At 45.3% G+C, this 70,773-nt stretch overlaps 4 protein-coding genes and 1 long non-coding RNA gene across 5 annotated transcripts; 2 read left to right on the top strand and 3 right to left on the bottom strand.

Moving 5' to 3' along the window:
• Nucleotides 1–20,308: 20,308 nt before the first annotated feature.
• Nucleotides 20,309–22,162, bottom strand: LOC124700100. Its single transcript, XM_047232286.1, has 3 exons — nucleotides 20,921–22,162; nucleotides 20,794–20,853; nucleotides 20,309–20,726 (listed from the first exon to the last, which is right to left on the bottom strand). Exons 1-3 carry the CDS (start codon nucleotides 22,045–22,047, stop codon nucleotides 20,438–20,440), a joined length of 1,476 nt encoding a protein of 491 aa, XP_047088242.1. The 5' UTR covers nucleotides 22,048–22,162; the 3' UTR covers nucleotides 20,309–20,437.
• Nucleotides 22,163–24,710: 2,548 nt separating this feature from the next.
• Nucleotides 24,711–29,504, top strand: LOC124703914. Its single transcript, XM_047236152.1, has 10 exons — nucleotides 24,711–24,939; nucleotides 25,547–25,739; nucleotides 25,817–25,974; nucleotides 26,097–26,242; nucleotides 27,226–27,288; nucleotides 27,403–27,495; nucleotides 27,993–28,154; nucleotides 28,276–28,367; nucleotides 28,448–28,611; nucleotides 28,850–29,504. Exons 1-10 carry the CDS (start codon nucleotides 24,711–24,713, stop codon nucleotides 29,161–29,163), a joined length of 1,614 nt encoding a protein of 537 aa, XP_047092108.1. The 3' UTR covers nucleotides 29,164–29,504.
• Nucleotides 29,505–31,989: 2,485 nt separating this feature from the next.
• On the bottom strand, nucleotides 31,990–32,633 carry LOC124703915. The gene is made up of 2 exons (XR_007003401.1): nucleotides 32,528–32,633; nucleotides 31,990–32,297 (listed from the first exon to the last, which is right to left on the bottom strand). It is a non-coding gene; the product is annotated as an uncharacterized LOC124703915 (long non-coding RNA).
• A 10,097-nt stretch (nucleotides 32,634–42,730) lies between these two features.
• On the top strand, nucleotides 42,731–47,294 carry LOC124703913 (cationic amino acid transporter 3, mitochondrial-like). Its single transcript, XM_047236151.1, has 14 exons — nucleotides 42,731–42,884; nucleotides 43,912–44,113; nucleotides 44,228–44,312; nucleotides 44,402–44,542; nucleotides 44,630–44,748; nucleotides 44,827–44,923; nucleotides 44,995–45,167; nucleotides 45,268–45,334; nucleotides 45,591–45,749; nucleotides 45,899–46,145; nucleotides 46,253–46,361; nucleotides 46,445–46,557; nucleotides 46,664–46,739; nucleotides 46,838–47,294. Exons 1-14 carry the CDS (start codon nucleotides 42,731–42,733, stop codon nucleotides 46,989–46,991), a joined length of 1,896 nt encoding a protein of 631 aa, XP_047092107.1. The 3' UTR covers nucleotides 46,992–47,294.
• Nucleotides 47,295–47,931: 637 nt separating this feature from the next.
• Nucleotides 47,932–50,767, bottom strand: LOC124700099 (RHOMBOID-like protein 12, mitochondrial). Its single transcript, XM_047232285.1, has 6 exons — nucleotides 50,657–50,767; nucleotides 49,655–49,765; nucleotides 49,329–49,358; nucleotides 49,010–49,114; nucleotides 48,872–48,913; nucleotides 47,932–48,064 (listed from the first exon to the last, which is right to left on the bottom strand). Exons 1-6 carry the CDS (start codon nucleotides 50,684–50,686, stop codon nucleotides 47,978–47,980), a joined length of 405 nt encoding a protein of 134 aa, XP_047088241.1. The 5' UTR covers nucleotides 50,687–50,767; the 3' UTR covers nucleotides 47,932–47,977.
• Between the last annotated feature and the right edge of the window lie 20,006 nt (nucleotides 50,768–70,773).

Genomic DNA, 70,773 nt, shown 5'->3' with positions numbered 1-70,773 from the left:
GGCCCAAACTTTGCAGCAATCCTCTGGAAGTCACGATCACAATTGTCCGAGCGCGAGAAGCTTCCGTAGACTGTGATGTTTGTCCCGTTGTTCCCTGGCATCTTCAGCTTGAGGTATGCATAGTGCGGCACAGCCATGAACTTGGCGTAAGCTGGTCTCCCGAGTATGGTGTGGTACTGTGATTCCCAGTTCACGACTTCAAACTCGATCTTTTCCTTCCTGAAATTGTCGGGTTTGCCGAAGACGACGTTCAGGTATGCTTTGCCTAGAGAGTGCGCTGGTGAAGTAGGGAGTATCCCATGGAATCGGGTGTCTGAGTCTTCCAACATTCTCATGGTGATCCCCATACTTTGAATTGTGTCAAGGAATATCAGGTTGAGTCCACTTCCTCCATCCATAAAGACTTTGCTCATCTTGAACCCTCCTTTCTGTGCTTCGACCACTAAGGCGGCGTGCCCTGGTTTTGGTATAGTCATCGGGTGGTCCATTCGACTAAACGTTATTTCCTGAGACGACCACTCGACATATTCAGGAATGTTCGCCATAACACTTTCTGCCAGGTTGATTTCTCGGGTGAGCTTCTTCATCTCTCTCCTTGAAACACATGTCCTGTGAATCATACTCATCTGCCCACGTGGTGGTGGAAACGCCTCGTTGGGTTGATGAGGTTGAGCTTTCTGGACTTGATGTTGCGACGGGGGTGGCGGTGGTGGTGGAGGTAGCTGTTGCTGGCCTGCCTGCTGGATGAGTTTATGCATATCGAGGAACTGCCGACAATCCCCGAGCAGGTGGCTAGACTTTACTTTACCATCCTTGGAATCGGTATATGAATGCAGGTAGCAAGGGGCGTTGATCTGTTCAGCGTAAGGCAATTCGGGAGTTCTCTGTGGTCGTGGTTTATAGTTGCCACGGTTCCTAGAGTTGTTCCGATTACCGTCCTGTCGATCGTCTCGCCTGTCGTCGTACCGATCATCCTGACGATCAGAGTAACCTGCGGCCACCAAGTTATTGTCATCGTAACTGCGGTTCTTCCTTCTCTTGTTCCGATCCCTTCGACCACCCGAATCATGCTTCGGCTGGTCATCCTCTTCGTCGTCACTGCGCTGTTGTGGCTTTCGGACGTTGTCTTCGCCATCGGCCCAGCTGTTGGCGATTTCCATTAACTTGGTTATGGTTTTCGGCTTCTTGCGCCCAAATTCTTCTATATAGCTTTCACGTCGGATGCCATCACTGAAAGCGTCGATTGCTCTGTCAACAGATACGTGTTCCGCAGCATTCAGGAGTTTGGTGAACCTCCCGATATATGCGCGCATCGACTCCTTTTGCTTTTGCTGACAGTGCCGTAACTCCTCGATCCCGACGGGCCTTTTGTAGGTTGCTTGAAAGTTAGCGACAAAAGCTTCTACTAGGTCATCCCATGACTTGATGGAACCCTTCGGCAGCCCTCTGAGCCAGGCTCGTGCTGAGTCCTTTAAGTAAACTGCAGGCATTGCATTGCTGCTATCTGATTCCCTTTTTGCAGAATTACTGTCTGCAGATAGTCCTCTATCCAGGATCTTGGCTCCTGCTGCCCATCATATTTGGCGGCATCGGTAGGTGTAGGTTTGAACTTCTTGGTGGCATCGCCTCCCGAATTTTGTAACTCAAACAATCGGCTCCTCTAAGCTCGCCGTCGTTCTCCTGGGTTTCGTCCGAAGAATCACTGTCAAGTTCTTCTCTGATGGCGCGTCGCCGCCTTGCTTTGTCGATCCTGCTCTGTGTGATTTCATCCCGAGCGTCTTTTGCGCGATGCTTTGAACCGTTGGCCTGCAGGGTTTTTTCTTTCGGTGGAACTAGATTATGTCCTAGTATCGCAAGACTTTCCAGAGCACCACGGTGGGCCTGAGCCATGGATCCTTCGGGACGCTGGTTAATGAGGTATGCTGCAAGGTTGGCTGTTGCTCCCGCAACGGTTTTTGGCCGTGGCATGCCCGCGGTGTCCGTGGTCATAAAAGACTTGGTCAGGTTTGATGTTATCTCCCTTGCGTCATCTTCCGAAAGCCTGGACATCCTCGATCGATGTTTGCCTCCTCCGTGGGTACTTCGAGAGGCACTCCCCTGCGAGCCCCTTCGTCGCTCGCTGGACCGGTCTGCCGCAGATAGGCGTCTCTCGAGGGTGGCTTGCTCCTTAGACAGGCGCTCCCGATTTTTCTCCAATATGGAGCGGTAAGCATTGAGTGTGCCAACCGTGGTTCCCGCCGAAAGCGGTGTGTTGTTGAGTACGGCTGCCTTGGCCGCTGCCCACTCCTCTTCTGTAATAGTGTGGTCGCTATTGTCATTGCTGGCGCTATTCTCAAAACTAGCCCGCCTGCTGGAGCGGGGGGTGCGTTCTCCGTCTCCCCTATTAGCGACGTAAACTTGGAGGGGCGCCACTCTTCGGGTGTCTCCTCGGGCGATGCTGCCGATGCTATCCTCTCCCGATGAATAGTAGGCGTTGCAGATGAATGGCGTGTCGCTTGACCCTAGTCCATGCCTGGTGTCGCAGTTCATGCAGTAATACGAGGTCAGCTCCGAGGGCACGGGGTCATCAGATCCAACCGACATGGAAGATGCCGAACGAGGAGTCGATGGCGCGGACGGACTCGACGGGTTTGTCAGGCCAGCCGAAAGGTCGGGTGTCGACGATGCGCTTGGACTTGTCGATCTGGAGATAGGAGATTCCAGCAGCCGAAGGATTCCTTCTGAGTTGACGTTGTAGTGGACGCTCCCAAAAGCCATCTCCATGTTGCCTTGTAGACCAGAGAAGGTCGAGCGAGATGATTCGCTATGCGGGGTGAATTCGTAGGAGCCAAAACGGATCGGGCTTCCCAGATGAGGCGATGATGGAGCTGATGAAGCTGCCGATGACATGACGGGTTCAGCCGATGTCCGATCTTGTGCTGACAGGGTCCCCACAGACGGCGCCAATTGTCGAGGGTACTCCTCGCCAATGCCCTTCGATAGGGGCTTAGGGTTGATGGAATCCTGTAGGCCGACACGAGACATCGGTTCACAGACAAGCGGGGAGAGCGATTTTCCCAGGTTCGGGGCCCTCGATGAGGTAAAACCCTTACGTCCTGCCTGTCTGTCCTTTGATTATGAAAACAATGGGTTACAATGGGGTGCCGAATAGCTCGGCTGAGATCTAGTTGAGATTGCTATTGCTAGGGTTACCTAGCTCTAAACTTTTCCTGGCTAGGATTGCTAAGATTGATTGTGTCCCTCGGCAGCCCCTCTCCTGGCCTTTATATAGGAGGTCGGGTCTCAAGGGGTCTAACCGAAGACGACTAGATTTACAGTAGTTTAGATCCAATCTTTCCTTGTTTGTTCGCTTCCTCGTCTTGCACGTCAAGGAATCTTCTAGGGCGCCGACCTAGAGGCACATCACGCCTTCAGGTATCTTCATGGGCCTCCAATTAGACAATACCGGATAGGGCAACGCTGGTTACTCGAAGGGTAATGCCCACGTCAGACGTGAACTTGCCATTGTTGGCTGTAGAAATAGAAAGAATATAAGATTAGTAATAATGCATCATAATAGAGATAATAAAGAATTATCGCACTAAAAGATATGATTGTTGTATTCTCAATTGAATATACACCATATTTTTAGAGAATTCTTTACTAGTCCTATTTGACTCCTAACGTTTGGTCCCATTTACTAGGTTCCAACCTAAGGTCAAAGCTTTTGCTCGATACCAACTCGTGGTGACCCCGCATACCACCGCATGTTGTAGTATGCCGGTCGTTGATATAACATTCACGAAGTACCATTCCGCAAATATTACATCCCTCAGAGTAGTACAACAGAACATAGCAGGTCCATAACTCATTCATTTATTATTACAAGCATAATACACATATCGTCTCGGAGCTCCTCTTGGGTCCTAAGAGGGATACTCCTGGGTTCGAGACGAACCCACCTTAACTTACAATATAGAAGTTTCACTAGGTTATACATTTATTACCTCAAGCAGCTAAGTACTAAGAGTTCGCACTGCTCGGTTACTACTACTACTCGGTGTTTCTAGACTTGTTCTCCTCCGGAAGCCTCCCCGGTTCCATAGACTATAAGGTAGTCTACGCCTTCAACACCTCCAGAGAGGTCTGGTTCTTCATAGCCGATGATCTCGGCTCCTTCAGAGTTGTCGTAGTCCTCCTCCAGACGGTTCAGACAATCTAAGCAAGGGATTTAAGAGTGGGATGAGTACGAGCGTACTCAACAAGTTCATTATAGATAAGAGGTGTTTAATGCACTAGCAACGATATTAGACCAGAAAGTCTAATACCAATGCAGGTTTTACTAATCATTTCTTCAAGAGGTTGCTTTTATTTCAAAGAGCTATGTCCGTCAGCCTTCACCGGTTTACTAGAACTTCATGGAGCTCCTTTCCGGCCGCGTTCGCAGTTCCATATCCCGGAACGAGGAGTGACAGTCACGGTTCTTTACACTTTGCAGAGGTGTGTTGCTTTACCCATAAGAGATCTTAACCTTGGTGCCAACCGGGCAGCTTTCCCGTCCACACTTCCTATGGTGTGAGGCCCGGTATAAGGTCTAGCCAATCATGTTCCTCCACTACCTCGAACACCCACCCTTTGTTGCATGCCCCGACCCTGGGTCCACGCCGGTCCCATTATTCCCGTAGATTTCAGGGTGGACCCCGACCACGACGTCAATGCAGGGCTCTACCATACATTCCTACGCCGGTAGCTGCAACCCATCATAGACCGCAATACCGTGGGGACTTAGGACTCCCCAGCCTCACCGCTTGCTCCTTCGGGCGACAAGTGTACTACGGACAATGCCGTGGGGACTTAGGACTCCCCAGCCTCACCGCTTGCCCCCTTGGATTACAAGTGTACTACGGTAAAGCGCATCCGTTGATGAACGAGAGGTGGAAACACTTCTGACTATTCCGTCCCACTCCGGATCTTATGGTTAACACGGGTATTACGGCACAAGAATCACTGGACGACATTTGTTGTTTAATCCTAGATGGATATAAACCCTTGCAATGGAACCTCCACCATATCAACACAATCCATGGTTCCATTGCCCACCACATAGTCATATTCATAGTTATGAAAATAGTGGTTTTGGTTTTTATGCAATAGTGATAACCATAGTACTTTGCAAGTAATTTGATGAAGATACTCAAATGACATGAGCAAGTGATGAACTTGCCTAAACACTACAAAGTTTTGCAGTTGGATGGTGTGGACTGACCCTTGTCCTCTGTTGCTGAAAAATAGCATCATTGTCCGATAAGGGAAATGGTTAAAGAAGCAATTATGCATGATTCAGCTTTTAGGGTTGTTCCCCCCCCTTCCGGTGTTTTATTATTTTATGTGGAAGGTTAATACTAAGAACAATTTAGGAATACTCTGTTTAGGGTAAAATACCACCTTGAAATGTTGTCAAGGTGTTTTGAATGTCCAACAATATTTATGGACTTATATTTAATATTAAAAATATAAAGTGTGGTTTAAATGATTAATTTAATCATTAAATTTGGGCTTAATCATATTTGTCTTCAAAATTATATTTCATATTTTATTATGATAGAGAATTTTACGCTGAGTGGTTTCCATATTTTTAATTATTTTTTTAGAGCTATTAATAATTTTCTATGAATTTTCAAAGTTTCTGGTTTAATTGGAATTTGTGAAATACCAAATTTGCCCCTGGGCCCACCTGTCAGGGTGGGCCAGTGGGTTTGGTTAGACCAGCTCGGGTCCAACCGACCCGAGCGGGCGCTCACTTCCCCCTTCTCCTCCGTGTCGCCTCGAACCCTAACCCTACGCTCTCTGGCGACGTTCTGTCGCCGCCACCGTTGCCGATTTGTTCCGGTGGACTCCGACCGTCCCCGGCAATGAGATCGGTCACAGATTGACCGCCTCTCGACGGCGCATCCATTGATCCGCATCGATCTGGGGTTCGTCCTCGCCACCGCTTGGCCCCAACTCGCCTGCAACACCTGGCCGCAAGGATCTATGGCGATGCGCCGCCCGCCGGTGCCCCTGATGCTGCGGTGTCACCGCGCCCGGCCGTGGTGGTGCTGGGCGCTGCGGCGCTGCCATGGCCAGGCCTAGCCTGGCGCTGTCATGCCCTCGGCGTGTGCCGCCGTGGCCGCCATGGCCGCGTTTCTTCGCCCGCGTCACCTGTAAGTGCTCCTCGCCTCCCCTTCTTTGCTATCTGTGCTACCTCCTTCTCCTATTCGTCTAGCTCCGCCGCTGGCTTGCTCTCCCTGTGGAGAAGCTTGCCGTGTAGATGTACTGCTGCGGCTATGCTCCTGTGGCCTTACTTTATTGCTGCTGTGCTTGTGCTGCCATGCTCGTGCTGTTGCTGTGTTATTGCCATGGCCATTGCTTCAGTGTCCATGCTTGTGCTTGTGCTGCTGCTTCCCTGTGCCTCTGTTCTTGATGCTATTCTTGCCAGTTACTCAAGTGTATTCATATATGTTGCCCTGGCTTGATTTCGATGTGCAATTCTTGCAAATTTGCAAGAGCCGGTGCCCTTGGGTGCTCTTCGATGTGCTATAATTCATAGACATGCTCCCTTGAGCATGCTTATGGGCTAGACAACACCATCCCTTGATGGTGTGCTTCGCATACAATTATATATCATATATTTGATTGTCTCGCTATGCCATTGTTCCTGTTCTGTGGCTATGTAATTTATCTGGTTATTGTGTTGGTGCTAGACGTGGCTGTGGTGATTTGTAACAAGAGCTAGTGAGGCTCTGATGATCAATTGATCATTTCTTGCTTGTGAGTAAGTGTGTGCTCCTCTCTGTGACTCACTGGTGCTCATCCAGTGCTATTTGTGCTTCATACAGGCTTAGCCTGTGTGTGCTGGTGCTTGTCCAAGCATCAGTGGCTGCTTGCAATGATCCTTTGGATCATCTGCAAGACTATGTGCATCAGTAGCTTGACTGTTTCATTTATCTGCTTAATTTGCCTTGATATTTGGATAAATGATGTGAACTGTGACACAGTGATGATCATATCAATTAATTTGCTTGGGCTGGAGGGATGCCAACACTTGTTGGGGACCCTAGCCCACTCTGAACCCACCTGGGTGATGATGCATGTGCTCGGGCTTGGTGGTTTGACTGTTTTGGGTGGTTGAGGTGGCCTCGGCAGCCATTCTTGGCTGCTCAGAAGCTCCCACCCCTTGTTGGCTTGCTCGTGGAAGGACAAGCTGCTCTCCGGCTGATCCCTTTTTGTTGGAATAGCCGGTAGCCTTTGTCGTTGAAAACAAAATAGACATGGATTTGTCTACCGTCCGATGGTTAGTGAACCGGTTAGTGCTAGGTGAGTTTGGATGGCTATTTAGGATCAAATCCATGATGGATTTCTCTGGTTGTGTCACCGTGTTGACATAACCAAGTGTTCCCCGGGTTGTTTTCCTTCTAGCCCTTGCTTAATTTGTCGGCACCAAATGGTTTTGCAACCAAGTGATGATACATCCAGGGTTTCATACCCTCTTTGCCTCCGTGATGCATGTGTATGCTTATTGATGAGCAAAGCCTGTGTTTGCTCAGGTTCTTTTGTGTATACCTCACTCCAGCTCCTAGAGATTGGGCGTTGGTGTAGAGGATGGCTTCTGGTTGGTTGGTTTGCTTCAGTGATGAGCTGGTGCTTGTCCTGCTCCTCCTTGTGAGCTTGTGATGCTTGATTTGGTTATGTGGTGATCTTGGACAGGTTGAATAGCTATGGCTGTTCTTCCTGTTCTTGCTGTTCTTGGTGTTCTTACCCTTTGGAGATGCTGCCGATGAGCTGCTAGGGTTTCTGGCTGTGAAAAGGTTTTATATGAACCTTTGTTGGCTCTTCTGGTCGACAGCTTGGCCTGGCACCAATTTGGTGACTCTCCCGGTTGTGTGTGTGTCTCGTTGTACATGCACGGTGCCTTGTGAGCTACTAGGCTATGTGTGTGTACCAATGCTTGGTATCCGGCTTGGTCCTTGGGCTGTGAGATGATCAGCTCGGCGAGCTGATCCATATCTCGCTCAATTTCAATTTTCTACTAACTCGCCAAGTGGCAATGCCACTTGGCATAATCCTTTGCTTTGTTGTGTTTGTGTGCAGAGTATAAGTGAGCTGATCAAATGAGGATGAAGATCATCAAGCTCAAGCTTAAATGAAGATTATCTTGTAGTTTAGGATATTTTATTTACTTGTAATTTTCCTTTTCCTTTTTCTTTTTCTATTTATTCAATTCTTGTAATGTGTTGTAATATTTATAATTCAATCTGGAATATTGTAATTGACAATGTAATTTGTGTGTTAGTTAATAAAGCTCAAGTTTCTCTAATGAGCTTTAATTGTATGCAATATTCCTTTTTATGTTTGCTTATATAAATGTGTTGATGAATTTGAATTATCTCATGATCAAGTGATGTTTGAATTTTGAAATTTCAAACATACTTAATTGAATTCAATCATGCAACTTAATATTTGAATTCAATCATGCAACTTAAGTTTGTGATACAATACCCCTTCTCTCTTCTCAAAACCCTAGTCTAGTTGAATAAGGAACAAGTTTGTCGCACTCTCGAAACCCTAACCCTGTAAGGTGTTGAGAGAGAAACTTGTCCCCCTTCGATGCAGTTTTTGTTTAAAAGCACGAAATTTCCCCAGAATTTGCAATGCAATGCACATCCCTTTCTAAATTCTACCCCTAGATCGTCTCTAAAGCTGGGACATTACACCAAAAGCTTTTGTGGTGGACCCCACACACTAAATGGGCCGGCCCTTTAACAGTTTAGTGGGACCCACCTGCGTTTTTGACCTGGCCCACCATCTTGTTGGGCCGGCCCACTTGCTATATGGTGGACCCCACATACTAAATGGGCCGGCCCTTTAACAGGAAAGTGGGACCCACCTGTGTTTTTGGCCCGGCCCACTATCTTGTTGGGCCGGCCCACTTGCTATACGGTGGACCCCACGTACTAAATGGGCCGGCCCTTTAGCAGGAAAGTGGGACCCACCTACGTTTTTGGCCCGGCCCACTTTCTTGTTGGGCCGGCCCACTTGCTACATGGTGGACCCCACATACTAAATGGGCCGGCCCTTTAACAGGAAAGTGGGACCCACCTGTGTTTTTGGCCCGGCCCACTATCTTTTTGGGCTGGCCCACTTGCTATATGGTGGACCCCACATGCTAAATGGGCCGGCCATTAACAGGAAAGTGGGACCCACCTGTGTTTTTGGCCCGGCCCACTGGCTTGTTGGGCCGGCCCATTTGATCTATTGTGGACCCCACGTACTAAATGGGCCGGCCCGATAGCAGGAAAGTGGGACCCACATGGTAATTGGGCCGGCCCAATAACTTCTTGGGCCGGCCCACTTGCTTCAAGGTGGACCCCACTTTTTAAATGGGCCGGCCCATTAAAGTTTTGACCAGTCAACCTGAGAGGTTAGGCCCGGCCCACGTAACTAATGGGCCAGCCCAGCTATATAGTTGACTGGTCAAACTAAGTCACCTGGCCCGGCCCGCAAACTTAATGGGCTGGCCCGCTTAAGACGTGGCAGGCCTCGTGTGGGCCTACCATCTACCACGGGATTTAGCCGGTTAACGCCGTTAACTGGCAGTTAACGGCGTCTGCCACGTGTCAGTTTGCATGACGTCAGCAGTCAACGGGCTCCCGGAAACACTTCTGCAATGGTCCGATTTTCCGTAGCGGAAGGGCGCCCAAGCGCGACAGACCGAAAAAAACGTGGTAGGACTTTGCCTGACGCAGTTTCGACAACATAACCCATATCGTCGGGTTAGGCCCATAGGCGACCAAAAACACCCCTTAGCGGACGATTTTGGGACGTTGCCTATCAGAACTTTTCTTGTAGTGCTTTGTCGTTCTCCCATCCTTCAGTATTCTCCTGAATCCGATCAAGGAGGTCCCTTTTAAACTCTTCTTTGTTGCGTGTAAATGATCCAGAACAAGAAGTATCCAGCAAGGTCTTATCTTGAAAAGAAAGTCTTGCATAGAAATTATCAATGATAATATTACCAGGAAGCTCATGAATGGGGCATTTGAGCATTAAAGACTTCAATCTCCCCCATGCTTGGGCAATACTCTCTCCATCATGAGGCCAGAAATTATATATGCGGTTCCGGTCTTTGTGAATTTCACTTGGAGGATAGAATTTAGAATAAAATAGAGGCACAATATCATTCCATTCAAGAGAATCCCCATTATTCAGTAATTTATACCAATGCGCCGCTTTACCAGACAGCGATATAGAAAATAGCTTCTTCCTAACTTCATCCATAGCAATACCTGCACACTTGAATAAACCGCATAATTCATGTAAGAACAGTAAATGATCTCCAGGATGGACAATTCCATCCCCTTCATAACGGTTATCCACAACACGTTCAATAATTTTCATTGGTATTTTGTATGTAACCTCTTTCTCACCTGGCGCCTAATCCACTACCTTTGCAGTAGTAGTAGATTTTCCAAATAAAAATTCAAGAGAAGATCTCTCCATAATGAATTATAGCAGCAGGAAGAAATAAAATTAGCACGAACAGTAAAAGTTTCCCTTACCAATTCCACTTACCAATAGCGCTTCACTCCCCGGCAACGGCGCCGGAAAATAGTCTTGATGACCCACAAGTATAGGGGGTGTATCGTAGTATTTTCGATAAATAAGAGTGTCGATCCCAACGAGGAGAAGAAGGTGTTGACAAGCAGTTTCGATGAAGGATTCACTGTAAATGCTCACAGACAAGTATTCAGGGGTTTTTGATGTAGCAGATGAATAAAGTACGAGTAAGTAAAATGCGAGAGAAATAATTGCAGTGAGTGGCCCAATCCTTTTTAGCACAAAGGACAAGCCGGTTTGTTTACTTATAATGACCAAACGTTCTTGAGGACACACGGGAATTTAGTCTAGTGCTTTCGCTTCATATAGCTGATTAATCTTCATTGTTTTGATAAGTGTTGTGTGGGTGAACCTATGCTAATGCACCGCCCTTCCTAGGACTAATACATACTTGTGATTATACCCCTTGCAAGCATCCGCAACTACAAGAAAGTAATTAAGATAAATCTAACCACAGCCTTAAACTCGAGATCCCGCTATCCCTCCCTGCATCGATATACCAACGGGGGCTTAGGTTTCGTCACTCCGGCAACCCCGCAATTGGCAAACGAATACAAGATGTATTCCCCTAGGCCCATAAAGGTGAAGTATCATGTAGTCGACGTTCACATGACACCACTAGAAGAATAACACCACAACTTAAATATCATAACATTGAATATTACCCAACATAATTCACTACTAACATTTAGACTTCACCCATGTCCTCAAGAACTAAACGAACTACTCACGATACATCATATGGAACATGATCAGAGGTGATATGATGATGAATAACAATCTGAACATAAACCTTGGTTCAAAGGTTTCACTCAATAGCATCAATAACAAGTAGAAATCAATACCGGGAGAGTTTCCCCTATCAAACAATCAAGATCCAACCCTAATTGTTACATCGGTGACGAGGTGTGATGTCTACGGGAGCTTCTATTCTTGTAGACAGTGTTGGGCCTCCAAGAGCAGAGGTTTGTAGAACAGCAGCAAGTTTCCCTTAAGTGGATTACCCAAGGTTTATCGATCTCAGGGAGGAAGAGGTCAAAGATATCCCTCTCATGCAACCCCGCAACCACAAAGCAAGAAGTCTCTTGTGTCCCCAACACACCTAATAGGTGCACTAGTTCGGCGAAGAGATAGTGAAATACAGGTGGTATGAATAAGTAGTAGCAACGGCACTAGAAAAGTGCTTTGCCCGAGACGAGTAAACAAGCAGTAGTAACGCAGCAGTAGTAACGCTGACAGTAGTAACGCGATAGAAACGAGTAAACAAGCAAGCAATAGCGGTATTTAGGAACAAGGCCTAGGGATTACACTTTCACTAGTGGACACTCTCAACATTGATCACATAACAGAACGAGATAAATGCATACTCTACACTCTTGTTGGATGATGAACACATTGCGTAGGATTACACGAACCCTCAATGCCGGAGTTAACAAGCTCCACAATAATGCTCATATTTTAGTAACCTTTAGTGTAAGATAGATCAAAAGACTAAACCAAGTACTAGCATAGCATGCACACTTGTCACCTTCATGCATATGTAGGAGGAATAGATCACATCAATATTATCATAGCAATAGTTAACTTCGCAATCTACAAGAGATCATGATCATAGCATAAACCAAGTACTAACACGGTGCACACACTCGTCACCTTTGCACACGTGCGGGAGGAGTAAAACTACTTTAATAACATTGCTAGAGTAGCACATAGATAAATTGTGATACAAACACATTGCAATCATAAAGAGATATAAATAAGCACCTCACTATGCCATTCAACGAGTGAATAAGTATTCCGTGAAATATAGCCTAAGAGACCCACACGGTGCACACACTGTCACCTTTACACACGTGGGACAAGGAGTCTCCGGAGATCACATAAGTAAAACTCACTTGACTAGCATAATGACATCTAGATTACAAGCATCATCATATGAATCTCAATCATGTAAGGCAGCTCATGAGATTATTGTATTGAAGTACATAGGAGAGAGATGAACCACATAGCTACCGGTACAGCCCCGAGCCTCGATGGAGAACTACTCCCTCCTCATGGGAGCAGCAGCGGTGATGAAGATGGCGGTGGAGATGGCAGCGGTGTCGATGAAGAAGCCTTCCGGGGCACTTCCCCGCTCCGGCAGGGTGCCGGAACGGAGACTCCTGTCCCCCGGATCTTGGCTTCGCGATGGCGGCGGCTCCGGAAGGTTTTCCGTATCGTGGTTTTTCGCATCGGGGGTTTCGCGACGGAGGCTTTATATAGGCGAAGAGGCGGCGCGGGAGGGTCGAAGGGGTGGCCACACCATATGGCGGCGCGGCCGGGGCCCGGGCCGCGCCGGCCTATGGTCCGGGGGCCCGGTGCCCCCCTCGTGGTCCTTCCCGGGTGTTCCGGATGCTTCCGGTGAAAATAGGAACCCGGGTCTTGATTTCGTCCAATTCCGAGAATATTTCGTTACTAGGATTTCGAAACCAAAAACAGCAGAAAACAGAAGCTGGCTCTTCGGCATCTTGTTAATAGGTTAGTTCCGGAAAATGCACGAATATGACATAAAGTGTGCATAAAACATGTAGGTATCATCAATAATATGGCATGGAACATAAGAAATTATCGATACGTCGGAGACGTATCAAGCATCCCCAAGCTTAGTTACGCTCGTCCCGAGCGAGGTAAAACGATAACAAAGATAATTTCTGAAGTGACATGCCATCATAAACTTGATCATATTGTAAACATATGTAATGAATGCAGCGATCAAAACAATGGTAATGACATGAGTAAACAACTGAATCATAAAGCAATGACTTTTCATGAATAGCACTTTCAAGACAGGCATCAATAAGTCTTGCATAAGGGTTAACTCATAAAGCAATAATTTAAAGTAAAGATATTGAAGCAACACAATGGAAGATAAAGTTTCAGCAATTGCTTTCAACTTGTAACATGTATATATCAATGATAGTTTGTCAACATAGAGTAATATAACAAGTGCAATATGCAAGTATGTAGGAATCAATGCACAGTTCACACAAGTGTTTGCTTCTTGAGGTGGAGAGAGATAGGTGGACTGACTCAACATAAAAAGTAAAAGAAAGGTCCTTCAAAGAGGAAAAGCATCGATTGCTATATTTGTGCTAGAGCTTTGGTTTTTGAAAACATAAAGAGAGCATAAAAGTAAAGTTTTGAGAGGTGTTTGTTGTTGTCAACGAATGGTAGTGGGCACTCTAACTACCTCATCAACCAGACCTTCAAGAGCGGCTCCCATGAAGGACGTTATCTCTACCAGCAAGGTAGATCATCCCTCTTCTCTTTTGTTTACACATGTATTTTAGTTTAGTTTTTCTTTATTTATGGATGACACTCCTCCCAACCTTTTGCTTACACAAGCCATGGCTAACCGAATCCTCGGGTGCCTTCCAACAATCACATACCATGAAGGAGTGTCTATTTGCAAAATTAAGTTGCTTATCGATGAATCGGAGCAAAACATGTGAAGAGAATTATTAATGCAAGTTAATTAATCAGGGCTGGGAACCCCATTGCCAGCTCTTTTTGCAAAATTATTGGATAAGCGGATGTGCCACTAGTCCATTGTGAAAGTCTCGTCGAAGTAAATGACAAGATCGAAAGATAAAACACCACATACTTCCTCATGAGCTATAAAACATTGACACAAATCAGAGGTGATAAATTTTGAATTATTTAAAGGTAGCACTCAAGCAATTTACTTTGGAATGGCGGAGAAATACCATGTAGTAGGTAGGTATGGTGGACACAAATGGCATAGTGGTTGGCTCAAGTATTTTGGATGCATGAGAAGTATTCCCTCTCGATACAAGGTTTAGGCTAGCAAGGTTATTTGATACAAACACAAGGATGAACGGTACAGACAAAACTCACATAAAAGACATATTGTAAACATTATAAGACTCCATACCGTCTTCCTTGTTGTTCAAAACTCAATACTAGATGTTATCTAGACTCTAGAGAAACAAAATATGCAAACCAAATTAGCAAGCTCTAAGTGTTTCTTCATTAATGGGTGCAAAGTATATGATGCAAGAGCTTAAACATGAGCACAACAATTGCCAAGTATCACATTATCCAAGACATTATAGCAATTTACTACATGTATCATTTTCCAATTCCAACCATATAACAAATTAACGAAGAAGAAACTTCGCCATGAAAATTAAAAGCTAAGAACACATGTGTTCATATGAACCAGCGGAGCGTGTCTCTCTCCCACACAAGCATTTATTCAAACAAAAACAAAAACAAAAGCACACAGACGCTCCAAGTAAAGTACATAAGATGTGGCCGAATAAAAATATAGTTTCAAGAGAAGGAACATGATAATTTGTCGATGAAGAAGGGGATGCCTTGGGCATCCCCAAGCTTAGACGCTTGAGTCTTCTTAGAATATGCAGGGGTGAACCACCGGGGCATCCCCAAGCTTAGAGCTTTCACTCTCCTTGATCATATTGCATCATACTCCTCTCTTGATCCTTAAAAGCTTCCTCCACACCAAACTCGAAACAACTCATTAGAGGGTTAGTGCATAATAAAAATTCACATGTTCAGAGGTGACACAATCATTCTTAACACTTCTGGACATTGCATAAAGCTACTGGACATTAATGGATCAAAGAAATTCATCCAACATAGCAAAAGAGGCAATGCGAAATAAAAGACAGAATCTGTCAAAACAGAACAGTCCGTAAAGATGGATTTTATTAGGCCACCAGACTTGCTCAAATGAAAATGCTCAAATTGAATGAAAGTTGCGTACATATCTGAGGATCATGCACGTAAATTGGCTTAATTTTCTGAGCTACCTACAGGGAGGTAGACCCAGATTCGTGACAGCAAAGAAATCTGGAACTGCGCAGTAATCCAAATCTAGTACTTACTTTACTATCAAAGACTTTACTTGGCACAACAAAACACAAAACTAAGATAAGGAGAGGTTGCTACAGTAGTAAACAACTTCCAAGACACAAATATAAAACAAAGTACTGTAGCAAAATAACACATGGGTTATCTCCCAAGAAGTTCTTTTCTTTATAGCCATTAAGATGGGCTCAGCAGTTTTAATGATGCACTCGCAAGAGATAGTATGTGAAGCAAAAGAGAGCATCAAGAGGCAAATTAAAAACACATTTAAGTCTAACATGCTTCCTATGCATAGGAATCTTGTAAATAAACAAGTTCATGAAGAGCAAAGTAACAAGCATAGGAAGATAAAACAAGTGTAGCTTCAAAAATTTCAGCACATAGAGAGGTGTTTTAGTAACATGAAAATTTCTACAACCATATTTTCCTCTCTCATAATAACTTTCAGTAGCAACATGAGCAAACTCAACAATATAACTATCACATAAAGCATTCTTATCATGAGTCTCATGCATAAAATTATTACTCTCCACATAGGCATAATCAATTTTATTAGTTGTAGTGGGAGCAAATTCAACAAAGTAGCTATCATTATTATTCTCATTGAGTGTAGGAGGCATAGTATAATCACAACAAAATTTACTCTCCATAGTAGGTTGTACCAAAAGACCACTATTATAATTATCATAAATAGGAGGCAAAGTATCATCAAAGAAAATTTTCTCCTCAATGCTTGGGGGACTAAAAATATCATGAAAACCAGCTTCCCCAAGCTTAGAACTTTCTATATCATTATCAACAATGGTGTTCAAAGCGTTCATACTAATATTACTACCAAGCATGCAAATAAGATTTCATAGGTTTTTTAATTTTCACATCAAACAATCCATGTTTTAAATCAGGAAATAGAATAAGAAGCTCATTGTTGTCCATTATGCCAAACTAGTGTAAACAAGAAACAAAAAGATGCAATTGCAGGATCTAAAGGAAATAGCTTCGAGCACACACACAACGGCGCCGTAAAAATACTTTACCTGGGACCGTAGTATGAGTGCCTTTTACCTTTCCTCCCCAGCAACGGCGCCAGAAAAGTGCTTGATGTCTACGGGAGCTTCTATTCTTGTAGACAGTGTTGGGCCTCCAAGAGCAGAGGTTTGTAGAACAGCAGCAAGTTTCCCTTAAGTGGATTACCCAAGGTTTATCGATCTCAGGGAGGAAGAGGTCAAAGATATCCCTCTCATGCAACCCTGCAACCACAAAGCAAGAAGTCTCTTGTGTCCCCAACACACCTAATAGGTGCACTAGTTCGGCAAAGAGATAGTGAAATACAGGTGGTATGAATAAGTAGTAGCAACAGCACTAGAAAAGTGCTTTGCCCAAGACAGTAAACAAGCAGTAGTAACGCAGCAGTAGTAACGCAGCAGTAGTAACGCAATAGAAACAAGAAACAAGCAGCAATAGCAGTATTTAGGAACAAGGCCTAGGGATTACACTTTCACTAGTGGACACTCTCAACATTGATCACATAACGAACAGATAAATGCATACTCTACACTCTTGTTGGATGATGAACACATTGCGTAGGATTACACGAACCCTCAATGCCGGAGTTAACAAGCTCCACAATAATGCTCATATTTTAGTAACCTTTAGTGTAAGATAGATCAAAAGACTAAACCAAGTACTAGCATAGCATGCACACTCGTCACCTTCATGCATATGTAGGAGGAATAGATCACATCAATATTATCATAGCAATAGTTAACTTCGCAATCTACAAGAGATCATGATCATAGCATAAACCAAGTACTAACACGGTGCACACACTGTCACCTTTGCACACGTGCAGGAGGAGTAAAACTACTTTAATAACATTGCTAGAGTAGCACATAGATAAATTGTGATACAAACACATTGCAATCATAAAGAGATATAAATAAGCACCTCACTATGCCATTCAACAGTGAATAAGTATTCTGTGAAATATAGCCTAAGAGACCCACACGGTGCACACACTCGTCACCTTTACACACGTGGGACAAGGAGTCTCCGGAGATCACATAAGTAAAACTCACTTGACTAGCATAATGACATCTAGATTACAAGCATCATCATATGAATCTCAATCATGTAAGGCAGCTCATGAGATTATTGTATTGAAGTACATAGGAGAGAGATGAACCACATAGCTACCGGTACAGCCCCGAGCCTCGATGGAGAACTACTCCCTCCTCATGGGAGCAGCAGCGGTGATGAAGATGGCGGTGGAGATGGCAGCGGTGTCGATGAAGAAGCCTTCCGGGGGCACTTCCCCGCTCCGGCAGGGTGCCGGAACAGAGACTCCTGTCCCCCAGATCTTGGCTTCGCGATGGCGGCGGCTCCGGAAGGTTTTCCGTATCGTGGTTTTTCGCATCGGGGGTTTCGCGACGGAGGCTTTATATAGGCGAAGAGGCGGCGCAGAGGGTCGAAGGGGTGGCCACACCATATGGCGGCGCGGCCGGGGCCTGGGCCGCGCCGGCCTATAGTCCGGGGGCCCGGTGCCCCCTCTGGTCCTTCCCGGGTGTTCTGGATGCTTCCGGTGAAAATAGGAACCTGGGTCTTGATTTCGTCCAATTCCGAGAATATTTCGTTACTAGGATTTCTGAAACCAAAAACAGCAGAAAACAGCAATTGGCTCTTCGGCATCTTGTTAATAGGTTAGTTCCAGAAAATGCACGAATATGAATAAAGTGTGCATAAAACATGTAGGTATCATCAATAATATGGCATGGAACATAAGAAATTATCGATACGTCGGAGACGTATCAAGGTGCAGCGGTGAGACGGCGGTGATGATGATGGAGATGATGGTGATGATGATGGAGATGATGTCCAGCTCGATGACGATGACGATTGCGTCGATTTCCCCCTCCCGGAGGGAATTTCCCCGGCAGATTTCAGCCTGCCGGAGAGCTCTTTTCTCTCTGGTGTTTTCTACCCCGCAGAGGCGGCTGTGACTCTTTGCGACTATCCTCCGGAGCTTAGGTTTTCGAGACGAAGAAGTACGTGAAGGAGAGGAGGCCATAGGGGGCTGTGGGCCCCCTCCCCACATGGCGGCGCGGCCAGGCCTGGGCCCGCGCCGACCTATGGGGGCCCATGGCGGCCCTCCTCGGCTCCTCCTTTTGGCTACCTTCGTCTTCTGGAAAAATAGGATTTTTCATATAATTTCCGTCAATTTTTGATCTTCCGAAAATATTGCATTCTAACGGTGTTTTTACCAGCAGAATCCTGACTCCCGTGCGCGATCCTCCAATAATCATGAAACATGCAAAATAGATGAAATAACATAAGTATCGCCTCTAAATATGAAATATATCAATAAATAACAGTAAATTATGATATAAAATAGTGATGCAAAATGGACGTATCACGGCCAAACCCACGTTGATTAGATCGTGTTTCGCGAGCATCCCTATATGTCTCCTTTCAGTGATTAAATTCCCCAAGTGGGCCATTAGGGCAATTAATTCGCAAATGGCTCATTGTTTATGGGATAACTATGAAGGGCACAATAAGTACCATCTACCTAATTGGGAGATGGTGGCAATGAGGAAAGAGTTTGGGGGCCTTGGTGTTCCCAACATTAGAGACATGAATATTTGTTTGCTGGCCTCCTGAGTTAGGAGGTACAACCTTGATAAAAATAAATTGTGGAAGCAAATTGTAGACTTTAAGTATGATAATGCGAACCCGAATGTCCTATGTGGCATTGATAATGGGTGGTCTCCCTTTTGGAAAGGAATTATGTGGGTGGCGAACGCGGCTAAAATTGGGTATAAATGGGCTTTGGGAGATGGTAAGAAAATCCGGTATTGGGAAGACCAATGGTTGGGAGGCACTAGCCTTGCTATCCTTTTCTAGGATGTTTATTTCAATTGTAATCAACAAGGGGTTACAATTAGTGAGGTCTGGGATGGGGTTGATGTTAAACTCACCTTTAGGACAGTTTTCTCGGGTAACTTAATGGAGCAGTGGTATCAAATTGAGCAGATTGTTGGATCGATTCATTTTAAAAGAGAGGAGGATACGCTGGTTTGGGATTTGCATAGTTCAGGTGTTTACACTACACAATCCTTGTATGCTCTGATTAATTTCAGGGGGATTACTCCCATGTTTATTCCTGCAGTTTGGTAATTAAATATGGGTAAATTGGTTTTATGCCACTCTCTATTCCACAGATTGCACATATGCCATTACAAAAATTAGACTTGAAGATATGCCACTCTAACTATCCAATACCTTCATCCATGTCACTTTGTACACCTCAAAGGATAACTGTTCAAGAATTATATGTATTTCAGTGTATACGGTAGTATTTACCATAATAGCCCTGGTTTCAAAAGGAAGGTAGCACTTTCAGGTCATTTGGGCACCCGAAAAAATCAAAAAATTCAAATTTTGGAAAAAATTCAAACTTCTCAGAAAAATCTGGAAAATTTTCAGAAAATCAAAACCACTAAAACGACTCTATTGTTCCGTTTTGAGCAATTTCTGTGCAGATTTGCATCGTTAAACAAGCATTTTCTGTCTGAAATTTGTCAAATTTTGGCCGAAAAAAATCTTCTCAGAAAAATCTGAAAAAATTACAGAAAATCATAAACATCAATATGATTGTACTGTTATAATTTGAGTCATTTCTGGGCACATATGGTCCATCAAACTGAGGCGCGAAGTTCTGTCCAGAAACTTCAACAACAAATAATTCAACAGCACCTCCCCTCAATTTGTCACAAATTAGCAATCAGAACTGAAACAAAATCATAGATAGTCTCACAAGCACATTTTAATAAGTTCACATAAGACTTTAAACATTTTGGAATGCGGAAGAAGTACCAAAAGCAACAAGCTACATAGTTTCACAAACATGATTGAATCAGCCACCAAGCCAATAGAGGAGGCTTCGTTTTGCACCAGATGGAGGCTGCAGTACTGGAGGCGATGGTGGCGGAGGTAGCACAGGTGCAAATGGAACATTCTTTTTTGTTTTCTTCGTTGTCGATGTAGTCTTCTTCACTGGGGTCTTTTTCTTGGATTTCTCTTGTCCTGGAGCTTTCGTTAGAGGCGTCTTGTTCTTGGTCTTCTCTTGTGTTGTAGCTATCTTCACATTTGTCTTATTCTTGGTCCCTGTGTTCGACTTTTCTGGTGTTGTTCTAGCCTTTTTCCTACATCAATATCATATGGTTTAGACTGAGTAGTAACATAGTATAGTAAGACAAGTGCATAAGTTACCTTATAAGGTTGATGAGGACCTCATTATCTGCAGCATCACCTGCATCATCATCTTTCTTCCTGCAAATATGGACAAGATAAATCAGGACAAATCCAAAGACATATAAAAACACAACTACGGAGTTACCTTTTGTTTGTCGATATAGATGGATCTAGTACATCTTCATCTTCAGGTATATCATCATCTACTGCCACATATTTAGGATCAGGAACCTTGCATGTCTTCTCCATGTGCCCAGGTTCCTTGCATCTCTTGCACTTCACTACTTTCCTTCCAGGTTCTAGCCATCCTCTAATTCTTTGAACTCTTGGCCTACCAGCCACTGCCTTCTGCAAAGGAGGGTGCACCTTGAATCCCAAATCCACATGTATCCGCTGTGACTTGTCTGTCATGGAAGGGATTCTCCCAGCATATGTTGCCTTGAACTTTTCCACGAAATAGTAATCATCCACATATGTCTGAATCTCGGCACCATTAATGCTACAAATGAAAGCAAGTGCGTGCATGCATGGCTTTCCAGAGACTTGCCAAACTCTATAAGTACATGTGCGGTTTTGTAAGTTGACAATGTCTCTTTTCACAAATTTCACATCCAGCAAAGTAACCTCCGCCTCATGTTCAGTGGTCCAAAGAATCTTGTTTCGACCAATGGTTTTGCTTAGAGCATTTAGCTGCTTAATGACATGAGGAAGAATTCTACTCTTTAGTCTTTCACCAATCTGTCTTCTAACACAAAACTTCTCCGTGATAAGCTCCCTAGTTCTATCAAAAAGGTTGCAAACATTGAGGCCTTTGAAGTCTTTTATTTGCTTGTTGAAACTCTCATATATGTTGTTTGTCAAATAGTCAACCTTGCTAGCTTCTCCAAAACCACATCTGTACCACAACCTATGGTGATGCATATCGAGATATTCAATAGCTGATGGGTTTGCCTCTTTAATTAGGTTCATATGATACATGAACTTACGCTCTGAGAATGTCCTTGCAGCTGGGTACAGGTTATCCGTATACACTTTACCATGGAACTTCTGCATGAAATTTGCATACAGATGCCCCATGCACTCTCGGTTTTCACAGTGAGGGGACACAAGGTTAATGGTTGTTTCTAATCCTTTGCATGCATCACTGGAAATAACTAGTCCAGGTGGGGAACCTATAGCTCGATGCAACTGTTTCATGAACCATTTCCAATTGTCATTAGTTTCAGAGTCAAAAACAACAAAGGCTACATAAATATAACTAGTTGTGCCCATCTACAGCAGTTGCTGAAGCTAATTGGCCCTTAAATTTTCCATATAGCGCCGTTGAGTCCACACCAACATAAGGCCTACAACCAGCTAGGAAACCATCGATGCAAGGTTTGAATGCAACAAACATTTTGTTGAAGTGATATTTATTCCCATTTTTCAGCAGCTCTATCTCTAATGCTCCCGGGCAGAGGTCGACGGCGCAGCTCGCAGGCGGAGGTCGGCGGTGGGGCTCCCGGGCGGAGGTCGACGGCGCAGCTCGCAGGCGGAGGTCGGCGGTGGGGCTCCCGGGCGGAGGTCGACGGCGCAGCTCGCAAGTGGAGGTCGGCGGCGGGGCTCCCGGGCGGAGGTCGGCGGCGCCTTCCACTGCCACGCCGGCCAGCCTTGCCGCCCTCCACTCCTCCAATTCCTTTAGGGTTCGTCGACGGGCGGGACGAGCGGGACGAGCGGGGATAATTTTGGGACGAGCGGGGTGGTTGGCCTCCAAATTGACCGTGCTCTGTTAAAAAATTAAGGTCTGTATACAGTATCCTACGTACAGCACACGGTATACATCTATGTATTGGAGAAAAATGGCATAAGTAAAAGTATTGGATAGTTAGAGTGGCATATCCTCAAGTCAAATTTTTGTAATGGCATATGTGCAATCTGTGGAATAGAGAGTGGCATAAAACCAATTTACCCTTATATAAATCAAAATTTTGACAAAATTGAGATACTTTTGGTGGGATGGAGGGAGTAGCAGTGATCAGTGTTAACTCGGTATTTCTCAGTCGGAAAGTTGAGTATGTTTCTGCTGTTTCTTAGAGCATCTCCACTCGTCCCCCCGAACAGGCCCCCGGCGAGCGTTTTTTCCATCCGGACGGCGTAATTCGGCCCAGTCGCGCCCCCGGTTCCTCGTTTTCGTCCGGATTTGGGCCTAAATCCATCCGGCGATCCCACGACATCCCCGGCCCCCCGGGGAGCGCTCGGGGACTCCGGACGAGTGAAAAGCGGGCGTGGACCCAACTTGTCGGCGACAATGGCCTCCGATCTACGGCAAAACCCTCGTCTTCCCGGATCTACGGCAAAACCCTCGTCTTCCCGATCTACGGCAATACCCTCGTCGAACGAAAGCTTTGAACTCTCAAGTGGTGCAACATAGATAGATTATATATATATTTCGAATATAATTCGAATAAACATAGAAATTACATATAAAAACTTTAAAACTAAACTACTTCTTCTTCTTCTTAGAAGGCCCCGCCTCATCGTCGTCGCGGCGACGCTTCGGCTCGTCACCTCCTCGTCGGAGGAAGTTGAGTCCTCCTCGTCGTCGTCCTCATCGGCCTCTTCGTCCTCCTCCTCCTGCTCCTCCTCCTCGCTCCTGCTCCTCCTCCTCTTCCTCGGCCTCTTCCTCGGCTCTGCTCCACGGCCTCTTCGTCCTCCTCCTCGTCGTCAAACTCGTCCTCGCCGGCCGGCGGGGGGAATCGTCGCTGCTCGGACGATGCGGCTGGATCCCACCAATGGCGCCATCCGGGCGGCTTCCCTCGCTCGTCGGTGTCCGATGGCCAAGAGATATCGCTCATGGTTGACGGAGGATGGTGACGAGAGAACGGATGAATGGCTCGGCCCGTCGAAAACCGTTTATGTAGGTCTCTCGACGAAAGAGAGCGCCGGTTGCTCTTCCGCGGAGTTCGTGCTCCATTACGGCGGTTCTCGCATCGAGGCCACTTCGACCGTTCCCGACGAGTCGTTTCGGCTCTCCGAGTCCACTTCGCGACGGTTCAATGCGGCGAGGGAACTCCGACGATTGCCCTTCCCGGTGGCTCGCACCGTCGCTATGCACGCGGTGGGTGCGCGTCCATGGGCTCGCGGCTGGAAAAATGGGCCTCCCCAGGCCAAAAACTACATCCATCCGGCGCTAAATTTCGCCGGATTTGGGCGTGGGGAGCCCAAACGAGTGGGGATGCTCTTACATTGCATCCCGGAGCATGTCTGGAGTTGGATGTTGTCGGGTGAGAAGTGGAAATATAAAATGCCTTTTGTGACTGTGGGCAGTGTACTTTATCTCGAACGATTGCAGTTTCTATTATTGTTAGCAAGTTAACAGTGATCGTCATTGCTTGGACAGTGAATTTTCAGGGAAGAGAAAAACATAGGAATTTGCAAAAGTAACTTTCCAAACCACTTTAGTATGTGTTGGACTAGCCTCTCGTTGATCGGTGCCACCACTAGCCTACCGTTAATTACCTCGTTCCACCACCGCAGTTCATAGGGCTTGCAAATTCTGTACATTTTCGCTGAACTATTAGTATGCAAATTTGGTGGTCGCGCAGATATTTAGCAAAATATTCTTTGTTGTTTTCGTGGTGTTGGTCCAGTTTGAAGAGTTCATCGAATTTGTGAAATACTACAGTACGTGATTCAGCGGTACTCAAGCTTTTTGTATTTTCGGAGCATGCGCAAGTTTGAATTTCAACGGTCAAACAATAACAATAATTCTATTTTTTATACTACTTGGCTGCTGAAGTGGGCCGTGTAATAAATTCAGCAGAGAAAAAACCAATGTCTCTGTCCAGTACACACGCTTTCCCCGACAGATTGAAGCGGGTTTCTTAAACTCGAAGCCAAGAGCTGCACGCAGCCCGCCCGCCTGCGCTTCCACATCCAAAGCGCCGCCGCGGGAGATGGCCCCCGCCGCCGCCGCCGCCGCCGCGGCTGCCGTGCCGGGGGCGGCCACCACCACCACCTGGTCCACGTCAGCGGACGCCGCGCGCCCCGCCTCCGCCCAGTCGCCGTCCCGGCGCACGGTCCCGGGGCTCCTCGTTTTCTTCTCCCTCGCCGCCCTCCTCATCCTCTCCTCCGGCGACGACGCCGCCGCCTACGAGGCCGCCACGTCCGAGCGCCCCCTCAAAGGTCCGTCCGTGCTACCCCGAACCAAACTCGTTCCGCGACCGCTCGCCGTGCTCCGATTTAGAGCTCCTGCTGCGTGAGGATTGCAGGCTCCCTCTAGGGTTTAGGGTTTTTTCCGCGGTCCTGCATTAGGAACTCGGGCTGGGGCTTAGTTTTCGAATATGGTTTTAGGGTGTTTTTATTTTTCAGTAGTATTGTACTGGAGAAGTCGCGCCTTCTTTCTGGGCGAGGATATATTCAGTAATGTGGCCTTCAGGGCTTGTGCTCTGGACTCAGTTGGGGTGGGGACGGGTTGGTTGATTTCGTTCTTCTTTCAGTATCGCAAATGCCGCTGTAGGTTACTGTATTAGTGCTGCCATTGCGTTGGCTTGGCTAGTTTCTCAAGTATGGTTGATTCAAGGAGGGATACTGATTTCAACACTATGTGCTGTCATACGTATGTGTGCTAAGGTTTACTTACACATACGCCTGTAGTCCTTCCTTTTAACCCCCCTCTAGCTGAACACCTGAAGGATGATTTCTAAATATTCTTGTTATACTTCAGCACATTTATTGTACTACTTTAGTATTCTACATGCGCTGATATTGACCTAATTAGTTATCACTGCAGATGTTAGTTTGGAGCATCCAGAGTTGACATTTGCTCTCTCATCCATTGGTGGAAAATTTTGTGAGCGAATCCGCATATCTGGAATACCAAGGTGGCAGCTTCAAAGCTATGCAAACCAAATACATGTTGGACTGAATGTTTCCCATTCAATGCCAGAAAAGTTCCACTGGAAAATTGGTATTTGCTTCCATAGGTAAGTCTTGTATTGTCTAATATGTGGAATGTACGCATCTTTGCTCTCCAGAAAACTGAAGCAATTTTCGTTTGCAGGAATGTTTCTATGGGTTTGTGCGAATGTGAGACGGGTGAATGGCAAGTTTTGCAAGATGGCAGGTGGAATGCTGTGAAGTCACCATATGGTAGCAAATACGTTGACGTGAAGTTGGCTGATAAGAAATCTACTGCCTTCAGCCTTTCCATTCAGGAAGGTGAGGATATTTTTCCTGAAATGATTCTTTCTTGCCAGTCACATAAACTATCTAAGAGCATCTGTATCTGCCTTTTTTCTCTCAAACAATTTGTTGTCATTCCGTGCAATCTAATTTTGCAGAGCTTCAGAAATGGCGTTTAGCTTGCCTTGCTATTGGATTTGTTCTGCTATTGATGTCACCCATTGTTAGTAAATGGGCACCTTTTTACTATAGCAGCTCTATGGCTCTTGGAATCCTACTTGTGGTGCTGATTGTCCTTTTCCAGGTATTACTTTAGTTACTCGAATATGATGCTCTTCATAAAGATTCATTATTAAAAAAGTGAAATGAAATTAATGCATTCTGTCAAGACAACCTATTTTCTAAGGCTTTCTCACAAGTTCACTAATTGTTCGATGCTCAAAAATTTGAGTACAACTAAGCTCTCTGGATGCAGCTTAAACTGAATTTGCTGTTTTATGGTAGTTTCAAGTAGAGTACACCATAAATCAAGTCTAAAGTTTGCACCATTTTCCCTTAAGGATCCTTGCGAATTGTAAATTGTTAATGCTAACATTTTTTTATTATTAAACCTAGAGACTTCAGTTCACTTATTTAAGATAGTTAAGCCCAGTAACTTTTTTTTGTTAAACATTATTTTTTATGGTGATTCAACATAGTACTAAGTTGATTCAATAGCATTTTACCGATCTTACTGTGATAGTATTTGAAGTTCTTTTGTGCAACTACTCTATTAAACTTTGTAGCTCCTTGTAGCATCATGTAGTGAACAAATGGACTAGAGTCTTGTAAGATCCCTATGTAATATTGTAAAGTGGATCAGTGCAAGCATAAGAATACCGTAATCTCAGAGGTCTGATTGACCAACCAGCGTTGAACTTTGTTTACTTTAGTACATTAAATGACCATTTTCTTGAAATCAGTACTGATTTTGCTGGTTGAGGGAATCACGGGCATGTCTGATAAGGGAATTATTTTTTGGTTAGGTTCATCTCTGTCTGTTCTCTACTCTTTCTAGATAAGTAGATAACTATTCTAGTGCTCATATGATATGATGTTACAGTAATCAAAACTATCCATTCCCTGAATTTGGTAATGTTTGCTCAATACACCTTGATGGTGACAAGTTATCAGTCTGACTCTGACAGTCTATAATTGCTGATAAAGAACAGTCATTTGCGACCAAGTTTCTGTTATTTGCTGATGGAAAATTGGTTCCCTTATATCCTGACCTAGTTCTTGTTATAGGGAATGAAATTGCTACCAATGGGCAAAAAAAGTGTATTATACCTTACAATTTATGGATCTGTGGTAAGTTCTGTATATCCTCAACATTTTCCTTAACATTTTATTACACCATAAATATTCTTCTTTGACTATTCTCCCTAATTCATGACATCTGTACATTCCTTTCCCAATATTTAGTTAGGTGTTGGCTCCTACGCCGTACACTATTTCTCCACATTGGTTGCCTCTATTCTGGAAAACTTTGGCTTGAGCGAGGAGATGCACAACCCTGTAAGTAATTCATCCATGTATCAATCATCAGAGTTGTTGATCGAAGAATTAATTATTTTTTTGACCCGGAAAACAACTCCTACTGTTAGATATTAATCAAAAAGGGAGAATTACACGAAATTATATGTACAAGGCTACATGGGCTTGAAGTCACATGCTACATCGAAGAATTAATTAGCTCAACACCTCACAGAAATGCATAATTGTTAAAGTACCATTGAGCGCGAGGAAGACATGTGGTGGTATTGCATTTGTCCTAAATACCCATATTTGCAATGATACTGACCTAATTCCTTGAATATACTTTAGCCTAGTTTTTTGTTCGCCCTTTCGCATGATATTATGTTATTTGCACAATCTGCTGACTTCCCAAATATTTCTGCTTTCAGAAATGGTTCATGTCATTTTATCTTGTCTAGCAATAATACTCATTTATCATTACTTTGGATAATCTACAAGCTCTTCAAATAGCAAAATTCATTGATCATGAATTACAGGTGTCCATCTTCCTGGTGGTAGCAGTTGTCTTGACTGGAGCTGGTTTTGGCTATTGGATGGTGAGGAGATTTATCATTTCGAAAGACGGGAGCGTTGATGCTGGGATAGCACAGTTTGTGAAGTGGGCTATGCGTGTTGTTGCAATATTCTTTATTACACAGGTGTGCTTCTTTTCAAACACTTAGTATTCTTCTCATGCATCTATGAGGACTCTGAATCTCGGTTACTGCCTACATCAGATTTAGCTGTTTTTGGAAATTCATATATGACATTATCTTGTAGAGCACACTTGATCCTATTCTAGCATCGGCTGCTCTTGCTGCTTGCTGGTGGATTTGCTCTGTATTGACAGCAAACCGCAAGCCAATGACACGGTAAGTCCCGAGTTAATTAATGTTGATGTTGCGAACTTACTGCTGCTATTGAAGCCCTGAATATGTTGATTCTACCGCAGGAAGCAAAAGCAATCAATGATTTCTTCTCCTCCAAGGTTTACTCAAGTATCACCCAACAGCCGCCAGGTCCAGTTCTTAAGTCCATCATCCAGGGCAGGTATTGGAAGAGTCACATCAACCAGTTCAGCCACACAGTATGGTTGGAACAATTTAGCCAATGGAGGTAAAAACAGTTTTATTATCTGTGTACAACTGGGAATCCAATGTACTGTACCTCTTATGGGAAACTGGAACTGTCATAAAGAACCTCGACATATTTTTATGTTGATGTCTGCTTATTTTTGGTACGGAGTACTACAAACTAAGGATGTTCTTACAGTCATGATTAATTCAGACCTATAAAACCCATCAACTTTGACACATTGAAGCATTTGACAAGTAGCTACCTGTAATATTTGCAGGTCCGCCCCCCTCAACACTTACACGGAGGGTAGCACCCAATCAAGATGAAGACTACTACTCCACCTTCCACAATATCGAACCTCGGAAATACTCGAAGAGAGAATGGGAGGACTTCACTAAGGAATCGACCAGAAACGAACTGATGAAACACACAGCTACGCCAGAGTTTGCCCAATGGGCTGCTGACAATGCTCACCGGGTGCGGGTGGAGCGAGATGATGCATCGGAGGATGAGACGATTGAGAGCTCCTCGAGCTCTTCCAGAGAAACCGAGGAAGTTGATAAAGCTTCTGGTCTGTTCAGGTGGCTTTGATACTGGACGCAGACTGAACTAGCTCAGCATGCTGCTTTTGTGCACGGTGTGTATAAGTAGGAAGACCGCGATTGAAACTTGGTAGCAGTAGGGGTGGTAGTTTATCAATGTAGGTTGTAGTTGATTTAACCTCTCAATTCAACTAATGCTAGATTTAGCTTGGCAGTTCATCCTGGATTGTTTGTCGTCAGTTGATGCATGCATCAGAGGACTTGAACTGATGTGACTTCTAAGTGGATCGATTAGAAACAATTCTGTTGGAACTTTTGTCATTGTCTTGTTGAAAATTTCTTGTCGCCCCCTTTCTCAGATGTAGAGTAGCATTTCAAGGGTCACCGTAATCTTATTTGTATGAATTTAAGCTTGTATGCGAAGGTAATGCAAAGAACGTTGGAAATTCTTTCTTGTTTATATGGGAGCTGATATGCGATGCTAAGGCTGATTTCACATAGGATACAGAATACTTATAAAGCTAAAAGATTCCCGAGTCATGTAGCACCTTGTTTTTGTAGCCATTATTTGACACTAGAATCACAACACTAAATGGAACCACATGCATACTTTTGTTTGGTTGCTACTGGATTTGGAAAATGAGGCCGGTGTGGAGATGATGCAAGGAGGCACGAAAAGGGAAAGTCACGTTCCTAGTTGGCAAATTGCTAAGCACCGATTCCGCAACTGGGCAAAAAATATATTCCAATGGCTACGCCAAAACCACGAGTGTTCAGTATTCTCGCGTGTCTTGCGGACGACTGTGCGAACCTACCGCCATAAGATGACACTAGCAAAAGTGCCCGTGCGTTGCACCAGGAGAGAAATATAAAATGCAGGGCTACAACTAAAAACTCATCTGTGAAAAATAAAAGTTCATATGTTCCCTCGTCGTTGCTCCATGACTGTTGAGGAGCAACGACATTACAAAAAAGAAATGTACTACTACATGAAACAGTTTCTATATTCATAGATCCCATATAAGATGATGTGACAACTTTAATATTCTACTTTAGAAAAGTTATATCACAATTAAACAACAATTTGGGAAAATGAAAAACATGGAGCATAAAAAAAAAATGTGACGTGCAAGGTAGCCACTCACGATTGACAGGTTGACAGATTGAGAAGGATAGACAGATTGAGAACTGTTGAAAGTAGGCTTCACCTCTACAACAGGAACATTGCAAAACTCAGGCATAACATGAGAGAGGAGATCTGCACTGCAGCAGCTTGCCTCCTTCCACGATTGCAGTTGCACGCGTCGCCGGCGTCCCCCCACCGAGCCGTGTGTGTACTGTTTCCTTCAAATGCCTGCTCTCCCCCGCAGTTAGTTGCATGTTGTGATGCTAGCTGCTGCTTTGTCAGGTGCTAGTCCTATAAATATATGATCATGAAATCTGAATATCAGCTTCTTCCCGTGTTCAGCTATAGTGGTGTCTTCCTCAGTTCACCTTGACCTTGTCTGAATCGTCGTCATATCTGATCGGGCTGGACGGCTGGGCGAATTAGAGGCGATTCTTCTCCTTTCTATGAACTTTCCCTCTGCCATGTAGGAAAATACACTGATCAGACATGTCAGAATCCTCTCCCAAATCTTTTAATCACGATTGAATCCCGAACCAACTGCATGCCATTGTCGTCGCCCAGCGGGGCAGCCCAAGAAGCCACTGAATCCTCGTCCAAACTGCCTCCACCGAATACTCGCCCAAATCTTTCAATCTCGATTGAATCCCGACCACGAAGGGGAAAAGTCCATCTTGAAGGTTACTGCGTGCGTGGAGGAGCGGGCAAAACAGAAAGAGGGCTCGGGCGCGGCCCTCCGGCGCAGTCCCCTGCAGTTCTCAGGTCATCCATCGACTGTGGCATCCACGCCGCTGCCCCTTCTTTAATTATTTTAGACTTTACTATTATTTTGTTTTTAGTTAATCTACTGGCTGGTCATTGCTTCTCGTAATCACAAAATCACCTAGTTTTCTTTGAAGTCCAACTAACTTGAACATACTGAATCTATTTCAATAAGAATAAAGCATTCATGTGTGATAAGTATCTCGTGGAATATGGCAACATAAAGGATATGCAAGCATGGACGAATGATCGACTGAGCAATCTCACAACACAAAGGATTCTCCCAGCTTGATTTCTATCCGGACGCGACTACATTCAGGTCAACCTGAATTTAGCTTAACGTTAGGTCACGAAAACTTCCTTTTCCGTACAGCTATTACTTCCTAAAATAGAAACAGTAGGGACCACCATTCACGTGCCCCCGGGAAATCAAAGAAGCTTTTCCAGCGTGAACCTCGCGGGCGCGGACATCTCACGGGAATAAGGACGATTTTTTTGCTCTCGTATGCCTCCATTGATCTCTTTTCTTCTCGAGAAACCGGAAGTAACATCTACCAGGTTAAGAGGTCAGATCTGTTGGAAGAAACATCCTGATTCGGCCAACGTTTTTTGCTGGTGGGCTAGATTATATGGAAGAAGAAGACATCCCACCATTTGGGTAGGGCAAGATTAGCTCCAAAAAAAAATACACCCCTCCCCATTTCGTACGAGACCATCTTGCAGGAACTTGTGAAGAAAACACATATAGTTCAAGATCTGCCGAGGGGAAACAACATCTACTGTAAGGTACTGGATGAAATGGATGTTTTATGAATAACATCTAAATTTTTGACTAACCTGAAATTCCACTTTTCCATCAACCAGCACATCTATTCAATAAAAAAACATCCAGAAACTATGTGTATGAAGAGGAAACTATCTGACCACTGCATGACATCCTCCAAGAACTGTTGAAGAAAGATTAAAATAGCAGGCTTGCACAAAGAGTTACAGAAAACCAATTCCATTTGCAGTACAAGTAAAGCATCAGACTTATCCCTCTGTAGTAACATCCCAGGAAAGATAGAGTTGCATATCAGAAGATAATCTCTAGATAGTATATAGGATGGAAATTAACATCCTTGATTGCAGTACCCCAAAATCTAGCCTATCTAGTAACTGCCTCCAGTGTTCACAAAAATATCTTCCAGCACAGTTTGCTACATGATTCACCGCTTTGTGCACCCTGTCTTTTTTTCGAAACTTTGATGGAGTCTGTTGTTCTTCTATGATTCTTGTTGCAACAATACATGGACCTGCACCTGTAAGAAAATTTAGTAATTAGAAGATGATTTTAATACTACAACATTCGCATGCAAAACATAAGTTTCTTCATATTATGTACCATTTCAGTTTTGCATGAACTAAACAAACGTTTTGATTGAAATACATATTGCTAACAAGTTTGTGCTTAAATTTTCCAGATAATTTTGGTCAAACATGCCGAGGGGTTTTGATTATTGGTTTGACATTGATCTTAATGAACCTGCTGATGAAGGTTTCCCTGCTGGGAGCAATGACAATGAAGCAGGAACATCTGGTGGTCACCAATCTGGACAACATCCTGATGGATCTGGCAATCCTCGTGGTTATGATGCAACGTTGGAGCCAGGATACTTCGGAAAGAGCTACGAATGATGGATCAGGGTTCCATACTGGTGTTACGCTATCTAGCAAGGATAGTGTCAACGAATGTGAAGTTCAGTCAACACCGGAAGGGCTTGCTCCCAGAACTCCATTTGTCGGCATCAAATTTGACACTATGGAAGCAACACTGTCACATTACAATAGACGAATGCACATCATGTGGGATTTTCTGTCAGGATAGAATCATCAAGGAAGTAGAATCTAGTAGTGGCACATGTATTAAGAGGTTGCTCCAGAGAACATCTGAGATGTCACATCTATATTTCAGATATTGCCCACTGTAGGTGAAGATGTCGCATGTTTTTTTCTTGCATGGCAGTGGCATATATGATACAAACCAGGATGTCGCATGCCTATCTAAATGGCACACCCAAAACAAGCTTTGTGACACCTGAACTTAATGGCACACACCTAGAGATGTCAAAAACCAAACTAGTTGGCAACCTAAAAAATTCACATATTACACTTAAAATATAGATATTATTAAAAAATGAAATGTCACAGACTTAAATCCAGAAGTGACACCTGAACTAAAATGTTACTCCAAAAAAATTGAGATGTCACAGACTTAAACCCAGATGTCACGGACTTAAAATTCAGTAATTTCTTCAGCAACATCTGCATACCTTAAAATTCAGATGTCACGGACACAATTTTTTAGATGTTACAGGTTTAAAAGTCAAATGTTACACAGAAAATACGATGTTGCTTCATAACAAAAAAAACACAGTTGGATGTCGCATGCCTATCTAAATGGCACACCTAAAAAAAGCCTGTGACACCTGAACTTAAATGGCACATCCAGAATTTCAGATATTACACAAAAAATTTAGATGTTATTTTAATTACATGTGGTACAGAAGCTAGTACTGACAACTGAACACCTTATCTGTAACCTAGCTAGAATCTTGCTTAAACTTACATTTAAATTTAGATGTTGCTCCACCATGTGAGATGTTACAGATGTGATATTACACTTAACAAATCAGATGTTACTCGAAAATTGATGAGATGTGGCACAAAAAATTAGGAGTGACAACTGAACTAAGATGTTGCTCCACCAAGGGTGTGTTTGGTAGGTCGGTTCACCAAAGATTGTCTTTCTCAGGTGAGACATGCTCACCCTATACAAGTTGGACTCAGATATTACCATGTGTTTGGTGGGTCGGGTGCGTTCAGCTAAGCTGGGCCAAGAAGCTGTTTGGTGCTCAGCTGTGTGATTAACCAGGCTGAGGTCCTATTTCTACACAAAGGCCCCTGAAAAGAAAATGAAAAAAGCAATCGAGTCCCTGTACATAAAAAAGCAAAAGCAATCGAGTCCCTGGCCGGCCGTGGCGGTGCTGGCCCGTGGCCGTGGCCGGAGCTCGTCCGTATGGTGGCGGAGCTCGTCGGTGGAGTGGCGGCGCAGGCTGGCGTCCGGGAGGCGGCGAGCAGGCGTCGCGCAGGGGAGGCGGTGCAGGCCGGCGGCGGGAGGCGGCGCGCGGGCGCTCAGGCGTCGAGTTGGCATCGCGAAGGGAGGCGATGCAGGCCGGCGTCGGGAGGCGGCGCGCCGGCGCTCAGGTCGACGTCGGGAGGAGGCGCGCAGGCGCTCAGGCCGGCATCGCGCAGGGGAGGATTCGAGGAGGCGCGCAGGTCGGGCTCGATAGAGAGCGTTTAGGGGGAAATGAAGGGTCGGACGTGTGACCCCTGTTGGATTTCGGCCCGGTGCGGGGCGTGGTGGGATTTTTTCGGGCGAGCTCAGCCCTGCTCAGGTGCGAAGCTCGATTTCAGCTTCTCTACCGGGCAGGACTGAGAGCTCTTTTTCGTGCGAGTTGGGCACTGCACAGTTGGACCGACCCGGTCTACCAAACAACCAAAACTGAAAAAGCTGGGTTGAGATGAGAATATCTGAGGTCACCAAGGTACCAAATACACCCCAAGTGTACAGATGTGATATTACACTTAACAATCAGATGCTACTCAAAAAATGCTGAGATGTGACAACTGAACTAAGTTGTTTGCTCCAAAAAAATTGAAGTGACAACTGAACTAAGATGTTACAAACTGCGAGATGCTCGCCAAATTGAGGTGTATATATCAGAAGATACTCCAACATAATTGAGATGTTAGACACCGTGATATGTAACTCGACTAGGTGTAGCATACGCAACAGTACCATGACACGTTTTAGCTAAGTTAGGCCAAAATTAGATGCCACATACATCGAGATTTTACTCCGAAAATGAGGTGTCATATATATCAGATGTTACCCCAAGAAATATTAAGATGTCGTACCGTGATATGTAACCTAGCTAGAATGTGCCATGAGGATGTCGCCATGCCTATACGTAACTCGATTAGGTGTAGCATACGCAACAGATGTACATTGACAACCCACGAGGATGTTGCCAAAAAAATCACCCATACCTGCTGGTAAAGAAGATGTGCCGCGGCCCCGGGATGTTACTGCCGAAGGGGGGATGGGGCTAAGTGGGGATTATGCTGCCGGTAACCTGAAGATGTTGCTCCCAACAGCCGAGGATGTCATCTTCGACAATAGGATGTCGGCAGGAGGATGTTGCTGCCGCAAGCGCAGATGGAGCTTAGCAGCGATGATGTTGTCGGCAACCCGAAGATGTTATTCCCAACGAGCGAGGATGTCGTCGTCGAGAATATGATGTCGTCGACGACGAGGAAGACACTTGGCGGCGACGCTGCTGTCGACGACCCGTAGAAGTAGCTGCCGGCGACGAGGATGTGAACGTCGACACAGTTGCTGTAGACGAGAAAGCAGAAGAAGCGGCCAACACCTCCAGAAAACGTTCCAGCGATTCGACGACTACGATGAAGCCCTCCGCGACGGATGCGACCTGAAAAACAAGGTCAAAATCGGCGGATCCGGGAGGCTGGAGAACCCGATTTGAGTTGGGACGAGACGAACCGAGATGAAATTCATTTTCCCCCGACGACGAGCCAGCAACGTCTGAATCCCCAGCTACTCCGGCGGCCTAAACTACCAAAACATCGCCGGATTTGCGGCCCGCGGCGGTGGGAGGCGACGAGGAGATAGGAGGCGGACGGCAAAATGGGGAACCGCTAGCTTCAGACCGCATCAGACTGCGCGTGGGCCTCAGATCATCGGGGCACACCGCTAGCTTCGGACCGTCAGATGCCGATCGCGCGGCCACGACGAGCGACCTGGACGTATGTTAAAACCAGATCAGCTTAGAGATAGATTTCCCGTTTCTATCCATCGGTAGGCCCTTCCAGAAACGACATTTCTCTCGGTGAGAGATCTGAATTCTGAAACCTGGGTCAGAAAAAAACAGCTGTCTCGTTCGTTTGCAGGTCAACATCAAAGTGTGGAGTCCCGGCCACGCACGGTCATCTTGCCGGCCGGCGGTCGCCATTGCACTCGGGAACAACACCTATAGCAAGATACACCACAGCAACTGGGCTCTCGCTGTGAACTTCTGCTTTTTGCCGTGCACAATTGGTACACTCTCTCTGGTCCTCAGCTTGTTGCAGAGCGCTCTCCTCCCCTCTAGGCTGCGACCTCCGTGGTCACTCGCTCTGGCTCTCTGCGCCGCTGCAGAGGGATTCGCTCCCGAGCCGCCAGACCCGATGCTGCGCGTAGCTCGTAGTTGCATGGGCACCCTGCAAGCCCAGTTTCTCACCACGGTGCATGCCCTGCTCGCCGATGGAGAGCGGCTTCGGCCGCACACGCGCAGAAGAATGGCACCATTATGTGCCGACCAGTGGCCGTCGTGTAGGCGGGTCGCTGCCGACGACCTCGCCAGGACCAAGGGAGCGCCGCTTGCCAGGTGCCATCTCCAAAGGGAGTAGAGGCATCGGTGCCGGGCCGTGGCGCGTGCTGGGCAGTAGGCTCTCTCTCTCGTGGGTTTCATATCAAAGAGAAATTTCGCCATCGCTGATGAAGCCCCCAACGCTGCCGCGTTGCCCATGGCCGAACGAGGAACCAGAGGGGCGGGGCCATGTCGGCCAGCGACGGTGACGGGTAGCAGGAGCCGGAAGCGATGTGCCTTGCTGAAGTCACGGAGAGGGGCATCCTAGCCGAAGCCCCTGGTCGCCGCCCGTTCGTGCAGGATGCAGGCGACGGAGGTGAGTGATTCCTCCGCTTCGAGGATTCACTTGGACACCGCCTAGGCGAGGATTCGCTTGGATCCGCGGCGGCGCTGCCCCTCCCTCAGATCGATTTGTTAGGAATTTTTTATAGGGTTTCTTTTTCTATTAGAAATCAAAATAGCGGAGGAGGGGGGCTATATATGCATGGATTTCGTGGGTAAGGGGCCAAGAAATCTAACGAAAACCGATTGATTTTATACTGGATTCAGATGCGAACTCGTTCTGGTTCGATTGGGGATGAAAACATTGGGGTCACCTGGTCAGTGGGAAAAGAGAAGGAGATGGGCCGATGTTTGGCCCGTTCGACTGGCCAACTCGGTACACGCACGCGAAGAAACTCCGGACTGAGGGCGAGCGAACCGTTATTTCACTTACCGGTGGCACAGGTGGGTAATATCTCAAAACAAGCAGGGGTAAAACCGTCTAATAAAAAGTTGGACGAAAATTTTGGCAGAAACCTTAGCTCCTTTATTATTAGGTATAGATATCTCTACTACTTATAAAGGCACGAAGTGCTGTTGGAAAACTGAATCTTGACCCTTCATCCACTCACATCGCACGGTGCAGAATGATCTATTCTCCCCCACCCACAATTTCCGCTCCGCCATCTCCCCGCGCCCGTCATCAAAAAAAAGAAAATCATCCCCAAATTAGGGAACAACGCGGAAACGGTTCCGATAAGTCAGCCTCTTCCCGTCTTCCGTGCAAGTTATCCAGGTCTCAAAAAATCCCGCCGCCATCTCAAAAAAAAAAAATCCCGCCGCCGCGCCCCATCCGCCCTCCGCCGCGCGCCCGCGCCCCATCTGCCCGCCTTCTCTTCCGCTGCCTCCGAAGTCCCGATCACCTTCGTTATCGTCTACCCACACGCCTCCTCCACGGTGCTGCCCCAGTTGGAGTCAGCAAAGGCGGAGACGCACGTCGCGCCGCCACCTCTGGGAGGGAGGGCAGGGGGACCCAAGTCAAGCCGCGATCGATGCGCCTCGCGCGGTGAGCAACAGCGAGTCGATTCGCTGCCTAAATTTCTCAGTAAAGTTGCTTATTTTTGGTTCTTTCTTAGCGCTCGATCTTGTGCGGATGGGCATGGGCTACTCGGGCTAATGCTATGATCCCAAAGCCATGTCGATCCGGACCGCGTCTTCGCGCTCGTCGCAAGCGGCAGGCTGAGCGACCTCTTCAGCTACCTGGCCTCAATCCTAGAGCATCCGAGGATCTGAAGTTCTGAACTGCACTCAACTTCGCCAGGTCGGATCTCCTGGACCCGACGAGTAAGGTGCGGTACTGTTTATCTTTTCTTGTTTAAAGTATTGCTTGACATCATGGCAGATCTATTGAAGCAACGCGGGTGTATATGGCTTTTATAAAAGCATCTATGTGTATATATGGATGTAGTGCATTCACGCTTCATTCATCCATCCATCCAACTATGTGTATATATCTATGTATATCTAATGAGGCACGTGGTATAATCATTCTCAAGGAACTGCAAGACGATGGGGTACATACATTTTGTACCATTGTACTAGCTTCATTCATCCATCCATCCAACTATCTACATATGTTCTTATCAGAGGAGAGGGAAATTTACAAGTGTACTGGACTAAAATTTAAGCAACATAATTCTGTTATTATCTACATGCTTGGTTTGGCCACAATGAAACTATGTCCATACTGATTTACAACTGAAAATGCTTTGCTCATGATCCAGCAAGAAACATGCGTGCATACTTTCTTGTGATAACACCAAGAGGCACTGGAGGTGAACCTTGACGAGACAAGAGGCCTTGCCCATTAATTATTTTGTCACACATAATAAATTGAAATCTGTAAATACAATGCCTGTACAGATCAATTGGATTATATACCTCTTTTACAGATCAGGTAGATCATTTGTTAGTTTATTGTCTTCATATGTAGAATGACAGAATGATTTTCCTTTTTGATATGCATTCCTTAGAATTTTATTGCTCATGTTAAATACTATCTGCAGTGACCTGCGCACATCGATTATTAGCACTATCGTTTATATTTCACTCTTCAAGTTGCAGTCATCGCCATCTTCATGTCCACTTGAGCGGTGTGTCTGACCATTGACTAATGACACTGACTACAAGGTAGGTCGCCAATCAGGATTGAAGTATTTGCTTCAAGTTGCTAGAATACATGCTGGTCGGCGAGTGGCTTGGTTCATGAAAAATGCACTCACAATGGACAGGGCCGTTCGTAGTCGCTGGTGGAAAGATGAAGCAAGAGCCAAGAGGGGTGCAACAAGTACAGAGAGGTCACACTGGATATGATGAATTTTCGTAGTGCTACATCATTTGCAGGCTCACAATTTTAAATGTGATTGCATTGATGTTTATGTAAGGCATCAGTAGAATGATTAGATTTCTTTGCATTCTTCTGTAAGGCATCAGTACAGAGTAATATTAGGTTCAGAGTTGAGTAAGGGAAAGTTATAATATCCTCGATAGCAATATTTTGTGCAAAATTCAGGTATATCATTACTTTGATGAAGACGTGCGTGCACGTACACACTAACTAGTAGATATAGATAGGGATACGATCTTCTGGTCGGTTTCTGAATGTAGAAAGTAACAACTGTTTCTAGTTGCACATCTCGGACGTGTCAGATAAGATATCTCGGTTGCCAACCAATAACCAATTATGAAGCTACTCTTAAACTGATTATGTTGTAGGACTTAGGAGTAGCTGTTAAGATGGATATCCCCTGATATTCGTTGGGATGTGCCAATTTACCCATGTAAAATGCTCTTAAATTTCCTCATTTTTTATGACAGTTGTTTCAGTTACTGCTGAACAGGCGAGCTAGAGGCGCTGCAGTTCTATGTTGTCAGCCGCTACACAATCCTGACACGTGGATCCGGCATGCAACCGCGATCCGATCGCTTCCTATGTGAAATAGATGATTGCCTTCTTTGTGGGATCTGAATTTTGGACCAACGTCCAACGGAAATGGATGACGGAGCCGTATGGAGGTGGAACACCCAGCCAATCACTGGATGCACACACAGACATACGGGAACGGACATACGGGAACGTGGTTTTTGTCTGTCAGTGATACACAATCGAGCGAATCAACGGAAACAACGAGAACAAACTGTGAACTCTGCTGCGCGGTACTGCCAAAAACTTCCTCCCTTCTCTTCTAGTCTATCTTACACTAAAACTTCACAAAGCAGCACCGATTATACGTGAGAGACGGTGCTTGCAAGATCATGCGATAAACAGTGTATATGTGGTACTCGCCAGCGACGCAAATTGCGCCCATACCTGCTCGTGTAGCACATGAACAAGCTCTTAGGGTATGTATTAACGGTTGAACAAGTCTTTTACATATGAGAAACATATATAGGAAACATTCGTAAGTATTACAGTCTAGAGTCATCCAACAATTAATCATTTGTTTTTTTTTTCATGTGTTCTACTAACTTTTTTAGTTGTGCACGAGTCCATCGAAAGAAAAAACCCTAGTTGCTGCCTTCGGCTATCTTCCTCCACTAGTGGATCGCCGCCACTGCCTTGTTATAAGGTTATGTTTTGCTCTCTGGTTGCCGGTGATGAAGCGATGACATCACCATCAAATGGATCAAGTCCTTTCCCCTCACCCTTGTTTCGGCAAAGCTTCATGGCATCATTTGGAGGCATGTGGAGGTTGGTGTTTTCTCCTTGCGCGAGCAAGATAACTCCATGTCGATCAATTTAAGAGTTTAATGGCGACACCTTTGTCTCTAGGACGCTGGTCTTTGGGATCACGTGCATGAAGACTTTCCTATGTCATCAACAAAGTCAGGATAAGTCGAAGACCCTGGACTTCTTCCTCTCCCCGTCCACAGTAACGAGAGGCGATTTGTGAAATCCCGTAGGCTTCCCACTTCGCCGGCACCGATTCGTCGGGTCCCTCGGCCTCCGCCGGCCGCTCCGGCGGCGGGAGGGCGGGGGAGCCTCGTCTCGCTCCGTGTATATAGTAGGGGTGCGTATGGTGTCCAGCCCGGCGGCGTCGGGGCGGAAGCGGCGCGGCCGGAGTGGTTTTGCGGGCGGTGGTTCTTCCGCTCGACGACGGTGCTCTCCGGAGTCCTGGCGTTGATCTATCGTCTCCGTCGAGCCCGCAGGTCTACGGAGCTGCCGGCCTCGACTTCCCCATCGCCGGATGCCGCGGGGCGGCGGATCCGGCCGGAGTTGCCGAAGGTGAAGGTGGTACCGTACCGGATCGAGGATGGCGTCGGCGATGCAAGGTGGAGGTTCCTCGGAGCCGAGTTCTGTCGACTTCCCGTCCGCCAGGGGTCTCCTTCCGTTCTAGGGCTGTAGTGGAGGAGCGGCGCGGCGCGCCGTAGTACGTCTTCGTTGTTGTCGTCGTCTTCGTTTGCTTGCAGGACCGGCTTGTATTTTCTTTGTTTCTTTGGGTTGTTCTGTAAGCTTCCTGGTATAATATCACTTGATCTTTCCTCGCAAAAAAAAAAAAAGAAAAAAAAACAAAGTCAGGATGGCTCCGGTAGGTGAGCAACGACAGTGTCGTGTCGGTGACTCATTATGGCGGCAGTAGTGGTCGTTCATGGTCCATGGACCTTGATGTATTTTTATTATATTTGGGGTGCTTTTATGGCGAACCTCTATAATAGATATGAATCCTTCTTTTCTATTTTTTTTTGTAGTTGTGCAAATTTACAATATCCTGATTTTGGGCTCAATATGAGATTGCTAGTTGAAGTTATGGTATAATCTACTACACAAAACTTGTCGCAAACTAAAATATAACGAAACATGCAAAAACTAGTTGGGCAAACAAGATTATCAGTAGCCACAACCTTAGCTACACCAATAATTGTATGTTATTTAGCCTATAGCTGCAAAATGAAAAATATTACTTTAATAGGAATCGGTCGTGAAGGTGGTCTCTCCCATCCTAATGGGTCACGGCATCAACAATTGTACGATACTGCTCCAACTTAGACGCCGGAATTTGACCGATGGAGCCGAGTCTAGGATTTTGAGAAACACGAGAGGACATCAAACCATGCCCCTATAGACTTATATGTGACTGAGGCAAAGATAATGAAGTGATTTTTTTTTTCAAAGGCTGGAAATTATGACCAAGATTAAAAACATCTCGCAACTTAAATGCACAATCCTAAAAAATTGCGTGCACATTCTTTTATGCAGATTGAAAATATTAATTCATATATACGGTAGTACTAAAAAAACGTGGCTTATGTATATCACTCTCCAAACTTTTGTACTCCATCTGGTCCGGTATATAAGTCACGCGCGTATATCCGGACTGCCGATTTGATATATATATAATATAAATTATATAACAAACAAATCATACCATTAAAATCTATAACATTTAAAGTTTAAATGATATATATTTTTCTAACTTAATGCCTTCTTGTCTCTTTACTCACAAAAAGAAATGTAATACTCCCTTGTGAGTATTTACTCACAAAAGGAAATATAATACTGCTCCTACCTCCCTTGTAAATTACTTGTAGGGGTACAAGAAACCTCAAAAAAATTACTACTTGTACAAGTAATTTCTTATTATTTTTTCCGTGATAATAGAATCCAAGAATCTCGAGCCGCCCCAGTCCCAGTCGAATCAGGCAACAGAATCTCTGGTGGACTTTCATAAATCGCAATGGCAGAGGTAAAACCTCTCCTATAGGTGGATCACTATAAGAACTCCTCTCCAATCCGCTCCTCCCTCCGAGAGAGAAAAGAACACACCACCAGAAAGCCAAGCCGTCGCGCTCTCTCTCCGTCTCTAGCACTCCCGTCGTTTTCTCCCCCTCGCGGCCTCGCCTCTCGCCGTCCAATCTCCGCGTAATCTTTCGGCTGAACCCGATGCCCTTATCCGTCTTGTGATCGAACCCCGATTACTTGGTTGCCAGCAATCTTGATGGCATTGGATGGCGGCGGCGGCGGCGGCAGCGGACGGCGAGGCGGCGGGTTCCGGAGCCTGATGCGTCGGAAGCCGGCCGACTCCGACAGGGTCCGCGCCGAGGGGCAGCAGCTCGCCAAGGAACTCAACATCCTGGAGTTAATCGCCATCGGTGAGGCGCCGTCTTCCTCCTCCGCTTTTATTGTATTTTTTTTTCGTCTCCGCCGTTCTGTGAATCCCTTCCGGCTTCCTTATTTCTGCAACTGAGAAAGGTGAAGTATTTTGTGGATTTTGGGACCGAGGAACTTCAGTGGTACTTCGAGTTTCGTGGTGGTGGAGTTAGTTCAGTTTATGGTGAATGCTGTCAAATTCAGTGGTCTTTCGGTCAATGGAACTGCTAGATTTGCAGATAATATTTTTGTTAATTGTGCTTATTTACAGTCTATAAAAATGTTCCTTTTTACTCTGGGATAGGCGTGGATAGGCGTATAAGAACTTGAGAATTTAATTGGGAATTTTTGATTTGTTCTTTTCGTTCTGAAATAATAACAACAGAAAGAAAAAAAAACTTGCCTTGGTACTCTTTTTGTCTTTTTTGAACTAGTAGATAAAATAAATCAGGATTTACATTATTATTTTTGGATAGTTGTATTAATATTAGCCTGTGACAGACGTTCAGATGAGTATCAAATAGACTTGTGTGTGTGTGTGTGGCAGAAGTTCTATTTTGGGTAGTTGTTTCACTTCTAATTGTTAAGTATAAATCAATACGGAGTAATAGCTAAAAACAATAAGAGCTCGTTGCTGGTTGGCCACTCAAATCAAATGTGGTTTCCCTCATCCTGCGATTTTGATGATATCATGATCATTTGCAGTAAATTAGTTTAAGGCATAGTTCCACCGGCGTGCTGTATTATCAACTCGTATGCTCGTTTGCTTAAAATTGTGGTCGCTGAACTTATTTTTTAGCAGAAAATGAAAACAGCCACAGAAGTATGAAAAGGCTTGTTAAACAAATGGTAAAATACACAAAGACAAATGGCATTATCAATTTACCATAATCCCACACAGTGCCAAATAGAGCCTGACGTTTCAGATTTTGAAGTCAATAGAGTTTATTTTTCCACTTTATGGAGGGCTTATGTGGATTACCTATGATATATTTGTGATTGTTAATGAACCCTTGCCTTATCTACCAGGGGTTGGTTCAACGATTGGCGCTGGAGTATATGTTCTTGTGGGAACAGTTGCTAGGGAGCACACTGGTCCAGCATTGACTGTTTCATTTCTGATAGCTGGAATAGCCGCTGCACTTTCAGCATTCTGTTATGCGGAGCTTGCTAGCCGTTGCCCCTCTGCTGGAAGCGCCTATCATTATACATATGTCTGTGTTGGCGAAGGGTAAATAACTGGCCCCGTGGCATATAATGCGTTCTTGTTACTGTGTTACACTTAAGGTCCTACAAACATATGGCTTGGATGATCTAATATGGTTCACATGTTTTATTTATCTAGTGTTGCCTGGCTGATTGGCTGGGCTTTAGTGCTGGAATACACTATTGGCGGATCTGCTGTTGCCCGTGGCATATCCCCCAATTTAGTAAGTGCGATCTACCTTGCTCTGTGGAATTTTGATCAGTGCTCGCTTGCTATATTCTTGATTTTTATAAACTGCATTTCTCTTGTCAGGCATTGTTTTTTGGAGGACCAGATAGCCTACCGTGGATTTTAGCACGCCATCAACTTCCATGGTTTGATGTTATTGTTGATCCCTGTGCTGCTGCTCTTGTTTTAGTTGTCTCTGCTTTGTTGTGCCTGGGGATTAAAGAGGTTAGCACTTTGCTCAGGTCATAAGGTGAACTGTTTTTTACCCTAATATAGTGACATTAATGATTGTTCTATCTGAATTTCTTGCAGAGCTCATTTGTACAAGGAATTGTAACAACTCTGAATGCTTGTGTGATGCTATTTGTGATTGTAGCTGGTTGTTACATTGGCTTCCAGATTGGTTGGGATGGCTATAAGGTTACTGACGGGTATGTACCCTGAAACCATTTGGTACTCTGCATCCTGCACATTGATTGCTAGTAAAATCACACAGCTAAAATTTTCAGGTACTTTCCATACGGAGTGAATGGAGTGCTTGCTGGATCAGCAACTGTTTTCTTTGCATACATAGGCTTCGATACAGTAGCTAGTACTGCTGAGGAGGTAAAGAAGGTCCTACTTAGTAACTTTCTCCAATTCCTTTATGGAGTTGTTGATTTTTTTTACCTCTGCAGGTAAAGAATCCTCAACGAGATCTACCACTGGGAATAGGAGCAGCATTGTCAATTTGCTGTTTGTTGTACATGATGGTCTCCGTTGTTATTGTTGGGATTGTACCATATTCCGCCATGGATCCAGATACACCTATTTCATCTGCCTTTGCAAAACATGGAATGCAGTGGGCAATGTAAGGACTCAACTTCCCTTTTGTTTAGCCACTTAGCTACAATGGTCTTATAACATGCTTCTGACTGAATTATTCACTGTCGTGCTTTTACTTATTTTAGGTATGTTGTGACAAGTGGTGCTGTTCTTGCACTGTGTTCAACCTTGATGGGCTCACTTCTTCCACAGGTATGCAAACACACCATTTGATATGTGTTTCAAACTCTTGATAGTCTCAAGTATCTTAAACAGTTATATTTGTTTAGACTTTACACTCATGGCTTCAGCAGCCTACACTATAACATTCAGTTTATATAGAATTGTCAGTCTAAGGGCAGCTACTATTCCTGAGTACATAGGTCATAGGTGAACCTAGCTGTATAGCTTGTTGAAGCTGAATACTTCTAGAATAGGTGCTAAAGTACGTGAATGTTGTTTCTCACAGCCCAGAATACTGATGGCCATGGCACGAGATGGACTATTGCCATCTTTCTTCTCTGATGTTAACAAGCAGACACAAGTACCTGTCAAGGGCACAATTGCAGCTGGCATATGTGCTGCTGCCCTGGCTTTTTTCATGGATGTTTCCCAGTTGGCAGGAATGGTAAGGAAACATCAAACTTTATCTTTTGCATATTTTGATAGTCTTCTACACACAAAAATTAACTGTCGCACTCTGTAAAAATATATGCATGCATATAATCACTGCATATATCTAATATGAAGAGAGAATTAAATGCTTGAGTGTTGCAGGTCAGTATAGGCACACTCCTTGCGTTCACCATAGTTGCAGTATCGATCTTGATACTCAGATATGTTCCTCCGGATGACGCCCCCCTGCCATCATCTCTGCAAGAATCATCCCAGTTGAACCAAGAGTATGATGAGGAAAAGGGTAGAGATCTACTGGGAGATGAGATCTGCAACAAGTCTCAAATAAAGGATTTGATTGTGGAAGAATCAATGAAGGACCCTCTTCTCGAGAAGAAGCAATATACAGGTAGTATGCACACAGTTGCTTTAATTTAAACTAGCTGTAACATTTTCCCCACAAATGGTACTTCTTCAGCTAACCGTAAGGAATTATATTTTCCTATAATATATTAGGCACGATGGATGAGATGAAACGTCGAAGGATAGCTGCTTTCAGCATAGGATCTGTCTGTCTAGGAGTTCTAGTCCTCACATCTTCAGCTTCTGCCACATGGCTACCTTTGTAAGTATGCATATGGCTGTTTCACTTGTTTGAAAGATATGAATCATTGCTCTAATAAATACATGTTTGTTTCTTATTGTCAGTCTCCCGCTTTGCATTGGCTGCATCATTGGGGGTCTGCTCCTGATAGCTAGTCTTGGAATATTGTGCTCGATCGATCAAGATGATGGCAGACACTCTTTTGGTCATGCTGGAGGTATATTAAACTGCCTGTACTTTATTATCCTCTGTTTTTTTCTTTTGGTCGAAGAGATTGAAAAAAAAACTGAAGAAAAACCTTCCCGATGATGCCTTTTCTGCAGGATTCACATGCCCATTCGTTCCATTCCTACCTGTCCTGTGTATCCTCATAAACACCTATCTGTTGATAAACCTGGGGTTAGTTCTGTTCCAAATGATCCATTTTGTGCACGTAATTAGATGTTTATTTCACTCCCTTTCCCCCCTTTATTAATCATCTGCAATGTGGTTTTCAGCGGAGATGCATGGATGAGAGTCAGCATATGGCTGCTGATAGGTGTTCTCGTGTACATCTTCTATGGCCGAACCCGCAGCTCGCTGATCGATGTTGTCTACGTCCCTGTAGCTCAGGTCAATGATTGCAGGAGTTCATCAGGTTTTTTGTCCTAGAAGAGAACTGTGTCATCTTCATTGACATGCCCTAGATGACAAGGCCTCGCCGGCCCTCCGCCGCGTGTAGATGGGTACTCGGGCATCAGCCAGGCGGTGGCCTGTTGAACCGTTCAAGCTTTGTCCACAGGATGTCACGGATGCAAGTTTTGCACTGTCCATGAAAGAGATATATCAGATGATGTGAATAGGCCGGTGTACCCAATTGGGTGGATCATGTGATTCTGTTTGTAATTCATGTATAACAAACCCCTTTGTAATCAAATGGGTAAAAACCGAAATGAGTTAACTGTTACTATCTTACAAAGATCCACTTGTTTGAAGTTGGAATGTGTTTTTGCTGTTTTGTACTCCTACTTCTTTTAGATGGTCAAGTGTTTCCCTAATTAACGTGAGAATTTCTCAAGGGTCTGTAGACGAGGCACATGCTAATGCTATTCCTGTGGACGATGATCCAACCATTGTTGACTCAGGGTAGCATCTGAGATAATAATATCTTCAACCGATATTGTCCTTCATGTCCAGGATGGCAAGGGCCTGTGCCAAACAGTCGTGGGGTTCCCTGCTACTGGTTCGCCTGGTGCTCATTGCTTGTTAAGAATCTTAGGTGAACATGAACAATTTCAGATTTATTCACTGCGTTTTCCTACTTCCAAGTAATTCGTGTCAAAACTTGCACTCGAATTTGACACAGATAAGTAGTAACACGAGATTTAACAATGCACTTCTACTTCTTTCATGTTTAGGAAGGCTCCTTTGAAGATAAATCAGTTGGACCAATTTGTTGGCAAGATGTTATCTACAATTCTAGACTTCGTTTAAAGACCTCTACCTCAGTAACTTGGATAATGAGTAGCATGTTCTACGAGTCATCCCACAGACCCACACAAGTCAAATAACAACAGATTTCAATCCGAAGAGGTCCCATTGTGGAGGCATGCTGGCCCTTGGATTTGCAGCACATCAGTAAGAGTAAAGCTGTATGATCAGATCCAGCCCTTCAATTTTGCCCACACAAGCGCTGCGACAAAGGCGCCCCCTAAATGAGCAGAACCTGCCACACCACTCTGACCCTAAAAAATGAACAGGCATCAGTTAGTTGCATTGTAGACGAGAAAAGCATGAAGAATTCATGGTTACCAGAACATGAATAATAAAAACAATGATCACTGGGAATGTGCAGAAGATACAAGAACAAACAGGGATGAAGATAAATAGCATATGGTTATATACTCAGTAGTCAGTAATGCAAATTAATCACATGGACGTGAATTTTGAACTGTCGCCAATCTCCCTAGGTGTGAATATTGAGTCATATTTTCAAACCCAGGTCGATGAAAGACCAGGAGTGAAATCGTATGGTTAGGAACCACACACGTGCAATTCACAAATTTACATGTTCCGGTTAATAATAGATGAAAGTAGCAGCGGACATGGTCAAGACTCATGGCCAATGAACATAAGCAACAGTGGCACAGATAACATTCACTTATTACTAGAGTTGCTTGGTACCCGGCTTTAATAGAGATTAAATATATATATATAAACTAAATAAAATAAAATAGAGATTAAAGTTATATACATGCTACATTTTTTTCACAAATGTAGTGCATTCTAGGTTTATTCAAACAAAACAAGGAGCCTTCACGATGTCGCTTAAGATTTTCGAGTCTCCATGCGAAAGTGCATTGGGAATGGAATGCAGATATGTGCCCGCTCATAAAGCTTGAAGCATGAGGCGTAGTGCAGAAAATGAAAGAATAAGTTATGACCCAGAAATTTAATGAGGCAAAGGTGCACTAGTGGGAGGCTAGAACGGAATGCATTTTGGAAATTCTCAGAATCGTAAAATGCTCTACATTCTGAAAAGAAGCCAGTACCTTCTTGACCCTCCACAAATCAGCACCAATGAAACCAGCTCCCTGAAATAAGTGAAGTCAGTTAAACAACTTGTGTTCTCACTACCTAGCACACATATGTTTGACATAATTTTTGTAATGAAAACATAAGCTTCTCACCGCTATTGCAGCTGGAACAGGAATGCAGAAGTGTAAGTACAACATTCTCTTTGGATACAGAAAAATCTCAAGAAAAACTGTTGCCCTAACTGCAGCACTTGCACCCTGAGTGACATGAAAGGACCATATTCAGCGTGTAACAACTTTTGCACAAAATCAGCAACGGTATCTATTTTGTGGTTTTCATATTGTATTAGAGTAAATCACTCTATCACCTCTGATCACCACATTTACCATACACTCAATATTTCCTGGATGACAAATAATTGGCCGGTTGGGGCAATTTTTTAGTAATATACGATGACAAGAAATCACTTACAAGCATAGGAGTTTTCCATCCTCCAAAACCCTGCAATAGAAGCAGTACATATTACGCTAGGAATAATATCACAGTAAATTTTAAAAAAATGGAATCTTATGCGGGGTTTTAGATCTTAAAGCCAGATCCCAGAAGATTATCTGGCATCCGGTAGCTGACTGATTACCAGCCTTCTCACAGGAAAGTACAAGGGAAAATATAAGTACAAAATCAGAGATAATCACGCCATTGGAATTTATGTGATAATCAGATGTAATTGAATGTCATGTCGAGGATTTGGAATCCAGGTCCCTGATTTATAAACGTTGTCGGTGTGAGAATGTTACCTCTTCCCGTGGAGCTAGACAAGCCATTTCTGCCAAGAAGAATGCAGATCCAGTGAGTGCTCCTGATACATACAACTTTAAGAGAAAAGCAGGACCAAACATGCCGGCAATCTGGTGCATACAAAGTGAAACAAAATTCAACATGTGCAAGAAAGGTAATAATTGGTCACCACAAAACAGATGGTGAGCGTTAGTTACTCAAGGTAATAATGAAACAAATAGTTAAAAACCAGGATAGCGTGTTGGTTTAAACATGGAAATATAATATTGATTAATCCTAGGGAATCTGGTTGAAGCTTGGAGAATTCAGTCAAACGGAGTATATATTTCCAAGTCTCAAGTTTCATATACCAGTACCACTTATATGGTTATACACTTACATGTTTTTTTAGAGATCTCTTTGTTTTACATTATCTTATCACTTCGAGAAGCCCGCATTGTTTATGTTACAATAATGTTTATTATCGTTTCTCTGAAGAAAAAACAGATAAAACATGCTAGAGCTAATTCACTCCTGTCACATATAATATTTTTTTAAAACACCAGCATATGACTTCAGCATCTCTTATAGGAACAAGTGAGTGTTAATTGATCTACACTTGCTTGAAATGTAGATAACATACTTCCAGTACAACAACGGGGGGTTCTCTACAAGACTACAAGCATGTACTACTAAGGCATCTCCTAGGTGATGTATAAGTGTAGGTTCTGTAAGATATTGGTCTGATTGGCAATGCGGACAGGAAAGATAACTTGTGCAGAAGGAATCGTGCATTGCAAAAAAACTACATTAGATTTTCAGAGAAAGCGGCATGTTCTACCGCAAGGGGTTGCTCTCAGGGGAATTGGGAAAGCAGGAGTGAGCTATCTGTGTATCATACCAACAGCTGTCAACTTATCTTCTCACTTGTTAATATGTGAAAACTCACATACAAACCAGAAATTATGAATGTGCGGTACTCAGCCTGACAAACAAGGCGTGCAGTAGAGTGAGCATCTTACGTCTGAGCCGAAGAAGTAGAAGGTGCTCATGTTTTTGAAGAGGTGGTCAAGATGTATGTGGGTGAAAGCGCTGGTGAGCAAGGTGTGCAGCCGGCCGCTCTCGAAATTGTCCAGCGAAGTCTGCCCATGACGACGCACCATCAAAAGAAATCATCAGGTGAGTGAGTGACACCAGACCAGGAGCTGCGAAACTAGATCGAGCACAAGCCCCTTGTGCGTTGTGTAAGCACTGACCGCGAAATGGTTCATCTTGAAGCTGGGATCCGCCAGGCGGCAGAGCGCGTGGACGGCGACATTGGCGCCGACGAGCGTGAGCACCATGCCATGAGGGCCTTCAGGGGTCGACCTCCAGTGCACCCTAGGGAGAGAGACACGAGAAGCCGAAGGTGACGAAAAAGGCAAAAGCTTTCTTCTCCCCGGACCCGGAGGCCGGAGCAGAGTGAAGACGTAGGAAAGAACCGAAACCCTCACTCACCATGCTGACAGAAGCGCGGCGACGACCTGGGCCGCGGGGAGCACTGTCTCAGCTAGCTCGACTAGGTACGCGGCGGCGGTCGGGGCGGCCTCCTCCACGGCCGCAGGACTCAGCGGCGGGAGCGAGCCGGAGCTGCGCGAGAGGAGGTTAGGCGACGGGGAGGGGGCGGCGGCGACGGCGTCGAGGAGGGAGGGGGTGTGGAGGAAGCGGCGGCGGGGGGTGGGTGGGGGTCTGGGCTTTGGGATGGCACGGCGGAGGACGCGCAGGAGCCGCCTCCGGATGGCCATTCTGCCTAGCTTCCACCCAGGCTGCTCTGCTCTGCTCTGCTCTTGCCGCCGGCCGGTGGGGTTTTCGGTTTGATCAGTTGCGACTTCCTCCGACTCGGGAAAACGCTGGTCGGAATACAGTGTGGGCATCAATGGACCTACCTATGGCGCCAGGAGGACGCGTCAGGTCAGACCATTTAATCGCAAACCGTAATGTGCGTTTACAGACCGTAGAATTTGCGATTTAGGAACCGAAAAATGCCTTCCCAGACCAGACACCGAAAGCGGTATAATCCATAATATGCATTGTTTAACCAAATAGATGTGACACATTTTTGCAAAAAAATGCAAAAAATGATTGCAATATAAAATAAAACTCGATAGTTTTAAACATCGCATAATACAACAATACTCCTTATTACAACAATAGTTCAAATCCAAATAATTAAACAAATAGTTTGGAACACAGATAATGGTTCAAATCACACGTCAACGAATATAAAACACAATGAATTAAATAAAAGTGCCACACTATCGACTGCTATGCCTAAGCCAATGGTGCTGAATGTTATCGAGCAGCTCGTCCAAATCAGAGTCATCAGAGTCCGACAAATCCTCCATCAAAAACAACGTGCACGGACTCAATCGCATCGACATACGCAACGACAGAATCAGTACGTATCTATGGCCGCGGCTGCGATCGAATGCATCGAAAGGGAGGCGATATGCATACCTTTGCGGTGGCGGCAGATTAGCAGTAGCGACGCCTTGGGTGCGGTCAAATCGCGGTGGAGTGAGGCGATTCGGTGTGGCGTAACGATTCACGTCGGCACACCGGCCTTCTCGTGCACGAGCGACGCGGTGGAGAGCCTACCACGCCGGTCGGAATCCATGGCGGTGGCGACCGCAGCTGGGATCCGGTCGATGGCCTCCCGGGGTGGGTGGACGGTATGACGGCGCGACAGGTGGGTTTCTACCAGCTAGAATCGGAATGGGGAACAAAGATGCGGCCGGGATCTGAGTTGGCGCGTGACAACGGCAGAGGCGGAAGGGCGAGGGCGAGCTAAAATGTCACCGCACGGCTAAACTGGTCTTGACGTCAACGCCTCGCGGGGATGAGGATCGCCCCCCGTTTTGACCCTCTTCTTCTATGGGTTGGGAGGCCGCGTTTACCGACCCCCTAAAAATTTTTACGGTTTTGGCAAATTTAGGGAGTCTCTTCTAGCACTTTTTTCGACCCAAATCCATAAATAAGCACTATTTTTACAGACCGGAGCATTATATGGGATCTGCTAGAGATGCTCTCAACAGGCTAGAGCATCTCCATCGGGCGAGTCCTAAATAGGCGCCGGCAGCAGCACCGATACAATATTATTGGAGCCGTTGGTAGTAGCTCCGATCCCTTGATGCAGTGAGGGGTGCCCCACATCGGCAACCCCTATAATTTTTAAGGGTTGAGGTGAACCAAATTAAAATGGAAAAATCCATTCAAATTTAGTTACGTATGGCAAAGTTGAATGAAAATTGCTAAATTTAACTAAAACCTAGTCTACTCGTTGTTGATCGGGGCGCGCGGTGGGCCAGCCTCGCTATCGTTCTTCCCTCTACTTGTTCTCTATGTGGTATGTCATGCTCATGAGGAATTAGAGTTCAAATACCCATTAATTATCTCTAGTTGGATTCTATTTGCCTCTTGTTGTTACCATTCAATTTTCGTGGTCCATAGATTCTGTTAGTTCTACCCCGGATACTCCGGTGGTTCAACCCCGAAGAGTCCGCCCCCCTTGGAATTTCCAGTCCCACTTTGTACTGAAACGGGTAAAGTACTGACAGGACTGGAATCTTACAAAAATGTGCATTCACCTTGGAGAATCTCTAGAGTGTGTAGTTAGAGCATCTTTAATAGTCGCGCTAAATTTTGGCGCTGTAAAAGTACTTTGCAGCGCGCTCTATCCGTGTTTCGCGTGAGGCCATATTCACCTCCACCAGAAGCTCTAAATTTTGGAGCTGTAAAACTGAGTAGTTGTTTCTGCGCGCGATTTATACCGCGCGCTCTTTCCGGCGCGGTAGATATAGTGCACGAGATAGCGCTTTTACAGCGCGCTCCACTTTACAGCACCGGTTGCAGCATCTGTTGGAGTATCAGTTTACGCCTCTCACGCGCTAAACTAGTCGCTTTTTTTGATACAACGCTGGATACAATGACTGTTGGAGATGCTCTTAGTATGGTGAAGTAATAATAGATGATGCACATGTTTTCTCGTAGATGAGGATCCAAACCATTGTTGGCTCAGGCCTCAGGGTAGCATCTGAAATAATACCTGTTTCTCTAACTCTTTGCCCAGCCGCTTCTTAGCCTCTTAGGCATTGCTACACCAAGGGTTGTTGGCGTGTGGAGAGGTGACAGCTTTGCCATGATCATGGCCAGGACCCAAGAACTCGCGCACTGATAATGCATTTGCAAAATACACAGTGCAGCAACAGCACAGCGTGCTAAAATAAAAGCAACAGCACAGCATGCTCAAAGTACTTTCTAACGGTACAATTAAATCATTAAAAATATGCACTAAAATTTAACACAGATAAGTAGGCAATGAGATGCAACCAACGCAGGTCTACTTCTTTCACGTTTGAGGATGGTTCCTGCCAAGCTAGAATCCAAAGATTTCTACTAGTCTTTTGGTGATATCTTTGACCTGGTGTTATCTAGACTTTGTTTATGGACTTCTACCTGAGAAACTTGGGCAACGAGTGGCCTGTTCTACGAATCAGACCGACACTATAGTCAAGAGGCCACCAGTGTAGAGGCATGCAGGCCCTTGTATTTACGGCATATCAGTATCACCGTATCAGTAAGCTGCAAGATCAGATCCAGCCCTTCAGCTTTCCACACACAAGCGCCGCGACAAAGGCACCACCTAAATGAGTGAGTAAATTACACCCGAAGTACACCATCTTGCGTCCAATGTGATAGTTTGGTACACCATCTTGCAAACCGTGAAACCGCCGTCCACCATCTTTCGATTTGCGTGATGGTTTGGTCCTGGCCAATCAGGAGGCGACGCGTGGATGCCAGGTGGCCAATGGAAACGCACGCTGCTGCGTGGATGGTTTTGCACTTAGCCCCCCGGTCGGCCCGAACCATCGCCGATCCCCCCGCGCGCTGATTTAGGCAGCTGCGTCTTCTCCGCGCGTCCAGTTCTGCTCCCTGTCGTCTCCGCGCCGCCGTGAGAAGCTGTCGCGCCGCCGTCATGCCGCCGGAGCTGCGCGAGCGGATGTGGAACGAGGATCCACCTCCCTACGGTATGCTATTCCTCGAGTCCCTCCTCTCGTCTCCCCGTGCCTTGTGTTCGCCGCTCGTACCGTAGCGCCCGTCGACGCCATGGATTCGGAGGTCCGTCAAATCCTTGCGTCATGGGCCCCGTATAAGAACCATCGTCGACTTGTTCAAGAGCAGCTGATAGGAGTCAAATCCGTGGGTTGCATTGGCCATTTGTAGCCGAGTTTTTGCGGAAGAACATGTCATTGTTTTCGTTCAATATGATAATCAAAAGCACCATTGCTGCATATTGTGTGTTGTTAAGCTTAGTTTAACCCCTGTGCATGGAGTAGAATCAAAAAGTTTCAAAATTCTGTTCGTTTGTAGAATCCTTAACTCTGAATTTTATGACTGCAAGTGTTACATGCTCTGTCTGACTGTATTTGTTTGCCAATCTTTGTGTGTGCATGAGATAGCATTAATTTATCATTGTTTGATTTTCAGTGGTGCATAATGTAACTGGTTCAGGGGTACTTCTCTTTAGAAGTATGCCACAATGGATTTTTCTCGTGGATTGGGAGAAAGGCTTCGTATGTTGATGATACGAGTTTCAGTGTTTGATTATCTCAGTGCTCATAGTTGGTCCAACATAGTACTTGATGAAATTCTGGGAATGCTTGGCTGTTTGAGGGATCATAAAGTACATGTGTATTGGTTGTTTCCTGGAAAAAATCTGAAAGATGGTTTGCTGCCAATTGTCAGTGATGCAGACATGAATGAGATGAGGAAAGCAGCTGCTACTGATAACACTCTGGCCATATTTGTGGATCACACAGATTTTCTTGGAACTATTAGGGCTGAGCTTGTGAGGAAAAATGTTGCAAGAGCAGCAATCACAAGACCAGCTCCAACAGTTGCTAGTCCAACTCCATCAGTTGCTAGACCAGCTTCATCAGTTGCTAGACCAGCTCCATCACTTGCTAGACCAGCTTCATCAGTTGCTAGAGCAGCTTCATCAGTTGCTAGACCAGCTTCATCTGGGTCAAGACCTGCTCTATCTGAGGCATCACTTGTAGCTGTTGAGACAGTTGAGCAAGAAACTCTGGCTGATTTGGATGATGACTCTGACAGTGGAAGTGACTTTGAGATATATGACAGTGACTATGATGCAGAGGAAGGAGATGATGATCTGTTCATTGATCATTGGCAGGAGATTCACTTCAATTTAAAATCACCCTTGTGTCATTGCATGGTCATTCACTTGGTTGTCATTGCATAGTCATTCAGCAGGCTGGCCTTGCCTGCTTTTTATGGTTCCTAGGTTGCCTTTGCCAAGCTCTTACCATTTTGTCTTAATCTCTGCAGAGCATATTCCCCCAAGCACTTGACCCACGACTAGACCCTTCCAATACACTGGACAACATGGTGTATATGATGGGCCAAGAGGTATACAAATTAATTTTCTGCAACTGTCTCCAGTGAATAATTCATGACAGTTAATAAACTGTAAAATGGAAAATGCAGGCAGCAAACAATGTACCACCTGCTACAGTGCAACAACCACTACCAGAGAGTGATTTTGTGGTAGCAGCTAGAGAAAGCATCCCTATAGGAAGGCACAATTTAACTACATCAACAAGAAGAGGAAGAGCAGCAACTGCAACAAGGGGAAGGGGTGCATCAACTCAGCAAGAAAGAGGAAGAGGAAGGGGGAGAAGTGCTGACACAGGAAGAGCAACAAGGGGAAGGGGTGCATCAACTGATGAACAAAGAGGGAGAGGAAGGGGGAGATCTACATGTGCTACCAGAAAAAGATCAGCTGAAGCAAGCACAAGTGGAACTGCACACCAAGTTGCCGAGAGGAAGATCAAGAAGAGGCTATGCAACGAGAGCCCCGGCAAGTGTGTACTACATGTGTTTTGGTGATGACATGATTGACCTCAATGCATTTCCAGACTTGAATGAACAAATCAGTGCAGATGACAATGCACATGAGATGCCTTTGAGTCAAAATGCACCATCCACAGCTGACAACTAGCAGCACATGACATTGCTTCATTTATGTACTGAACAATGCATGAGATGAACTTGTTTTCTCGTTATTTACTGAACCATGCATATGACATTGCTTCATTTATGTACTGATCAAAGCATGAGATGAACTTGTTTTCTGGTTATTTACTGAACAATGCATATGACAAGGATGCATTTATGTACTGAACAATGCAATTTCAGTAAGCAGCCAACCTCAAGGAAATTTTATTTCATCATATAAACAGTACAAGTTGACTCAATGAAAGCCCTTCATCAAAGCAGAAAGAACATACAAAGCTACACAACTAGCTACAATTATGAGAAACAAGAACTCTCTCCTATCTCTACTTCTAAGCTCCTCCCTATGTTCTATTTGCATAGCCTTCTTCCCTGCCTTCCTCTTCCTTACTTCATCCTCTAATTCATTCAATCTCATTAAAAGGAGCATATTTTCTTCCTCAATTTCCCTCACATTCAACCTTCTATGATGCACCTGGTTTACATCTTCTATTTTATCCTACAAAACAACAATTTGCTCTAGATTTTCAGACAACAAGTGAGGTAAATTGGAAGGTGCCCAAAACAGAGCAATGCAGATGATTCACGGCGAACAGAGAGAAATTACCAGCGTCCTCCTCGGCGATGGCTGGTAGTACACGACGGAGGTCTCCTTCCACTCCTCCTCCGCCCATGTGCTTCCGCCACCGCCACCGCCGGCATCGACGGCCGACGCGCCCCCTATCGGCGCCATCGCCTCCGGTGACCTTGCAGACAACACTCCCCCGCTCCGCCTCCTAGCGCTCCCTCGCCCAGCCTCCGCCAGTACGCCACCCAGCACTACGTCGCCGTCACCGTGCAAATCGCCGCCGCCGTCGCCGTCTACGACCTAGGTTGGTTGGGGACGAAACAGAGAAGCAACGGGGGATGGACCAAAACACGGTGCAGCAATTTCCCAGGGGGTATTAGCAAAACCATGCACGAGCGACAAAAACCACCTGGCCATCCACGCGTCGCCTCCTGATTGGCCAGGACCAAACCATCACGCAAATCGAAAGATGGTGGACGGCGGTCTCACGGTTTGCAAGATGATGTACCAAACTATCACATTGGACGCAAGATGGTGTACTTCGGGTGTCATTTACTCTAAATGAGTAGAACTTGACACATGACCCCGACCCCGACCCTTAAAAAATGAACAGTCATCAGTTGGTTGAATTCTAGACCAGAAAAGCATGAAGAGTTCATGGTTATCAGAACATGAATCAAACTTGGGTGTCAGGTCATCAATGACATTCGATTAATATGCAGATTTCAGACAGAACATGAAGAGTAAAGTTAAAGCAAAAGGTGCAAAAGATACAATCAGAAACAGGAGAGACTACAGCCAAGAAAAAAGATAAATATTATATGGTTATATAATTTATTCCTTTCATTAGTCAGTAATGCAAATTAATCATATCGATGTGAATTTAGAAGTACTGCCAATCTTCCTAGGTGCGAATATTGGGTCTCCCAATACAGGTCAATGACCAGGAGTCGTATCATATGGTTAGGAAGTCCAATTCACAAATTCCCATGCTCCGAGTAACAACAGATGAAAGTAGAAGTGACGCTGTCCAAACTCATGGCCAATGAACACAAGCAAGAGTGGCACCAATAACATTCACTTTTTACTAGAATTTAATGTTTGGTACCCAGATTTAATAGAGATTAAATACATGAAAGACTAGTAAGAAATAGAGATTAGAGTTAAATCATCTTTCACAACAGACAAAGAAAGCGGACAAAACATGAAGCACGAGGGATGATGCAGAAAATGAAAGGAATAAGTTATGACCCAAAAAAGATTGGCGCAAAGGTGCATTAATGCACTGCATTGTGGCATTTCTCAAAAGGCTAAAATGCTATACATTCTGAAAAGAAGGGAGTACCTTCTTCATCCTCCACAAATCAGTACCAATCATACGAGTTCCCTGAAATAAGTAAAGTCAAACAAATTCTGTTTTCAGTAGTACCTAGCATGCTCATGTCATGTGGAACAGTTTTTTTAAACAAAAGTAAAAGCCTCTCACCATGAATGCAGCTGGAACAGGAATGAAGAAGTGCAAGTTTAGTACTAGTTCCCTTGGATACAGAAATATCACGAGAAGAGTGATTGCATTAACTGCACCACTTGCACCCTGAGTGACATGAAAGGATCATATTTAGTGTGTACCAACCAGCATCTTTTCTACAAAATCACTACCAGTGTCCATATGATTTATATTAAGCACTGCATCACCTCTAATCACCACATTTAATTACATGACAACTATTTTTTGTGTGCGAACTATGAGCATGATCCACCCCGAAGTTCAGCTTCGTCGTCCACCAGACCGCCGGTATGTTTTGACATAATTTTATTTAATCATAAATTTATTTATGAATGTGGTTTAATGTTACTGTTTGTGTTACAGTTTCCCCCGCCCCTATGCAAATGGTTTCACTGGATAGGCACGGAAGCCGGATTGGGCACGCCAGGAGGTTGAGGAGAAACACCGGCGTGCGTGGGCAACGTTCTTTGAGGAGGAGCGTCAGGAAAAGGCTCGTGCTAATGCTAAAGCAGAGTGAGAGAGGCTGATCCGGAAATTAAGGGTGGAACAAGCTCGAAATCGTGAGATGAATCAGAAGAGGATGGATGATGAGGTTGCACGTCGGTTTGCAGAGGAAGAGGTGCGCATGGAGGCTCGTGAAGCGGAAAGGAAGAGACTAAGGGAAAGAACTGCTGAGGCGCAAGCGGTAGAAGAACGCGGCGACAAGTCCGGAAAATGGCCATGGTGGACGCTGGGAAAGTAGATGGAACTCACCCTCGCCTTCGTGGGAATTGACCTCCTTCGCCTCGGGAAGCATTAAGGCGTCCCCTGCGCTCACACGCTTCTAACCAGTGCACCCACTGAGAGGTCCACTCAATCGGCTTCAACCGCCAGAATATTTGGGTACTTGAGCTGCTTCACAAAGCATGCACACCAACAGTGTATGCTTCGGGATTAAGCCCGAAATTTACGGTCAATCACTCCTTCAACTGACAAACCCGCCATGTTTTTGGGTTTGACAAATGCAACTCCTCATACTGAAACTCGCTTAGATCAGCTCCCATCGAAGTTGTTCGGACTGTGCCGTTACCGAAGTAAACAACAAATTTTACTCTATCTGACATATTTGCTCACCTATAAAAACTACAGACTCGTAAAAAAAACTATCACATGCCCTCGTAAGTAAATAAAAATACCAACGACGACCAACTACATAAATATTTTCTACCGGTACATATATCAGCTAATCTGCCAATCTAACAAACGCAACATGCATGATTATACCATCTAATATCAGGGATTAGGGTTTATCCTTGAAGCGTGCCAAACAACTCCGTTAGCAGCCCACTCCTCCACCACGCATCAGCACCACCATCACACATCAGCAACAGCACCACCACCACCAGCTCCTCCTCCTCCTCCACCACCACCACCACCTCCTCCAACAGCACCTCCACCAAAACGCCTCAAAAACTAACCCATCTATGGATCAGGTGATTCTACAGCATTTTGTGGTCAAACAACAACAAAATGCTGGATAAATCGTTGTTAAATGAGATAAAATGGAGGTGGAGCTGAGAGCAAAAATGAGAGAGAGGAGATGAACTGAGCTAACAGAAATCGAAGGAGGAAGAAGAGGAGCGTGGGCCACGGGCGTATTTAAGAGCGGCCCGACTCGGGGTCAGGGAACTCGATTCCCTGGCCTCGGGAATCTCCAGCCCGACAAGGCTTGTACCATACCGGTGCCGGTACCGGTAGTACCGGTTGAGCCACACGTGTCACTCACAAGAGCCATTGCCTGAACAAAAGCGGTAGTACCGCTCCCTAAAGCGGTAGTACTGGTTGTGCGAATCTGTGGATAACGGTTGGATTCGTGGGCCCCTATAAAAGGGGCATTCTTCCCCAGCTCGATTTAAGTCTTCTCTCTCTCCTCCATTGTTGCTGAGCTCAAATCCTTGAGGATCTCCCTCCCCATCCATCCAAACTTGCTCATATTTTGAGGAGTGGTGAAGGAGGTCCAGATCTATAGTTCTACTAAAATAGATTTCACCAATACCACCTAGTCCTTAGTGGATCTTGATGTTAGGGTTCGTCTTGTGGGATCTGCTAAAGATGGGCTCCTATGGAGGCTAGCTTAGAGTTGTGCTAGCCCCATAGGGTGTTGGGAGCCTCTGTCGTTCTGAAGCTCGCCCCAACCTTGTGAAGTAACCGCCGCCTCGACCGGCCTTATTAGTGGAGAAGGGAAAGCTCCTTCGTGGGGTTTTCTCGAGGAAGGTGAGGCCTGTGTGGCCGTTGGACCTTTGCTGTCCACACCTCCTCAACGCAGACGTACTCCCTCTTGTGGAAGGAACTGCGGGAAACAAACCTCGCGTCTCGTCTCCGCTACCCCGGTTGTCCCGCTCCCTCTCTTTACCCGCTTACCGTTTCCTTTACTTGTGGTTTGTGTCGCATCATACTAGGATCATCATAGTCATCAAAGTTACCACCTTAACTTCTGCCTCGCTTAAAGTAAAAAAAGATATAAAATTGAGTAGCGACCATTCACCCTCCCACCCCCCCTCCCCCCGCCCCGTAAGTCGCACCATGGTCCATTCAATCGCACCACGCGCCGACATGTGTTGGCTTCGCAAGAAACGCGACGGGCGCTCCCGCGGAGCGCGCCCTTTTTCTAGCGCAAGTAAAACAAACATCTCAAGTACTGTGCGGGAAGTTTTAACTACTAAAAGTTCCTGTGCAGGATGTTTTAACTACTAAAAGTTCCCGCGACAACTTGTAAGAACTAAATCCTTATTATCATTTTTGAAGGGCTTGTTCCATCAGCACCACCGACAACAGCAATGCTCTTGAACTTAAAATCTGTTGTGATTAGAACACGAGTTGATCCACCTCTGAACTCATCCATAATGGCATCCCTGTCCTTTTGAGAATTTACACGCTTCAACATGAAATGATTACAGAATGTAACAAGGAAAGGCTTTGTACAGTTAATCAAGGAATAAATCGAGGTCACTCTAGTAAACAGGATTGCGAATGTTACAGGTAAACATAAAGATGAACCTTCTGTCAAACATTTCCAATTTGATGCAGTCTGAATCTCCTTAACCTGATGTCCAGTGCTCAAGCTCCCTTTCTTCAGGAAAATGACAAGGAGCATATGGCAGAATCTATCACCAAATCAGCTCATCACCGCACAGTGTTACATCCTGATAATTTGATAAAAGGTAGTCCAATGCATGAAGAATGTGCAACATGCAAGTGAAATCCAAAGTCACATCCACAGTGCTCATAACAACCACAATGAAGCTAACTAATAAGAATTATAATCACGGATCAACTGAATTGCGAATTGTAGTATAGTACAAACATGCAGAAACAACATATAGAAGTATGTATGTACTGTATACAGTCCTCAATAGGTATAACGATGAGAAAGGGCCTACTAGAAGGCACACAGGCAGCTGAAGGTAACCATACAGCATCCAGACAAGCACGAGATCTGGATGTACTCCACCCAGAAACAACAATCAGTTTCGACATTACCCAACCACTTACATCCTATAGGAAAAGCACAATCCAGCGTGTAAACAAGCATGATCAAAGTGGACCAGAAGCATACTCAAAGCTCGTGTCATACTCCTAAAACATCAGCACCACAAGTCAGGTACTAAAGCAGAACAAAAAATGACAGCACAGTTCCAGTCCCATGTATGAAATTTCAATATATACTTGCAGACAAACTCAAAACACATTAGTACTATTTGTGCAAGAAGAGGAGGTTTGCACATCTCCAACTCGATCCGATAGTTGAGATACAAGCGGGCAAGTACTTCTTGAAACAAAAATCCATTTTTTGCATTAAATGACATCATTTGACACAAGCAGGACAACAAATTCAAACTGCAAAGTTATAGACGAGAAACATACACAAGTTTTAGTATATTCTACTTCTAAAACAGCAGGTCAAGTCGCACAAAACACTTCAAAGACAATACTTCAAGTAGGAGGAAGGAACTGCCAATCGGCATAGTTATAGATGGAAAACATGCACAAGCTGCTATAAATTAGTTGTTCAGTAGTAAATCTGAAGACAATCCTGCAATACAAATCAGCCCCTCAAATAAGCATCGAGAACGATTTATGGTGGTTTCATACAATCAGTGTCCCAAGATTATTCAAGCACACACATTAGGTAGTCTCTCATGGCAACTTTGCATAGATTCAAAGCAAAGACAGTCAGAGTACTGACTCGATGGAGTGGGAGTCGGTATCTCTACAAAGTCTAGACTTGTGCTTAATCATGCGGAGCCTGTTGCCGTTGCCCTTGTCGCTGCAACTGTCTTTGTCACTGTCACTGGTACTGTCTTTGCCATTGCCAGCCAACACTTCCAAACCAGAGAAAACAACAATTGGGCTGCCATCTGCAGCTGATGGTCCATCCATACAAGAGGTGCAGCAGCCTCCCATATCTCGGAAGAAGTTGATGATACAAAACCTACCGGAACCTAAGCTGACAATGTTGGCTGGATTAAGCAGATCCGGGAGCCAGTCCCCCGGCAGATGTGGATCCCCCCAAACATAGCGCTTCTTCGGAGCATGCCCTCCCAGGATAGGGGAGAGGTCAGCAGCGCATGGGAGCTGGTGATTACCAGCAGAGGCGCCAAACCAGAGCTTGAGCTCAGGGACGTATTCAGCCTTGCCGGAGAAGGGCATCAGCCAGTCACCAGCCAGGCTCCACTTCTGGCTGACCGTGTCGAAGCAGTATGTGCCAACGCTGGTCAGAGAGACGCAGATGATGTCGCCCACCAGAGCATAAGATAATACCGAGGTATGCACGTCAAGTTGGTGATGGAAGAAGGGCGGCCGTGGTAGGGCTTCGCACTGCCATGTCTTGTGGGCAGTGAGGTGGTCAACTGGGCAATCACGCCAGATGAGGGCCTCGAACGGAGTGGCATTACTCGGGTTGAGGCGCGTGTCCATGATGTACAGGCTGCCGCCGTCCTGGTCCTGCTCGCCTTCAGGTCCAGGACTGGGTATTGAGAGGGCGACGGGGAAGTCCTTGGGCGCATGGAGGCAGGGCGTGCTGATCGAGCAGCGGGTCTGGATGTCGTACAAGGTGGTGCGCTTCCCGCTGTCGGCGAAGAAGATCTTGGTTCCGGAGAGAGGAAAGGAGTGCAGCCGGTTATACTCACCATCGGTCACAGGGCACGTCGACGGGCGGACACTGAAGATTGGTGGCGGCGGCCGAATAGTAGTCTCCAGCTGCTTATTTGAGAGAGCTGCCGCATGTTTCTTCTTCTTCTTTTTGTCAAACCAGGCAGACAGAGCATCTGGCGGCACTCTTTTAAGTCTGGGCAGATCTCGCGCCTTTGCTGCTGCTTCCTTTGCCGGGTAGAAGAAATTGTCGCTGTTGAGGCGGCGCAGCGAATAGATGCCTTGATGGTGGTTCGCCATCACCAAATTCACGTACCGCCGGAGGCTCATGGTTGAAAAATCCGAGCTTTTGCTTCAAAAACCTTCAAAGCCGCAACAGAAAGGAAAGCATTAGAGCAGAAAATCTTCCCCTTTCACAAAAACTTAAAAACAAAATCGTCCTCCAGGTACTACAAGAAATAGTGGTTGTCTACTTGCCTTTGGATCAAGGTCGACAAAGAGGAACTGCGGGGCGGCAAGCCAGCGGCGGGCGGCGGGGAGGAGGAAACAGGAAGGGGGGGCGAAGGACATGTGTTTTTTCGACAGAGAATGGGCCGAAGGACATGTAGTCCAGTTGATTCTTCACAGTTCACTTGCGGTTGCTTCATAGGCCTAGCAAACTAAATTCGGCTCAGGGTTGGGCCTGGCCTATCCCATCTCCAATCGAAAAAAAAAGTCAGAATATAGAGCCGAACTGAATTTCCGCAACAATGTACGAAGAAAGTGTATCTCTATGGATAGTGTATTTCTATTAGGGATATTGTGACCATATTTATCATTTGATATGATTTTATCCATATTTAATTTCTCCCAAATTTTATGGCCATGTTACAGATGACTAGGAAAACTGCCCATGCGTTGCATCGGGTGAAACAAATACTCAAACAACATACACTTCTTCTCTTTTGTATCCATGGTCACATTCATCATGTGGGCATCAATGGAAACACCAAGGCAGTTTAAATTGCAAACTAAACGAGGGAGCCGAGGAGAATATATGAAGCAGGCACCATTACCAGTCATCTCCATCAACACCACACTCAGCGATAATAGTCGTCCTGCTTCACCCTTAGGTTCAAATCTGCCAAAATCCTCAGCTGATAAAAAAATCATATTTTTTTTACATGGTAACTATGCTGAAATATTCACATATCATCACAAACATGTAATATTTTAGAATTTTCACCAATATCAGGCCAAGACAGCTTCGTGCTTATTGACTGGGGACCAAAGCCCAAACCACGACAGGCCATGACCGTGTTACAAAAAGATTCTTAACTGTAGCATAGACATGTAAACTTCTTTTCGTGTTCTCTGGCCATGACAAGGAACGACATCAGGAATTCAGGATATTCGAACTCGATGCAACGGATGATCCACTGTCAAGGATGAATGTGGTTATTTATGATTATAATCGATCAGTTGGAGATCACCTCTGCCACGCTGAAGTGAACTTTCTGTAGAACAGTTTGTGAGATTTTTAGCTGATGTATGGATTCCTCTTGATGGAAAGTTTCATCCAGCAAGCGCCTTTCTCGATCGAACTCACATCACGGGCTGACAAGCTGTAGGTTGGCGCCAGTAGCTAGCTTGCGTACGGAAAACTGCATGGCTTGAGGATCCATACCACCGATCCAGGCCGACAAGTGCTCCAGTACGCACGGCAGCCGTCACGGCGTCTGTTGCCTTCGGGCCTCCGGCTCCAGGCACACAACACCGTATACAAGAAGTATGTTCCCGCCTCCTGACCTCGGACCAGTGAAGCCCCGCCGCACGCCCCTCCTTCTCCACCTACGGCAGATGCTCCGCTCCGTATCCGTCCATCAAAGCGGGTGGCGCCGGGACACCAGGCTCGGCCGGGACCTGTCCGAGAAGATGAGGCTCGGTCTGCTTGATGGTGGTGCGCACGCGTGGGATGGGAAAGTTGGGTCCATGCAGGACGCCACGGAGAAAGGGGGTTGGTGCTGGGTTGTACGGAGTAGTTCGCATCCGGGATTGGAATTTGGAAATTGTTGTCCGAGGACGAAGGCAGCATCGAGTGGTTGCAGTTGTTGTCAGGGGAGGGTGGAGGCGACGAACTGGTATGAGATTTCGGTGTCGGCGTTGTTTCCTCAGCTCCAACATGCAGATCACTCTCCTTGGGAGCACTTGCACCTGCACGATGGTCTTGAAACCGGGCAAGACGACAACAATTACGAGCAGATCACCGTCCTCGGGAGCACTTCAACGATGTTGTTGAAATCGGGGGAGAGGATGACAATTTCGATCACGATAATTGAGGTGGGTTTTCGTGGAGAGACTCGATTCCTTTTTATATGCATCTTCGTCTTGCCCTCCTCTTCACAGCACGGGGGAGCTCCGATTTGGTGTCCATGGGGAGTCACGATCGAGTCTCGAGGATTGGCCAGGCGGCGTAGTTAATCGTGGTTTTGAACTTCATCGCCTAGGTATTTGAGTACATGCTCGATCTCGATCGGGTTGTAGAATCGAGTCGGACTCTTCTACGGGACCGTACATGACGAACAAAGGATTCCATATCGGGTTCTAGTGGGGCTTACTACGTATGAAGCCCACGACGGCGAAGGAAACAGGACCAAGAAATACGGACGAAGACGCACTTTGTGATTGACCAAAGCGTAAAGCGACGGACCAAACCAAGAAAACGTTAGCTCCTTTATTATTAGGTATAGATAGATATATTTAGTGGAATATATTCAAGTTGTAAACTTGATTAATATTTGATATAATCTCAAATTCTGTCTTAAGATGATTGAGAACATTTTTCATGTATTGTATATGACTTTGATGATAAAATCATGAATATATGCAGATGCCCTGTAGAATCCAATTAGGAATTTTATTTATTACTACATGTAAGCAATCATCATTATTTGAGTATAATACGTTTGAAGAGAAATAGATCAAGCTATTACCACAAACTGGTAGTCCAGAGGTGGACTACTCCCTCTTGGTCATGGTGATGATGATGAAGATGTTGGAGAAGGTGGAGATCCCTCCAGCGGTGATCCCGGTGGAGTTACCCCCTCCAATCCTCTCAGCAGCCTCCATTTTGGTGTTTCTGTCTTTCTACGGTGCTCTCCTCCCGAGAACTCTTCAGGGTCATATATGTAGTCCTTTTAGGGCAAAATACGTCGGTGGGCGAAAGAATCAGGGCAATCAAACGATCAAGGTGTGAACGGAGGTGGGTGGCGCAGCTAGAAAGTTGGGTCGCGCCACATGGCATCGTTCACTCCTAGGGCCTCTCCAGGTGCGCTCCAAAAGTACATTATGTTCCTCCCGGTGAAAAAATGATGCTCCAAAAATCTCAGCTCAATTTGACTCTGCATAGGTCTCTGAAAGTGAAAAATACGCGAAATAGGGTATTCCTGTTCTGCAGGGTTTTAAACCAAATAAAGGGGATCATTGGTAAATCCCCATAAATCAATGTAAAACATGGTATTATCATCATATATGTTGCACATATGTGGGAATTCAATATGATAAAGGATAAAGTTCATGTATGCATTTTACATGCATCAACATCCACAAGCTTAACCTTTGCTCGTCCCGAGCATAAAGGTGATAAAACTAACATGAACTTTGAAGTTTATAATATATAGCTTATAAATCATGCAAAGTATCACAAGGTTCAATCAATAAAGAATAAAAACAAGTAACATAAACTCATAAAGTGATAACTCTTACATTCTACATAGCATGCATAAAGTAAATAGCATTGTAAATAACATGAATGACAAGTATTATGAATCATAAATCATGCTTAAGATGATCCTATGGAATTGTTGGAAGACGTTGTGTCTTCTCTTTTTAGGAATATTTCTTTTGACTCTTGCACACAAGAAAGTAAGCAGGAAATGCATGTGCTAAACCTCCAACAAAATAAAAAGTATAGAGCATAAAACATGGTTTTGAGCTATGCAATTCATGTCAACAATAATAATAAGGATGGGGTACGAAGTATCTCATGTATAAAGATATCTATGTGTCATGAGTTTGACCTCTTATGAGTAAATGTTGCCTCACTTTCTTGAATGCTAAGGACTACACCTCTTATTACTCAACTCCGGGTTACCAAGACCTTTCGACATACATGTTTTAACCAATTATCGTAACGGGGTACCTTCATGTCACATGTACAAAGGACCAAAGGAGATGTGCATCTCAACTATAAGCCATCCATACCGGGACAACATGAAAAACTTTCACTTTTCCTATTGGGGATCACTACAAATAATTGGGGCTTCAATGATGGTATGGGGCTGACGTTTGAGAAATCCGTCAGCGAATGTATTTTTCTATGATGGTGGCGCATTTTCGCGTCACAGGTGACGTTTTGGCCGCTCGGCTCCAAAAATTAGTGACAGGCGAGCTCTAAACATCAACGATTGTGCAGAAATGAGCGTCGCGGGAGGTCGGCAGCCCGAACTACGGAGTCGGCAGGGGGGCGTCACAAGAATTGGGCTTCGGGCCGGTGGAAACACCCGACCCACACTCTGCACGCTTTTGTTCACGTATTTTTTTGTCTGCCCGCACAACAGTCCAAGGCCTGCAGCACTGGGACCCATATTTGTAAGGGGAGACACCCACTATGTGCACACATATACCTGACATGCAGCACTCGGGCCCGCATGTCAGGTACGGACACGACCCTCCTGTGTGGGGCCGCCCGTTCCGACAGCCTCCCAGCATGCAAAGTGGACCATACCTATCAGTACGACCAACATGGGCTCCACATGTCAGTTCCCATGCCATTTTCTGGGGCACGTGCGAGCACAAGTGTCTGCTTGCCGTCAATTCTGGACGCATGGCCCCGCAGATCAGAGCTTGGTGGACCTACATAATATGTCGGGTCTACGTGGGTCCCTAGTGGGCCCGTATGTCAGAGATTGGTAGGACCGCATGTGAGAGCTTCATGGGCCTACATACTTTGTCGGTCATACATGGGTACCAGGTGCCATTCCCATCGGGCCCACATAAAGATGTGTCAATTCTCGACGCGTGGCTCGCATGCCAGAGCTTGGTGGGCCTACATAATATGTCGGGCCTACGTGGGTCCTTGGTGCCATTCCTGTCGGGCCCACAGGTACAAAATGAGCAGGTTTGATGACAACGAAGGTTTATTTCGTAAAACTATTTTGGGTTGAGCTGCTGACGGCCTATTTGTATTGGGTGGGGGGCTACCTCTTGATCTGTTGGGCCAGATTTAGGTGTGGACAAATATGGCAGATTTCTCGAATACTTTATTGACTCTGGGGAACGTCACTCAGTCTAGAACACGGTTCTACTAGATCCAGTTAGCATGCTTTGTCTTCTTTCTCAATAGTAGGCCTTGGCCGAACGAGTTGTTTACCCGTGCGCCCCAGCTCGTGAAAGGGGCGGGTGATGAGCGCAGATTGCACACCGTTGGGGAACCTCAAGAGGAAGGTATGCTGAGCACAGTAGCAAGTTTTTCCTCAGTAAGAAACCAAGGTTTAATCGACCAGTAGGAGAATGACGTGACTTCTGAAGGTGTTGCTAGCTGACTAGTGGCAGGGCGCACTACCAACATCAACAACAACGTGGAACCTGCACATAACACAATCAAAATACTTTGCCCCAACTTACAGTGAGGTCGTCAATCTCACCGGTTTTGCTGAACACAAAGGATTAAATGTATAGTGTGAAAAGAGATGTTTGTTTGCAGATAAATTAAAGAGAACAGTAAAAGAGTTGTTTCCGTGGGAGTTGGCAATAACAAGAACAGGTATTTCCAGTGTAAAAGAAAGGACCGGGGTCCACAGTTCACTAGAGGTGTCTCTCCATAAAGATAAATAACATGCTGGGTGGACAAATTACAGTTGGGAAATTGACAGAATAAAGACCATACATGAAAAGATGATTACTATGAGATTCGTTTGGGTATTACAACTAATACATAGACCGTAATCCAACCGCGTCTATGACTAATAATCCACCTTCTAAGTATCGTCCGAACCCCTTCCAGTATTAAGTTGCAAGCAACAGATTATCGTATTAAGCAATGTGTGTCAAGTAGGCAATATAATTACCCTTGGATAAAATATTGTTGTTTTCTCCCTAGTAGCAACAACACATCTACAATGTTAGAAGTTATTGTCACTCTTCCAGAAAACTAGAGGCATGAACCTACTATCGAGCATAAATACTCCCTCTTGGAGTCACAAGCATTTACTTCGCCAGAGCAACTAATAGCAACATAGAGCATGCACAACATCACAAATAACATATGACAAGTATATAATCGATCTCAACATAGTATTCAATATTCATCACATCCCAGCAAACACAACATGTAGCATTACATAAAGATAATCTTGATCATGATAGACAGCTCACAAGATCTAAACATGAGGCGCAAATTGGAGAAAACAACCATCTAGCTACTGCTATGGATCTATAGTCTAGGGATGAACTACTCCGGCAGATGCCTCCGGTGATGATCGCCCTCTCCGGCAGGGTGCCGGGAAGAGTTTCAGAACCCTCCCGAGCTAGGGTCTGCGATGGCGGCCGTGACGGAACTTTTTGTGGATGGAGGCTCAGCTCTTTAGGTTTTTCCCGAGATCGTGAATAAATAGGCGGAAGGGTGAAGTCGGTGGAGGCCAGGGGGCACACCACCCCATGGCGCGGCCAGGCCTGGGCCTACGCCATGGCATGGTCTGGCCGCCCTGTGGCCTTTCTTCGTCTCCCCTCTGGACTTTGTCTTCGCTACGGTAAAATATTGACTTCGGCTTTTGTTTCGTTCAATTCTGAGAATATTTCCTGTACAACTTTTTTGAAATACA

Source organism: Lolium rigidum, chromosome 3 (genome assembly GCF_022539505.1).
Source record: "Lolium rigidum isolate FL_2022 chromosome 3, APGP_CSIRO_Lrig_0.1, whole genome shotgun sequence".
NCBI classification, from domain to species: Eukaryota; Viridiplantae; Streptophyta; class Magnoliopsida; order Poales; family Poaceae; genus Lolium; species Lolium rigidum.
This window is presented reverse-complemented; position numbering and strand designations above follow the sequence as displayed.

What these genes read in the sequence shown, in the direction of transcription:
- LOC124700100 (XM_047232286.1), bottom strand. Translation starts at nt 22,047, where the DNA reads ATGGGCACAACTAGTTATATTTATGTAGCCTTTGTTGTTTTTGACTCT. An exon ending in TCTATATCGACAAACAAAAG is followed by an intron (nt 20,854 to 20,920) that starts GTAACTCCGTAG and finishes CCATATTTGCAG; the next exon opens with GAAGAAAGATGATGATGCAG. An exon ending in GTCCTCATCAACCTTATAAG is followed by an intron (nt 20,727 to 20,793) that starts GTAACTTATGCA and finishes ATATTGATGTAG; the next exon opens with GAAAAAGGCTAGAACAACAC.
- LOC124703914 (XM_047236152.1), top strand. Translation starts at nt 24,711, where the DNA reads ATGGCCCCCGCCGCCGCCGCCGCCGCCGCGGCTGCCGTGCCGGGGGCG. An exon ending in ATTGGTATTTGCTTCCATAG is followed by an intron (nt 25,740 to 25,816) that starts GTAAGTCTTGTA and finishes TTTCGTTTGCAG; the next exon opens with GAATGTTTCTATGGGTTTGT. An exon ending in TTACAATTTATGGATCTGTG is followed by an intron (nt 27,289 to 27,402) that starts GTAAGTTCTGTA and finishes CCCAATATTTAG; the next exon opens with TTAGGTGTTGGCTCCTACGC.
- LOC124703913 (XM_047236151.1), top strand. Translation starts at nt 42,731, where the DNA reads ATGGCATTGGATGGCGGCGGCGGCGGCGGCAGCGGACGGCGAGGCGGC. An exon ending in CGAGAAGAAGCAATATACAG is followed by an intron (nt 46,146 to 46,252) that starts GTAGTATGCACA and finishes ATAATATATTAG; the next exon opens with GCACGATGGATGAGATGAAA. An exon ending in CTCTTTTGGTCATGCTGGAG is followed by an intron (nt 46,558 to 46,663) that starts GTATATTAAACT and finishes CCTTTTCTGCAG; the next exon opens with GATTCACATGCCCATTCGTT.
- LOC124700099 (XM_047232285.1), bottom strand. Translation starts at nt 50,686, where the DNA reads ATGAGCACCTTCTACTTCTTCGGCTCAGAC. An exon ending in TCTACTTCTTCGGCTCAGAC is followed by an intron (nt 49,766 to 50,656) that starts GTAAGATGCTCA and finishes TGTATGCACCAG; the next exon opens with ATTGCCGGCATGTTTGGTCC. An exon ending in ATTTGTGGAGGGTCAAGAAG is followed by an intron (nt 48,065 to 48,871) that starts GTACTGGCTTCT and finishes TTCATTTTTTAG; the next exon opens with GGTCAGAGTGGTGTGGCAGG.